We start from the raw sequence: 72089 nt of genomic DNA on the forward strand, positions 1-72089 counted from the left end.
CAGGGCTCGAAACCAAGATGTATCTGAAAAATAACTCAGAGTCGCCATCCATGGACACGCCATGGAACCAAAACAAATGCTCTGTTTGCAATGGATAACCAGAGATACAAAAGGTCCGTGCCTGATGACGAATGGAGAAGGTCCGAAGAGCGCCCCCAATTCGCCCGAGTGCGAACACTTGGTCTCTTATGCCATTTATTATTAACCTTGAAGAGTTTTAGGCGAAAATCATGTGAAATGAGAACAATCCTCAGGAGTCGTCTACCTAAGCATGCATTTCCTGAGGATAAAGATAATAAACACCCATAAAATAAAATAAAAGATGTGTCGCCTAATGATTGCTAGGTTATGAGTGACATACCTAACTGGTGTCTAAGTTCTGGTGGACGAACATATGCATGCTACAACTACAGGTATAAGGTCTGCACAAGAAAGTAAGAAAACACAACAAAATATACAATATAACAACACAAAAAATCCTAAGACTCTAAATGATTTAGCCCGAGTCCTCGGATGGTCTGATGTTCATCCAAAGAAGCCTACGTATCCCCGCCTCCACGAGAATCAAGGCAACGTAGTTCTTCGCGCCTATTCTAAGCTAGGATGCCTAAGACACCTAGACCTCTATATTAGACTCCATCTAAGACTCGGTCTAAAAGACCGGACTAGTTATTAAAGCTTCTTGAACGATTATTTAAATTCCAGTGAATTGTAGATTTTAGGACACCCTATATGCCCTAACTAAATGCAAGTTAGCCCTAAGCTAATGCAGGTGGTTCCTACAACCTATGTGTAACTAGGCTGTGCGTCCTAAGGAAAACAATGGGTTCGCTAACGTATCCAAGACCTAATCATCAGTCGGCGATGTGAATCGCCAACTGACCGGACGGAGGCGCTCCTAGCTAGGACAAACTCCTAACTCTAACACAAACACACAACAAGCACACAACAAAGACAAACTCCTAACTCTAAAACTCTCTATCTAGGACAAAGTCCTAACTCTAGATGAAGATCTTTTCGAAAAATAATATTTTGGAAGATTTTTATATTTTTTAAAAGGGTTAAAAGATTTATTTACAAAGTTTGGCTGGACCTGGGATAAGAATCCCAAGCTGCACTACGTACCTCGTGGAAGAGGATCAAGCCAACGTAGTTCGAAAGCGGACTCTCAAACTACGCTTCGAAAAGAAACACTCAACACTTTAGATTTCTTTTAAGGTTTTTTATGTTTTTCAAATATTTTTGATATTTTTAAAGTTTTTAAATGTTTTTGAGTTTTAAATTTCTAATGTTTTTGGATTTTAAAGCTTTTCCAATGCTCTAAACCTTTAAATGTTTTCAATCTTAAAGGGGACACACAAGTAATACCATAAACTAAGGCAAAGCCTTAAAGCAAAAAGGGGAAACCCCAAACAAGCAACAAAGGTCTCAAAGAGACGATCCACAACAAGAAACTGGCGTCTCAAAGAGACAAACCACAACAAGAAAGATAGTGCCCCAAGAACAGAGAAAACAATCTAAGATCCTAAGCAGGGAAGGCTCTATATGACTGAGTTAGTCTCTAATGGAAAAACTCATAACTAATAACACTAGGGAGGAAGTACAAATGAGTCAGAGACTCTAATAACACTACAAAGGATGAATGAGTCAAAGACTCTCTAATCAGGGCTGACTCCTATGCGAATGGACTATCGAATAAGGAGAAGCTCACAAGTAAAAAGGAATAAAAGACCCTGTGCATAGTTGGCAAAGGTGAAACACCCAGCCGGGCCGGACAGCTACCTAGCCCTAGGGTGCAACAAATGTGCAACCCAATACCCGTAAGGGTAGGGGTATGCTGCCTAGCCGAGTAAGGTGTTCTCCCAAAACCAAACAACGCACAAAGAGGAGGTTTAGCAAGAGAATGAGACTGGGTAAGTCTCTTAGACACAGAGGTAGGATAGAGAAAAATGCTAGCAAGACTGGGCAAGTCTCCTATATACAAATGAGTTGTATGCTACTTGGACTGAGCAAGTCCCCTAAGGATGGGCTTGGGCTAGCGCCTTCATCGCCCTCGCAATGAGAGGGGATTCTAGTATCTAAAGAAATTTAACAAAAACCTATAAGACTGTGTTAGTCTATCAAAGAGAGAAGAAAAGGCTACCAGATAATCGCAAACCCATTCTATTCTTATAAAAAATAAAACAAGTTCTAAGCAAAGAAGAATTTTCAATAATAATAATAATAATAATAAAAATACACAATCTATAACAATCATAAAATGATAAACAATATTAATTAGTCCAGACCAGCCGCTGGATAGCCTAATGAAGTAAAAACAATATCAAACACTTCAAAGCCAACCACAAACCCCAATACGGGGACTCCAATGAAATCAGATGATGCCAAAGTAATCATCTGATTTCCTACACATATAATACTTTTACAAACCGCCTTGAAATCAGACGATATTCGTGTCAAGGACATCGAATAGTGCAAATCGTCTGATTTCCTTCTTCAATTAAACAATTTATTTAAAATAAAAATTAATTAGCCCAGACCAGCCGCTGGGTAGCCTAATGAAGTAAAAACAATATCAAACACTTCAAAACCAACCACAAACCCCAACACGGGGACTCCAATGAAATCAGATGATGCCAAAGTAATCATCTGATTTCCTACACATATAATATTTCTACAAACCGCCTTGAAATCAGACGATATCCGTGTCAAGGACATCGAATAGTGCAAATCATCTGATTTCCTTCTTCAATTAAACAATTTATTAAAAATAAAATGAATGAGTATGATAAGCTTTGAGATAATCTCACCTGAACACCATTTATTACCGTCTTCAAACCCTAACTCAAAGCTTAGTACAAGAGAAGAATATTAAAAATTTTAACAGATTATACAAATGCATCAAATGATATTTCTGATTTTTATAAATTCTGATGCATAACAGGGGGCATATCTGAAAGGTTGGGTTGGCCTACTAAACAAAAGAGGGGAGCGCTACTTAGATTGAGCGAGTCCCCTAAAGATGGGCTTGGGCTATCGCCTTCATCGCCTTATCACTGAATGGGGCTACTAATATCTAAGAGGCATCTAAAAGACTAAGCAAGTCTACTATACAAATGAGGGGAACGCTACTTGGACTGAGCAAGTCCCCTAAGGATGGGTTTGGGCTATCGCCTTCATCGCCAAACAGATACAAGTCAATCGGAGGAAATTTCCTTGGGGCAGATCGCGTTAACCTGCCCCAAAGGCTTGCATGCAACTCCTTCAGTTCACATTGCAGCACTGGACATAGTCAAAACCAAAAGGAAATGCCCACATGGGACGAGGCTTCAATGCAGACAACTAAATAGAACAGACGAAAACATTAAGTAACATAGGTAGGACAACAAATGGCGCAACTCTATCCATTCATCTGCGGGCCAAAACAGCCACAAGAAAAACCTGCCAAAGGTTCCCCCTCTCAATACTTTTCGCCAAATTTCTGGTCGAGGACCAACATAAAAGGTTATTCAGATTACGCCCAAGAAGACAACAAAGTGTCTAGATAGCTCCACATGTACACTGAAGTTGTATAGACAAACATAGCATTTTGTAAAATGAAAAGCCCATACTTCAGCAAAGAAGCTGAGTTTATGCAATTGTAAGAACATGATAGAGTGAAACGCTATTCTAAGCCAAAAGATAGCAGAAATCCAAATAACCTGTCGTAACCCAAATTCCAATAAAGCATTCGCTCCCAACCATTAAACTACAGTTACACTAGTCTCCTTTCTATATAACAAGGAGAAACAAGCCAGCCACTATAGATGATTACCCAAGCATCAGATTATTGGCCATATTAAATCCATTTTTCAAAGCTTTTGGAAACTGATTTAAGACATGAAAACAATTTTTAATCATGTATCAAATACCTTAAAGGAATTGGTTTATAGTGACATAGAAGGCGCGCAAGACATAGAGTTATCATTTACAGACCATCACCAAAATTCGAAAGGGATTCAAGGTTGAAAGGTATCCAAACAAACATGGCAAATGCTTTAATTCCCATTAATTGCCTCGTATGGACATCAATGAAATAATTTTCAACATGACGCGCAAGTTTTTCCAGCTACTGGAATTGAATTCACAAGGCTTAGAATAGATATCCAAACAGATTCCGGATTTGGGGCAATGAATGCTTGGATTCAAAAGAAAATTTCAAGGATCAAACAATGGAACTGAGAGCGACCGGACTCTTAATAATCCAAACCCAAAATTCATCAAATTCTACAAAATTTGCCGAAGAACCAACCATGAACGAGAAAACATGAATTTGAACAGCCATGTTGGCCTTAACCATAACTGACTTAGTAAAGTCTTGCTCGAACCAAACTGTAGAATTGAGAGGAAATTGCAAACCAAAATGCTATGAAAATCAAAATTAAAATATAAGAGCACGGAGGATAAAGGGGCAAGTTGTACCTTCCTGAATGCTACCCTGCGAATCTTCTCGATCTTTTGATCAAGGGCGAAAATGCCGCGGGGCAAAGATGGTTGCGGCTTGATGCGAAAGAGGCGATGACGATGGCAAATGGTGATGAAGCTCGTGAAGACAAATGCCGGACACTGGCCAAAGGCGAGGAAATTGAACCGGCCAGATTAGGGAGTTGATTGCTGGATTCCAGTAGAGCTACCCGAATCAATTGAATTGGACGGAGTCCGACAGATTCGCCGGAGATAGGAGAAATAAGTACAAATTTGGGGTTTCTATAGAAGCAGCAGAGAAGATGGAAATGGAATAAGAGGATGGATGTGATGATGATGATGATAAAAAATGGTGTAGAGGTGGTGTTCGGGTGCCGGCCGGGGATCTAGTTGTGGAGGAGGAGACGGCTTCGCCGGATTCCGGTAAAATATGACCGGAATCAATGGATGGGAGAAAAAAAAAATGATGTCTGTTGATGGGATTAATGAGATGGGTTTTGGATCCGAAGTAGAGGCAACGGTGGGGAAATTGGTAGTAGAAATGGGTTTAATTGGAGATGAGATGGGGTTTTTGGCAGTGGAGATAGTTAGATGGGGTTTGCAGAGGTAAAAATATAGAAGAAGAAGAAGAAGGTGGGATGGTAGCTGAGATGGAGGTTGTGAAGGTTGAAAATGGTGGTGGGGTTTAGGTTGGGTAGAAATGGGTTTGAGGGTGGGGATCGAGCCGGATTTGCAGAGGAGGATTTGGGGAGAAGATGGGGTTTGATGAGAAAATGAAAAATGGGTTTGAGATGGAGATGGATATGGGGTTCTGGGGTGAAACAATGGTCGGAATCGATGGAGGTTGTGGAGGTAGCCGGCCGATGGTGTGGTGGTGCAGGTGGAAAAAGTGGATCTGGCCTGTAGCGGTGCCGGAGGAGATGGAATTTGTGGCCGGCCGGAGTTAATGGAGAAGAGGGTAGGATTTCGAGAGGTGGTTTGAAAAGAGGGTGGTGGCTAGTGGTGGTAAGGGTTTAGGGAAGAAGAAGATACCTGGTAGTGGTGGTCGGAGGTGGGGAAGAAAAAGGTGGAGGCGGCCGAGCGGAGCTCCGGCTGAAGATGGTGGTGAGAACCAATCGGATTTCCGGTGAGAATGATGCCAGATTCCGTGGAGCTTGTGGCTGGAATGGGGTGGAGATGGGTTTAAGAGATAAAAATGGGTTTCTACGGAGGTGGAAGGATGGAGGTTGTCGGATTTGGGTCGGAGAGGGCCGGATTCCGGTGGTAATGGTCGGGGGGATGCCGGAGAAGGTGGTTGGCCGGCCGGAGGAGGTGGGTCTCTCTCTCTGCAATTTTCTACGAAAATGAGCTTTTTTTTTTTGCTTCGATGGCTTTTTTTTTTATACAAAAGAAAAGATGTAATTAAACACGCCCCTTTTCTACTTGGACAACCACCTCTAGTGTAATTTTTAGCAACTTTTTAACTGGCAGGGGGTGCCCAAGAAGAAAACGAGAAATGATATATTCGATACCCCCAAACCTTCCAGGACACCCCCCTTGGCAAATTTAGGACAACTATTATTCCGCAAGAGGCGGCCCAAGCAGAAAACAAGGGGGAAAAAGTTGCAAAAAAATATCTTCTTTAAAAAATGATCTCAACCGTTAAAATCACCTTTTCACTCAATGGCTGAGATCAAAAGAAACATAACCAACTAAGATTCCCTCTAACTAATCCTAGTCCTAATCACTCACTAACCTAGCTTAGGACTTAATGGTGACTTGGAGAAGAAGAAAAGCATCTTCGCAAATTACGAAATTACCCTGGTTCAGGATAATACACCCCTCAATTAAGTTGTACACTAATCTGCATACCCCTACATCTCCCCGGACAGCCCGCCATGGCTAATTTGAACTGGTTTTTGAGATTCCAGCACAACCCCTTTTCTGGCTAAATCGCCACTCTTCTGAACTCGCCCCACGACACTGTCTTAGCTTGTTTGCTAGGCAAACGGGCTCGGATCGCGATGAAATTTTACAGGGACCCTGGTGGGACTCTAAGCTAACCTAGGGCACAATTTGGGACCTTAGAACACTAATTTATTAGGACAATTATTTAAAACAAGACATGAAAGGGTTCGGTCAAAATGGGGTGTCTACAGACCTTAAATGAGCAGCTAGAGTAGGGTCTATTGAGTCCTAGCTTGAATTCAAATTTTGAACTCACCTTCGGTTACTAAATCACCCTTTTAAATACTCAAAGTTACCTCAATAGAATAAATACTCCAGAATTTGGAGATCCATGAGAGCATTGTTGAAATTGGGGTAGATCAAGGAGCTAAGTAAATCGGTCAGAAATTCAATCTTCATCTTTCGAACCAGATTTCCGTTTTAAGGAAGCGGTTAGTTCCTTCTAGTAAACCCAGTTCTATCTTTGAATTCATGACTCAGAAATGCTCATCAAACCAAATCATACAAAACCTAGACACCACTTATGTTAATAGAAATAGAAAATGGCTAAATACAATTATTACTAACAGAAATCAAATCATATTTGACAAATTCTAATTGCCCTGTTAATTTAAGATCTGCATAATAAATCACATCCGTAGGGAAATAAATCCCTAAATATCACATACCAAAAAAAATAGAACAGTGTGAAGCCAAACAATGTGAATGAAATTTTCACCAAATATCATCACAGAGAAAAGACTAGACACAATGTCAAAACCCTAGCTATGAATCAGGATATAACGGAACCGAAGATATCAGCCTTTTCACTGTGTAATCAAGATTTTACACCAAGATATCAGCCTTTTCACTTTCTTGTGAAAGGCTGATTTCTGGCCCACACACGGTGAACAACCTTTAAATTACGAGTCTCATTTATTTGACGTGGAGGCCCATGTTCTATATTTTTGCACTTGTTCAAATGGAAAATTGCTCATCTCAAGAAATAGGCCTCATCTTCTTTCATTACACAGATTTTAATGCGGCTCCATTACCAAAATTTCAATATTTATCATTTAGGTGATTGCATGCACTAGAAAATTAATCCTGTCACCAGTGGCGGAGACGGGATTTATACACAAGGGGGGCAAGCTTATACAGGCTTATACATGAGGAGGGCAGGCCTTCAAATTTTAAAGGAGGATGGACCCAATTGAATTGGGCTTATTAAGGATTTGCCCCAACTCAACAGGGGCAACTGCCCCCCTTTATGCTACATGTAGCTTCGCCCCTGGTTGTCACCACCCATTTGAACTCAACACTGCGATTGGTTTTGGTATTTACAGCGTCAAGTAGTAGTGTAAGTAGTCAACAAGAAGGAGACAAGCATTTGGATTTACCTGGAACTTACATCATAGAATAAGTGATATTGTCAACCTCGTAGAGTAGTGGTATGGAGTGTCATTACCAATATAATGAGAAGAGAGAGAATGAGACAAAAAGCATCATTTCTAAGCAATACAAGAAAAATTCCACCTTTTTATGTTTTTTGGCTTGAATTTTACAGGGAGGAGACAAGGGTGACACATCAGCATACATATACAATTATTATCCACTAGACATCCCTAATAGTCTCAAGGGATTTCAAGCATATTGGCAACTAAAAAATGGGTTTTGCTGATGTGGCACCCAAATGCCACCCTTGATATTTGATCCAACAACAACCTCTAAAAAAGTTTGCATCCCACACACTCAACACATCTGATCAATTTTCAAGTCCCACACGTGGACATGTCTCAACGGGCTTGGTCCCATGCCCAACGAACATTTCATGCACAAGATAAATTACAAAAAAAAAAGGCTAGCGATATTGGCACTACTATGCTTTACACAAACTCATCTTGTCTTTTCTTTTTTAATTGGCTTTTAAGAGCTTTTAGGGAACTGTAATAACATTTGACTACTGTTTAAAACTTTAAATGGTAAAAGACAAGATGACTTAGCAATTATCAAAACATGGTAGTGACAAATATCAGCAGCAAAAAAAAATCAGTAGTTTACTTTATTTGCCGGAACTCTAAACAAGGCTTGATAGATCTCAATTCTCAAGGGCATATGATCATCCAATCAAGGCGGGATTGACGACAAAGGATGGGATTAATAAATCCCGAGAGGCCCATTTCTGTAAAGAGTGAAATAGTCTATTACCAATTTTGTAAGGGAAATGGTAAATGCGCCCCTTTTCATCATGTGGGACACTCAGCATGTGGCAATCATGTCACTTCATAAGAGGCTCAAAGCTTTTCCAAGAAACCTCTCCTTTCCCATGCATGCGTGCGAGCGTGTGAGAGTAGTGCAGTGAGGTCCCCGATCGAGGGACCGAACGACTCACGGGGAGCGGCCGGAGTAGCAACACTTCCCTGAAAATCGTTGCGTTGAGGTTTTGATTAACATTGATTTTTCTTCTCACTTTCACATGTTGTCTTAAACATCATTTTGACTAGGTACATGCCTAAAGAGGGTAACCATATCTTGGAATCCCACACATTGATCATTACTAATATCTAATCCCCATAATTCATTTGTGAGAGTCCTAGAAGTTTGTTCTCTCTTTCTCTGTACAGTCTGAGAGCAAGATGACTCCTAAGTTCTTATAGACGCGAGCCTCATTCAAATTTTGTGAGAATACAAACATTTTGACTACCCCATTAAAATGGATGTTCTAGCTAAGAAAAGCCTACTTTATGTCTTACATTGATATCAATAGCTTATACACTGGCTGATTATTATGACCAACAGATTCAAAACCCTCTGGCTGGACCATAATCCAATAGAGGCCGTTTCACATGCGTTGCGACGAAGCTTAAAATGCTTCGTCGCCCAGCTCTAACCGTCCGATACTTTCTGTGGTCATGATTAAACCAAGATGCAACTTGGTAATGTCGGTAACCAGTAACCCCAAAAAAGGTAAACAATCCCCTTTAGCGTTTTCAATCCTAAATTTTCAAAGTCTATCTTCGTGCTTCCTTTTAGGCCGAAAATCACAACCATATTTCTGGATTTGGAGCTTCTGACCATGGAGAAATTTTCTTTTGGCGGCAACCGGTTTTGTTCCCTTCCAGCAAAGCCATTGACAATGGAGGAATTCAAGCTTGCTGCAAATATGTCAGGTCGATGAGCAACGCCAGTTAAAAATCCACGCCCATCTGATCTCCCTTGTCTTAGAAGCAAGGGTGATGTTTGATGAAATATTAGAGCTTACAGCTTGTACAGGTGTTATTCGTCTTGAAATGGTGCTGTTTGATGTCTTCTTTATGAGAAAAATTGTCAAAGAGATGTCAGAGTGGCTTGTAGCTACAACGTCATTTTTTATTGTCCTTGATTTTAGTCATTATCTGTAGTTGATGTAAGGAATCACTAGCATCCTCTGTAAGGCAACGAAGAAGACTTCCCATGAAAACAGCGTATTGAGATCATTTTAATGGGCTAGAAGATTGAAAATCCCATTGAGATTTGGAACTATTTTCTGCTAAATCTTATAATCTGTGCTTATTAGAACACTGAAAGTGTCCCTAAAGCAAGATAGGACAATTCCAAAACACTAATAAAGTATCAAGGACTAGTGAAACTATTTAGCAATTAAGCTTCTATACAGCACACATATATAGAAACATCAACTCCAATGAATCATACTGTGGACATTGGTGTCTAGCAAACTGAAATTTAATTAAATTTGTTTAACCGTCAATCTGAAGGCCACAGGTCCATAGTTGGGATCATCCAATCATAACGAGCAACCCAAGGTGAGGCCTGTGGATGGGTTGCCCAGATCAAGGGCCTGAAATTTTTGAAGAGAGTTGGATTTGAGCTTTTGGCAGAGGCTACAAAGACCTTTTCTTTTGTGGAGAAAGCTAGTAAATCAAGGAGTTAAGATTTTGTATGGGGTTAGAATTTGAGTTGGAAACAAGAGATGAAGAGGAAGATGAGTTAGAATGAGAGAGGGGAGCTGAAGGAAGAGAAAAGGCATCCTCGGTAGCTTCATTTCTTACCTGGTTGCAGTGATTTGCCATTGATATTGTCGTGATTTTCCGCCCTAAAAAAGCGGGGGGGGGGGGGGGGGGGGGATGGGCTGTGATTTTACCTTTTTTACGTTCCTGGTTACCGACATTTCCAAGTTTCATCTTGGTTTAATCTTGACTGCAAAAAGTATTGAACGGCTAGAGCCGGGCGACCAAGCGTTTTAGGCTACGTCGCGACGCATGTGAAACGACCTGAATCCAATATCTTGATTTCGACCAGCAATGCATCAATCTACCAAATCCCATAATTATAGTGTTGCTATTGTTGATAAAACTCTTGTGGACATTAACATGGCTATTACTCTATTAGTGAGAAAGTTTCCTACTAATCAATATCAACCTTTCAATTATAGCCCTTCACTACTATGCTAACCTTGCAGGTCTATCTACCTTTGTTTTCTATCTCCAAAAGAACAGAGAACTACTTCATAGTTTCACTTTTTAAACTTCAAACAAAAAAAAAATTAGAGTGGTGTCTCATCAGGTATATGTAAATATATAGATTTATAAGGTGAATGCGCGTGAAGTCCAGTATTTTTCAGTTAATCTATGAGGTACGGGCGTATTTTCGTTGTGGCTCAACAAATGAACGGTTTACATCATCCTGAGAAGTAGGCCCCACTGTACTTTCTGAAAATGCTGGACTTCACGCTCGTAAACCGTAAATGTATATGTGGAATAGTCATCCGTTAATGTAATGAAGTCGAAGAAACTTCCTTTCATGTTATTATAGAAAGAGAGGCTTGTTGTTGGTATTTGTCACCTAAAAGGTCATTCATCCTTGAATAGTTTTGAATGGGCTTTCGCCTTAGGTCTCTTACAAAGAAGAGACCTAAGGCGAAAGCCCATTCAAAACTATTCAATAAGAGAAAGAAGTAACACTAACATTACATTCTTTTACTTTGCCTATGAAAATTAAAATCTTCATTACTCTCATTGCAGGTCTGAAGCACATATGATCTGATCTCCCTTCTACATGAGAGCAATCAATGGTCTGGATCACCAAATGCTTTGAATTGTTGTAACCCTTTAAACTAAAACGCACATAGAGCATGGCATGGGCCACAACACACGCATAGAGGCATGTGTTATGGGCCAAGATGATCGCCTAAACCTCCAAAATTGGTCCTTAGGTTACAAAAATGAAAAGCCAACGAGTGCTTATACGAAATTGTCTAGCCAACAAGTCAACTGGAGAAGGGGCTTCTTTTTAAATTTCTTTGGTTTACAACTGAAGGAAGGACTCATTAAATATAGAGGAAGAGCATATAAAAACACAGAAATTGTAATCACTGAATTTTCTGACCCTCAAACCAAATGACCCATTAAAAAACTCAAATTCACCTTTGGTTTTGTTTGTTTTTAGGGAAATGCTATCAGCAATCCCTTGTTTTGACAATGACATTCCAAAAATTTATCAAGCACTTTCCCTCGATCGGCGGTTAAAAGCCCTATTGTGAATTGTCAAGTCATAACAAGCTAATTAAGAAAAGTGTAAAACAAAGCAAAGAGCAACAGTATCTAGACACAGTAGTCAACACTTTTCGAAAATAAAAATGAAAGTAAATATGACAAAAACCCCTATTTTAAGGATTAATTTTTTTTTAAAAATGTCATCACCACTTAAGCCATCACCCGTGACTGGATGCGGCAAATGCCGATCAGGTCTCTCCGCCCAGCCAACACGGCATTGGATGAAAGTAACCCTTCAAAAGTATTGAATAAATAATATTTTCAATGAGGTGATCGGGGCAATTTCCCTATTAACTAAACAAAACAAAAAAAAAACTTTCTCTGTCATTTGTCTAATCTAATATATAATCACTCCAATAATTTTTTCTTATTGGATGTCAAATCTCCAAAATAATGAAAGATCCTTACTTGGATTCAGAAGTAAACTTTGTTCAGTTGAATTCTTCAAAGCAAAAGACCCTTAGATTGATTAAGATGTTAACTTTGTTCAGTTGAATTCTTCAAAGCACCCCATATAACCTACTCAGCAAGAAACCACCAAGTATGATAATATTATAGGCAGAGAGCAATTAGGCCCTTTCACTATAAATTGTGTAGTCAACAAACTAAAAATATTGACACTTCAATCACTACGTAAAGCAGCTTCCATTTCCTTCCCTTAACAATAAATACATAACATGAGGAAAGGTTTCTATAGTCCAATGGAGCTCCCACACATAAGGGTCTTTTGCTTGTCTATCATCCATGTCTCCCTTCTCCTAAGCATGAACATCCTATGCTCAGAATCTACCAGCTTGGGAAACCAAACTGATCAACTAGCTTTGCTTGCCTTCAAGGATCAAATAACCGACGATCCTCTCCGCATCCTGAGTTCATGGAACACTACTCTCCATTTCTGCGAGTGGCAAGGAATCACATGCAGTCGCCTGCATCAAAGGGTTACCGTCTTAAACCTAACTTCCAAGAGCCTTGTAGGTCTGATTTCTCCCTATATAGCAAACCTCACCTTCCTTAAGAAAATCAACCTCGTAAACAACAGCTTCCATGGAGAAATCCCCAGAGAAATTGGTCGTTTGTTCCGGCTACAGTATCTTAATCTGGCCAAAAATTCATTGGGAGGGGAAATTCCATCTAATATTACCTACTGCCCGGACCTCGGCGTCATCAGTTTAACATACAACAATCTTGTAGGAGACATTCCTGTCGAGCTAGGTGCTTTGTCAAAGCTCACTTTTTTCGCTGTTGGGGTTAATAATCTTACCGGAAGCATCCCACCTTCATTCGGCAATCTTTCGTCTCTCACAGTTTTTTCTATAACAAGAAATAATCTGGAGGGAAGGATTCCAGATGAGCTAGGCAAACTCACGAGCTTGCAAGTTTTTCAAGTCTCTGAAAATAAACTGTCTGGTATGGTCCCTCACCAGATTTACAATTTCTCGTCTATCTATCTATTTGATGTGGCAGATAATCAACTGTATGGAAGCCTTCCATCTGATATTGGCCTCACTCTTCCCAATCTCCAATCACTTACTGTGGGAATGAACCAGTTTACAGGATCCATTCCAGCTTCATTATCCAATGCTACGAGGCTTACAATACTTGATGTATCCCGTAATGATCTTAGTGGAACAGTCCCCATGAATCTCGGAAACCTGCAGGGTCTCATTAAATTAAACATTGAAATTAATAGGCTCGGAACAAGGCAAAATGATGATTTGAAATTTCTCACTTCTTTATCCAACTGTAGCAGCCTAGAAGTATTGACCATAGATGGAAACAAGCTAAGAGGTCAGTTGCCAAACTCCTGTGTTAACCTGTCGACTCAGCTTAGAAAACTAGCAATAGGACGGAACCAAATATATGGAAGCATCCCTTCATGGATTGAGAATCTCGTTGGCTTAACCAGCCTCGCTATGGAGTGGAATTTTTTTACTGGAAGTATTCCCATTGCCATTGCGAATCTTCAGAGGTTGGAGGGATTGTCCTTGGCTCGAAACAGACTATCAGGGCAGATTCCATCCTCCCTTGGCAACCTCACTTTATTGAATGAACTATACTTACTAGAAAACAGCCTACAAGGAAGCATACCATTGACTCTCGCTAATTGTCAGCATCTACAAGTGTTAGACCTCTCTCGAAATAACCTTAGTGGTATTATACCAAAATCAATTCTTAGCCTCTCCCAGTTAACTTCCCTCAATATAGCTCAGAACTCTTTTACTGGTTCCCTACCAATGGAAGTGGGTAATTTTGAAAACCTAATGGGATTGGATGTTTCTGAAAACAAGCTGTCAAGTGAAATTCCTAACACGCTTGGCAATTTCATAACCTTGGAATACCTCTACATGGACAGAAACCTTTTTGAAGGAACAATTCCATCATCGTTGAGTACTTTAAAAGCTATTCAAGAAATCAATCTTGCATACAATAATTTCTCTGGGGAGATTCCAAATTACTTGGGGGGGTTTCCTTTTCTGCAATATCTAAATTTGTCTTTTAATGATTTTGAGGGTGAAGTGCCAAAAGAAGGGGTGTTTACAAATGCAAGCGCAATTTCAATCCTTGGAAATACTAAGCTCTGTGGGGGTGTCTCAGAACTGCAATTGCCCGCATGCTCCATCCATGCTTCACAGAAAAATAGAAGTTCTCCTCCTCTCAAAATAATAATTCCTGTTACTAGTACAGTTTTATGTTTGATTCTACTATCATGTTTCTTTACTATACGGTATTGGAGGAGAAAGCCAAGGCTGCCTGGAAGGGAACACAACAAGAAGGATCAATACTTAAGGGTCTCTTATGCGGAGCTCTTTAAAGCAACTGATGGTTTCTCTTCAACCAATTTGATTGGTACTGGAAGTTTTGGGTCTGTATATAAAGGAATTCTGGATGACAAAGAAACAACTATTGCGGTGAAGGTACTTAACCTTCAACAACAAGGAGCTTTGAAGAGTTTCATGGCCGAATGTAAAGCCTTGAGAAATATCTGACATAGAAATCTCATAAAGATCTTAAGTTCCTGCTCAAGCATGGATTTTAAAGGTAATGATTTCAAAGCTCTAGTTTTCGAATTCATGCCAAATGGGAGCATAGAGGAGTGGTTGCATCCAAAACCAGATGGACAGGATTCACTCAGATACTTGAACTTCATTGAGAGACTGAATGCAGCCATTGATGTAGCTTCTGCACTGGATTATCTTCACCACCAATGCCAAATACCACTCATCCATTGTGATATAAAGCCGAGCAACATCCTTCTTGATAATGACATGAGTGCTCATGTTGCTGATTTTGGGTTAGCAAGGTTCTTTTCTAAGACTATCAATAGTTCTTCCCTAAATCAGACCAGCTCAATTGGAGTAAAGGGATCGGTTGGGTATGTTGCTCCAGGTAAGTATTTCATTTATTTTTTAGTTTTAAGATTTGTTTAATAAAATTGTTAATAATCAAATAGCTGCTCAATGAAAATCAGACGAATCAGCAAAATAGATACTTCTACACCCATCAACACACTCACAATAATTTAGACCATCAACTGCAATCACGACAGAAGTTTTATATTGAAAGGTCAAATGATGATGGATATATGCTAGGCTAACTAATACGGCTAAATGTATTTCAATTGAAATGATTAATCCATCTTGTCAGTAGATTAATTTTTACTTCCAGAAGCACAAAATCTCACTCATTCATTTATTTTCTAGTGGGCAACATAGATTATTATTTTTTTTACTGGGATATGTTATTCCTATTAGCTATATCTTGTGCACCCTTTCGCCTCTGGTTCGTCTCCTATCCACATCTTGTCTAACATGGAACTAGTGAGAGGAACTTCCTTCATGCTCCTATGCTTTCTATGTTCAGAAAAATGATAAAAATAGCGCTGACCTTTCTAATTAAGTGATTTTAATCCCAGCTTCTCCAAGCATCTTGGTTGTTCCTTACTCATTACCATTGTAACAAGACAAGAGACATGTGAATTGCAGAGTATGGTATGGGTGGCCAAGTATCTACACACAGGGATGTGTACAGTTACGGGATACTGTTATTGGAGATGTTCACAGGAAAGAGTCCCACTGCTGAAATTTTTAAGGACGGTCTAAGCCTTCATAAATTCGCTAAGATGGCCTTACCCACGAGAGTTATGGAGATCGTTGATCCTCTATTGTTCAAAGATGAGGAAGAAGAAGAAGCATCTATCAACAGCGACAATAATTGCATTGAACTGAGAAATAGAATACAGGAGTGCTTGGTTTTGATAATTGGCATTGGTGTCTCGTGTTCTCTGGAATTACCAACAGCACGGATGGAGATGAGAGATGTTACCAAGGAAATGAATGCAATTAGAGAAATATTTCTTGGGGTTGGAATCCATGCAAAGAAACCAAAAGTTTCCTCATTATTAGGTAATGGTGCATCTAACCTTGTCTAGATATTTTTAGCCACACACACACACACGCACATATATGGGCATCTGCTCATGGGGGACTGAACTGCCAAGAAAAAATTCCATCATGCTTCCAAGATCATTTCTGTATTAAAAAAGGGCAAATATTTCTGTATCGTTTTAATCTATAAGAAGGCCTCTACCTTTTTCTCTTCACACTCATTTCTGTTCCCTATATTTTGAGTACGTTAATAATTTTGTGACCAACTGTGGAGAATGAGATATATTGTATTCCGAAAACCATGAATATTATATATTACCAATTCGGCCAATTTATTCAATGTTCTAATCTGGTTTCTCTCTGTTTTTGCATGCATCCTCATCATGCTCAAAAGGAAAAGAAAGTGTTGAATACGCAGAACATGCTGAAGGTGGCAAATAGGATCGTTTTGATGGAGATGGTAGGTATGGGGTGTTAGTCCTTCAAAACTTTGGTAAAATGATATTTCTAGACTTTCTTAGGAACAAGTTTCCATTTTTCAGGCATCTCTTAATAATTAATGTCTCTTAAAATGTGTTGTATGTCAAGTTGTAATAATGCGTTTGCTAGAGCCTACCCTTTAAGTTATCTATTTCTCATATGTTCAGTGTTGACTTAGGCACACAACTTTCCTATTTTATAATGTGTTTCATGTATTTTTGGGCCCAGCATAAGCCATACTTAGGTATAGTTGTTTACAAATAGGTAACTGTGTAGAGAAATGTAAATGATTTGTAGAGGCTGGTGTATCACAAAGAATAGTTCTGGTGTATCACAAAGAATTGTTCAGGGGCAGTTTGGATCAAAGGAACAAGAGTTGTGGAAAAATATTCCATAGAAAAAAAAATGAAAAAAAAATATTTTGGAATTTTTTTTTCCAAGGAAAATGACTTGACCAAATGCTGGAAAATTCATTTTCCAATAAAAAATTTCCCTACATCCAAACAGCCCCTTGGAGAATAAAGGAAAGTGCTAAGAGAGTTTGAAGACTTACGTATCTAGAAGACCTTCGAAGCTGAATGAGGATCAAATAGTTTTCACTTAGAAAAGTGATCATTTATCTATGCAAGAACTTTTCTTTTTCCTCCCTGGGATTATTTCTACCATTTTGATTTTGTTATTTTGCATCTATCAAAATCCATCCTTCAACACTTGCTAGAGCACAAAGTGGTAAAGAATGTCGAAAACTGACATATTCAAGGTTGGATAACTCGGGATTCTACTCAATGTGCAATGTAAAGAAGATGGGCAGAAATTAAATTTACCTTAAGATAGTGATATATTTAATTTTCCACGAGGATTAGTATGAATGTGCTGAATGATGCTAATTAATTTCAAATTTCACAACTACAATGAATATTATCCAATTCAAAATATATGCCAATTTCCATGTTAAATCTTGGAATGAAGTTTAATATTAACGGTCTGATTTCTAGCTGAAGGAAAGTCTCCAAACCCAATCAAACATCAAAACTGCGGTGACTCTCCCGAGTTATGACCACATCAACCGAGCACTCAGCCGCATCACCCAAGTACTCAACCGCATCAAGACGATTCAACTAGGATTTGCTTTGTCCGCATTTTGAGCCCATCCGTGTTTTGTGTTTTGAAACTTGGATGATCAAATCGAGGGCATTTTGAATTGAGAAAATCCAAAACAAAATGGATAGACGGAACAAAAAAAAAACACATAAAATCCCCAATTCAAAATGGTGGATGAACAAATAGGATTTGTTTGAAAGGCCATTGAAAGAGAGAAGTGCACTAAATGGTCTTGGCTATAATTACTAAAGTAAACCCGAACAGGTCAAAGATCAAAGCAGAAAACATGAACATAACTATAGGTAAAAAAATGATGCAAAAACTCGCATAAAGGTCGACAGAAAAGAGAGTTCTATATACACTGGATCTGAAATTACAAAATTCAGCCCCCTCAGTTAGTCAGTTATGAATATACACAGACAAGACAGAATAACAGAAACCACTCACAAGTAGTTCCATATAAAATGGATGAAACGAAGCGCACCTAATATACAGAGACCGATCCGATCCAAATCAGAAAAATCTGACGATTCATATCCATCCAAGTCCCTTCTTTCTGTCACTAATCGACGATGAAATATGTGGTGTCTCTGTTTCAGTCCTAGAACGGACATCCAATGCATAAAGAAATGCATAAAGATAACAAAGTAATCTTTTCTTAGTAGAATTCTCAAAAAAGAAAAAAGCTCATTTGCTTACTAATTGTCCTATTTAGGCATGGGATTTGGATCGGGCTCAACCCAAACCCGACCGGTTCAACCCGATTTCGGGTTGGGTTGGGAAAAGCTAACCTGATTTAATTTCAGATTGGGTTAGGGTTGAGGCTTTGCGAACCCGACCCGACCTGAACCTGACCTCTGTCTTCTAAATTTATCTTGATTTTCTTTGGGTTATTATATTGTTCTGTCTGTCTCTAGGTGAACGCGACTCAACCTGACCCAATTTTGAGTTAGATGGGTTGGGTTAGGGTTGAGAGTTTAAGAGGCAAGTTGGGTTAGGGTTGACCATCCTCAGCCCGAGGCTCGGTTTGGGTTAGGGTTGAGGGAATGTTATCTCTAGTTGGGCTAGGGTTGGCTTCAACCCGACCCTAATTGCATCCATATTCCCATTGTTATCGTACAATAACTTATTAGATCCCACATAGAAGTAAGTTTTAGAATGAACTTGTACTGCAACATTGCCTACTTGATATCTTCACAAGTGATTATTTATTCTAGTGAATACGCAGTGGTGTCTTGCTTATAACTCTTCTAACTTATCGTTCGATAGAGATAATATCCAATAATCTCCTTGAAATATGAAAATACCTCTCAATCCATATTTCCAACTTAACTTGAGCAATGCATCCACAAACTCTCAAGTGCTTGGGAGTTAATTTCTTATTAGTTCATCTCATATGTGGTATAAACGTCGAACTTAGTCAAAAAACCTATTGAGAATATAGATCGCATTCTGCAAAGCATAGCCTCAGAAGAAGGCGAGCACATCAGGAAAATTCATAACCATATCTAATAGAATCTGAATTCTTCTTTCTCCTACACTAGTAAGATACGACATTAGAGCATTGAGATAAAATGTAATTCATAAAATCATCTGAGAGGTATTATCCGACTATCTAAATTGAGAACCTTAGTACATTCACATGTTTGCTTTTCTATTGGACAATTGGACTCTTTAGACTTTTCAAAAAAAAAAAAAAAAATCAGATTGTCTCATTAGGTATATTAAACCATACCTAAAATGGCCATCTGTTAATAAGATGTAGACAACTTTCTTGTTGTTAGAAAGAAAGGAGAGGCTTGGGTTTGTGAAAGGATTTTCTTCTTTTTTGTGGCTGCCATATAATCACATTTCCCCTCATGTCGCTTAGGCTATCACCTCTAATTTGATAAATAAAAGAAGTAGACAATCGATGAAGTTGGTGTTAGTGATGCATTCAAAATTACCTTTCGATTGAAACCTCAGATTCATGCTAGAACCACGATGATTAAGTAAAACCCCCAAAGGTTCTCAGATTAAGAAACATTTGATTATCACTTATTCAACGAATGAACTTGCTCCGCATCCCATCCTCCTAGGGAAAGCTCCGTTGGCAGTAATCAGACCAACCAATCAGAACAATGCCAAATGCTTTGAATTCGCGCAACCCTTAACAAGGTTTAGGGTTTAGGAGATGGCAGTGATAAATTCAGCCCGTTTTCTTACCCAAGATGTCCCCTTCTAATGTATTTATGACTTAGGCTCCGTTCGTTTAAGACTGTTACTACCTATTGTGAGCCCCAAACCGATTATTGGGCTCAAAATTAAACTAATTTTGAGCCCAATAATCGGTTTGGGGAAGTTACCAGTCCAAAGCTAACCTGGGTTTAGGATTTTAGTGAAGCCAATGAAATGATCACAGTACTTGTTTACCAGATTTCCATTTGAAGGAGCCCGTTGGTTCCTTCCAGTAAACCTAGTTCTATCTTTGAATTCACGGCTCAGAAATTCTACTAAAAAATCAATATTAGAATCCCATTGTTATCGCAGAATAACTTATTAGTAGCCTCCATAGAATGTACCATACTAAGTTTAAGAACGAACTTGTACTGCAACATTGCCTTTATGATATCTTCACAACTGGTTATGCATTCTGCCGTATTAGTGAATACGTAGTGTGTCTTGCTAACTCCACTAACTTATGGCTCCCTAAGAATTTCTTTGTTCACTAAGGGTCCATTTGGATACCTCAGGTTTTGTATTTGGATTTGGAATTGAGTTTTCAGTACAAAATAAATAGATCTGCCAGCTCATGTTGAGGGAGACAGAGAGGGAAGGGGGTATAATTCCTACTGCAGGGGAGAGGTTGAGGAGCCGAGAGGGTGAAGGAAACTGCCACATTTGTGGATTTCCAATTTCTTATTTCCACAGCTTATTTGGAAATCTGATTTTCTTCACTGTCACTCGCTGAATTGGAAATTCAAGGGTTTGATCGGGATCCAAATGTCAACGCAAAAAGGGCTGCAAATGTAAGAATTCCAAATAAAAATCTTCTCGGCATCCAAACAGGCCCTAATGAGATAAAAAAAAAGGGCGATGATAAATTCGCAACCCCTGTGGGATAATTCGCACCACTTTGAATGAGGGTATGTGGCAGACTTTAATGTTTTTTAACGCCTTTTAATGTCAATTCACATTAAAGGGGTGCAAATTATCCCCCAGAGGGGGGGGGGTGGGAATTTTATCATTGCCATTAAAAAAAACGACAATTGATGTTAATGTTAGTGATGCATTGAAAATTACTTTCAATTGAAACCTCAAATTCATACTAGAACCACGCTAATTCAACAAAGCCTGGAAAGTGATATCCCGCCACCCCCCCCCCCCCCCCCCCCCCAACAACGTTATTCGTTAGGTTTTAAAGGCAAAATAAAAAACGTTAAAGGGGTGAATTTATCCTAAAGCCGTGAACTACTCTCACAGAAACCATTAAAGGGGGGATTTTATCCGTTTAGGGGGGGAATATCCCCAAGCTAGGCCCAAAGGTTCTCATAGTAATAACCATTTGATTATCACTTATTCAATGAATGAAGTTGATCGGCAGCCCCATCCCCCCTGCAGAGAGCTCAGTTGGCAATAATCAGACCAATAAACCTGACATAACATTTGAGAAAAATAGATAATTCTTGGATTCGTTAGCCACTTAGCCGAGCCCAACTAATTTGGGACGAAGGCTTAGTTGAGTTGAGTTGAGTTGTAGATAATTCTTGATGGCCAATTAGATAATATTTTTGAAATGTGAGGACTAAATAGTAACATCCTTTAATCCCTTGTCTGAATCTTTACCTTTCAAAAAAAAAAAATAGCAACATCCACATTTTTTTTTTCAAATTGTCCCCTCCTGAAATTTAAGTGGTGAACGGGACCCCGCTTCCTGGTCAGAAATTGTGAATTTCCACTGTTGGTCTGGCGAGCGACCCTACAAGGAGGATCCACGTTTTAAAGAACAAGACCCTACAAGGAGAATTCTTGTGACCCACAAGGTTTAGTTTAGGTAAGGAAGTGATATATTCGCCCCATTTTCTTGCGCAGGCCAACAAACCCTTCTACTATATTTACGACCTATTCTTTTTACACTGAATGGGGTGGCCTAGGGAAGAAAATGGGGTGAATATATAAAGGAAAACACTTCCAACACGGGATTTGGTTTGGAAAATGAAAACAATGATGAAATCGGCCAACGATTTCACACTTTCCATAGTGTAATTTGCATTTCATGAGGATTTGCTAGACCAGGCAAACGCGACCCGTGCCCGCGGGTCGACCCGACCCACCCGCAAATTTGCGGGCACGGGTCTGAGTTTTAGTGACCCGTCAAAACTAACCCGCGGCTGACCCAACCCGCAAAAACACGGGTCGGGTCGGGTCAACCCGTGGGCACCCGCTTTTTTAATGGTGGTGATTTTGTTATGCTAATCTAGTTAGATGGCTTTTTTTTCTAATGCCAAGGATGGTGATTTTGTCATGCTAATCTATTTTTTAAGGGTTTGATGCCTGAATAGGTTATGGCTAGCACCATAGGTTGATCCCAACCCTCCGATTTGAATGTTAGAGGGTTGATCACTTGATCCTAACCCTCTATAGATCGGAGGGTTAGGATCAACCTATTGAAATGATTTTTGGGGCAACACCTATTTAGCCTGTGGGCCATCTAATGGACGGTTTGGATCATCCCACGGTGCCAGCCATACCGCCCTCATCAAAATCCAGTGATAACATTTCTCAAAATAAGCAACTGTTTGAATTTGCGGGTGACCCGCGGGCCGCGCGGGTCACCTAAATTCTGACCTGCAAAAATGCGGGTCATTTCCTCACCCAACCCGGTGCACCCGCGGGTTGACCCGGCCCGACCCACCCGTTTGCCAGGTCTAGGATTTGCGCTAACATCTTTGTCCTCTTGTGCATATCTCCCATCACTGTAACATCGTCTATTTTTCCCAAGACGGGATCCCGTTTGGTAGCAGCCCTTATATATAAATGCCATCAAGTCAATAAAAAATTCATGAAATTGTGTAGCCATCAATTCAACAGGAAAGGGGAGCATACAAACACAATGTTCCAACATCCAGCAAATCCAAATAGAATTAAAGATATGGAAATGATACATTATATTATTTTCCTGCATTGACTGAATTTTTTAACCCTCAAACAACATGACCCATTAACAAGTTCCTTTATGACAAGAAGAAGAGGAAGTGATGTAGTTTTGAAGTTTTCTTTTTTAGTCCAAATTAGGTTAGTGTTCCATTTTTCTTAGAAGGCTTTTCCGTTAAAGATAACTACAAGAGTCAGTTTAATAGGGCTTAAGAAAAGCAAAACGAAGGAAAATGCTTCCGAAGAGCTGGCCATGCGGGCTCATGACATGGAGCTCGGCATCACCACTTATAGAGATCTCCGTTTAATTTGCAGATCCTCATAAAGACAAGGACAAGGAGATAAAGAAAGAAGGGAAATCCACCCGGGGAATGTCATTAGCAATCCTTGTTTAGATACTGACATTCCTAAACTTTATCAAACATTTTCCCCAATTGGGGGGGGGGGGGAGGTGGGGGTGTAAAACCCCCTTTAGTGAATCGTATAGTAGTAACAAGTAAATTGAGAAAAGTGTAAATACCCAAAAATACCCCTCACTTAAATTTTTGTCCTCCTCTTTAAAAGAGGGGCGTTTTTGTCTATTCACGTTTAACTCAGATTAGGGCTTCCTAATTAAGCCTATAAATTCATCTTTTTATGGCTAAACAAACCCTAAACGTTTTGTTTAATCCCTAGAGAAAGAAATTGGAGAAAGAGAAAGAGAAGGAGAAGAGCAAGGAGATCGTGAATTCGAAGTTGAAACCGCGAATCCAGGTAAGATCTATGAACTATGAAAGATTTGAATAGTTAGAAATCCTAAAACAATGGTTTGAAAAGAGAAAAGAAACAAGAACTTTGATTAATATGGATTAGAAATAGAATCTTTGGGTTGATCTTGAGTTTTCTTGGATCCGATGTTGATTTACGGTTCCAAAGAACTCAAAATCAATATATATGAATATGAATTCAGAAACTATAACTTTGGAGATTCAACGTAGAATCTTTGGTGATTTCTTTCTTAAATTATACATGTGAATTCGGAGCGTGAAGTCGGATTTAATAGATTCCTCTCGCCGATACGAATCCATCGGATCCGACCTCGCGCGTTTTGAACCCCAAACGAAGGAGTTATGACCGTTTTAGTGACAAAACGGTAGAATATCGCGTCTTGAGGAAATATGGATCCGCGCGTGGGGCGGACGTCCGTGAATACCACGTTTGGCGACAGTTGAACCTCGGACGTCTGAGAATACGTCCGTATTCCCGGACATCCGTAATTCTCGGACGACTGGCGCGACAATGTTTTCAAAACTTCAGAAATTCATAACTTAATCGTTTCTCGTATGTTTTCGACGCTCTTGTACTCTACGGGTATGCCGAAAACGTCATCTTTCTGTTAAAAATGGTTTCAATAAGTTTTGAAAACTTTTATAGAATGATATCACCAAATTACAAGAAATAGCCATTGAATGGGTTACCTTTTTGGGCCCTTATTTGTTATTATGTTCTGTTCAAATCAAGATATTAAATCGTAGTCCGAATTAAGAAAGTAATCGAACTTCTTTAAGGTACGTAATAACATATTACTTTGGGTGTTATAAACCCTTCTCATTTGAATCGGTATTGACTTTGGAAACCTGTATTAATACCGAGTCAATCATGCTATTTTGTTTCACCTACTGTTACTCTTCTGAACCTTTGAAATAACCATTCTAAAATACTGTTATGAACACATGTTCTGAACTTTGAACCATGTGAATATGAACCTTGAATAATTTGAACTCTGAACCATGCCGATGACTCTGAAGTGTATTAGGACTCTGAAGTGTATTTGAACTCTGAACCTTCTGTATATGAACTCTGAAATCTTTGACTTTATCGGAACTCCGACTTGAATCTGCTTTAAGCACCTTTAATTCAGAACCACATTTGACATGCACTTATAATTGTTTGTGCGTAATCAGCTAAGACCTTTGAACTCAGTTTTGACTTTGACTATCTGATCCTATTGAATCCTTTCATGTTAGACTGTGCTTAGAGTAGTTCTTTATTATGTACTGAGCTTTTCAGCTGACTGTGGTTATTTATCATTTTTCAGGTCTTGACCCTCGTGAGATTAACGAGGAACAAGACGTTTAGCTGGGATTGGATTTTGGCTCAGGAGACTGATTTTAGTTTATCTGTTTTCCATTCATTAGGAAGTGAGTGCTTTGAATAAAATGTAAAGACATCATTATTATTATTACGCTTTGACTCTTTGGGGAGAGATGAGATTTGAATTGACTCTGTTGGGTCCGCATTAATCATTACTTGATATTTTAGTTATGAAATGCCAGGTTATTTTCTGTTATTGCTTTGTAGCCGTGTACATTTGTGAGATTTGTCTTGCAGGTGTAAGGCTCTGCCACGTCCTACGCCCAGGGTATGGTTTGGGGCGTGACAAATAGTGTTAAAAAAAGAAGAAGCAAAGAACGTTGTTATAAAGGGTCAAGAATTGGGAATCAAAACCTCTGGAAAAATACAAACAAAGGTAAACATGAGAAAATACCCATGTTTAAGCAATCACTCGAGGCTTCTAGAAACTGACGGCAACGACATTCTTTCTTGTCTTGTTGCACCTGTCCCCATTTTAAGAACCCTTCAAAAGCATTGAATAAATAATATTTTCAATAAGGTGGTATTATTATAGGCAGAGAGCAATTAGGTCCTTTCAATAGAAATTGTGAAGTCAACAAACTCAGAATATTGAAACTACAATCCCTAAGTAAAGCAGCTTCCATTTCCTTCACTTAACAATCAATACATAACTTGAGGGAGGATTCCTATAGTCCAATGGAGCTCCCACATATATTGTTTATCTTCCATGTCTCCCTTCTCTCAAGCATGAACATCCTATGTTCAGAATCTACCACCTTGGGGAACCAAACTGATCAACTAGCCTTGCTTTCCTTCAAGGATCAAATAACCCACGATCCTCTCGGCGCATTGAGTTCATGGAACACTACTTTCCATTTCTGCAAATGGCAAGGAGTAACGTGCAGTCGATTGCATCAAAGGGTTACCATACTAGACCTAAGTTCGAAGAGCCTGGTAGGTCTGATTTCTCCTTATATTGCAAACCTTACCTTCCTTCAGAGAATCAACCTCCAAAACAACAGCTTCTACGGAGAAATCCCCCGAGAAATTGGTCGTTTGTTCAGGCTACAGTATCTCAATCTCGGACAAAATTCATTGGGAGGGGAAATTCCAGCTAATCTTACCTACTGCTCGAAACTCAGCGTCATCCGTTTAACTTACAACAATCTTGTAGGGAACATTCCTGTCGAGCTAGGTGCTTTGTCAAAGCTCACTTTTTTCGCTGTTGGGGTTAATAATCTTACCGGAAGAATCCCACCTTCATTCGGCAATCTTTCGTCTCTCACAGTTTTTTCAATAACACGAAATAATCTGGAGGGAAGGATTCCAGATGAGCTAGGCCAACTCACGAGCTTACAAGGTTTTCAAATCTCTTCAAATAAACTATCGGGTACAATCCCTCCCCAGATTTACAATTTCTCGTCTATGTATCTAATTGATGTGGCAGATAATCAACTGTATGGAAGCCTTCCATCGGATATCGGCATCACTCTTCCCAATCTCCAATCATTTACTGTTGGAATGAACCAGTTTACAGGATCCATTCCAGCTTCGTTACCCAATGCTTCGAGGCTAACACTACTTGATGTATCCCAAAATGATCTTAGTGGAACAGTGCCTATGAATCTGGGAAGCCTGCAGGGTCTTATTAAATTAAACGTCGAAGTCAATAAGCTCGGAACTAGGCATGATGATGATTTGAAATTTCTCACTTCTTTATCCAACTGCAGCAGCCTACAAGTATTGAGTATAGACAGCAACAATCTAAGAGGAGCATTGCCAAACTCCCTTGTTAACCTGTCGAGTCAGCTTACAGCACTAAATATGGGAGATAACGAAATATATGGAAGCATCCCTTCATGGATTGAAAATCTCGTCAGCTTAGCCACCCTAGGTATGGACTGGAATTTCTTTTCTGGAAGTATTCCTGTTGTCATTACGAAACTTCAGAGTTTGCAAGTACTGTTCCTGGCACGAAACAGGCTATCAGGGCAGATTCCATCCTCCCTTGGCAACCTCACTTTATTAAGGGAACTATTCTTGCAAGAAAACAGTCTACAAGGAAGCATACCATTGACTCTTGCTAGCTGTCAGCAACTACGAGTGTTAGACCTTTCGCAAAATAACCTTAATGGTATTATACCAAAACCAGTTCTTAGCCTGTCCCAGTTAACCTCCCTCAGTATAGCTCAGAACTCTTTTATTGGCTCCCTGCCGATGGAAGTGGGTAACTTGAAAAATCTTAGGGAATTAGAAGTGTCTGAGAACAACCTGTCAAGTGAAATTCCTAACACTCTTGGTAATTGTATAACCTTGGAATACCTCTACATGGACAGAAACCATTTTGAAGGAACAATTCCATCATCATTGAGAACTTTAAAAGTTATTCAAGACATCAATCTTGCATACAATAGTTTGTCTGGGGAGATTCCAAAATACTTGGGGGGGTTTCTTTTTCTGCAATATCTAAATTTGTCTTTTAATGATTTTAAGGGTGAAACACCAACAGAAGGGGTGTTCAAAAATGCAAGTGCAATTTCAATCCTTGGAAATACTAAGCTCTGTGGGGGTGTCTCCGAACTGCAATTGCCTGCATGCTCCATCCATGCCTCGCAGAAAAAGAATTCATCTCCTGCTCTAAAAATAATAATTCCAATTACTGCTACAGTATTATGTTTGATTCTACTATCATGTTTCTTTATTATATGGTACTGGAAGAGAAAGCCAACGCTGCCTAGAAGGGAATCTGGCAAGAAGGATCAATACTTAAGGGTCTCTTATGGGGAGCTCTTTAAAGCAACTGATGGTTTCTCTTCAACAAATTTGATCGGTACTGGAAGTTTTGGGTCTGTATATAAAGGAATTCTGGATGACAAAGAAACAGTTGTTGCAGTGAAGGTACTTGACCTTCAACGACAAGGAGCATTGAAGAGTTTCGAGGCAGAATGTAATGCCTTGAGAAATATCCGACATCGAAATCTCATAAAGATATTAAGTTCCTGCTCAAGCATGGATTTTAAAGGTAATGATTTCAAAGCTCTAGTTTTTGAATTCATGTCAAATGGGAGTATAGAAAAGTGGTTGCATCGAAAAGCAGAAGGGAAGGATTCACTCAGATACTTGAACCTCGTTGAGAGACTGAATGCAGCCATTGATGTAGCTTCTGCACTGGATTATCTTCACCATCAATGCCAAATGCCACTCATCCATTGTGATATAAAGCCGAGCAACATCCTTCTTGATGACGACATGACTGCTCGTGTTGCTGATTTTGGGTTAGCGACGTTCTTTTCTAAAGCTATCAATAGTTCTTCTCTAAATCAGACCGACTCAATTGGAGTGAAGGGATCAATTGGGTATGTTGCTCCAGGTATGTCATACAATTTTTCCATTTTTCAGTTTAAGATTTGTTTAATGAAATTGTTGATAATTATGGATAGCTGCTCAAAGAAATCAGTCGAATCAGCAAAATAGATACGTCTACATCCATCAACACACTCACCATAATTTAGACAAACAACTGCAGTAACAATAAAAACTTTCTATTGTTTTTAGACTAAGGGGCCGTTTGGATACGCATATTTTAGAATCCAGATTTTTAGTTTGAAAACAGTGTAAAAGAGGGTTCATGATCAAGCTGCTGCATGCTGTCCTGGTAGTGTTTCTAGGATTTTAGTAAGAAAACCAGGTTTTAGAAATCTCATGATGGGGGGAGAGGTTTCTAAAACCTGGTTTTCTAACTTATAATCCTAGAAACGCTGCCAGGACAGCATGCAGTAGCTTGATCATGAACCATTTTTTACACTGTTTTCAAACTAAAAACCTGGATTCAAAAATCCGCGTATCCAAATGGCCCCTAAGGGCCTAAATGTATTTCAATTGAAATGAGTAGTCCATCTTTTTATTAGACTCATGTTTACTTCAAGAATCACAAAATCTCATTCATCCGTTCATTTTTTACGGGGCAACAAATATTATTATTTCTTTGACTGGGATATTTTATTCCCTTTAGCTATATCTTATCTTGGTTGTTCCTTAATCCTAACCATTGTAACATGACAAGAGACATGTCAATTGCAGAGTACGGTATGGGTGGCCAAGTTTCTTCGCATGGGGATGTGTACAGTTACGGGATACTTTTATTAGAGATGTTTACAGGAAAGAGTCCCACCAATGAAATTTTTAAGGACGGTCTAAGCCTTCATAAATTCGCTAAGATGGCCTTATCCACTAGAGTTTTGGAGATCATTGATCCTCTATTGCTCAAAGAAAAGGAAGAAAAAGACTTTACCAACAAGGAGAAATTTTGCAGTGAACTGAGAAATAGAATACAAGAGTGCTTGGTTTCGATAATTAGTGTTGGTGTCTCGTGTTCTCTGGAAACACCAACAGCACGGATGAATATGAGAGATGTTACATTGGAAATGAATGCAATTAGAGACAAATTTCTTGGGGTTGGAATCCAATCACAAAGAAACCAAAAGTTGCCTCATTATTAGGTAATGATGCATCTAACCTTGTCAATATATTGTTGGCTACGAATATTTTTGAAATCTGCTCATGTGGGATTGAACTGCCAAGAAAAATGTCCATCATGCTTCCAAAATCTTTTTAGTATAAAGAAAAATGAAAGATATTTGTGTCTTTTTTATGGAACAAGGACTACCTTTTTCTCTTCTCACTCATTTCTGTTCTCTATATTTTATGTTAATAACTTTATAACCTACTGTGAGGTTGAGAAACATTGTATTCAGAAATCCATGAATATTATAAATTGCCAAGGTTTATAATTTATACAGTAGATCCTTGTTCAATGTTCTAATCTGGTTTCTCTATTTGTTTTTGCATACACCCTTATCATGCGAAAAGGAAAAGATGCATTGGATATGCAGAGCATGCTCGAGGTGGCAAAAGTGTGTTGGACCCTTTTGATGGAGATGGTTATGGGTTTTAGGTATGGGACGTTACACCTCCAAAACTTTGGTAAAATGACCTTTCTAGAATTTTATTTTCTATAATTTCTTAGGAACAAGTTTCCATTTTTCAGGTGTCTCTTAGTAATTAATGTCTCTTAGAGTGTGTTGTATTTCAAGTTGTAATAATGAGCTTGCTAGAGCCTATCCCTGAAGTTATCTATTTCTCAAGCATTTCGTGTTTTCAAGGGAGCTTTATCTTCCTATTTTAAATTGTATTTCATGTATTTCTAGGCATTGTATGCTTAGGGAGTTTTATACAAATATGTAACTATGTAGAGAGCGGTAAATGACTTGTAGAGGTTGGTGTATGCACAAAGAATTGTTTAGGAGTCCTTTGGATCTAGGGAAAAAGAATCATGGGAAAAAATACAACTCAACTCAACTTAACAAAGCCTTTGTACCACCAAACTACTTGGGGTCGGCTAAATGAATCATTTAGAAAAAATTCACGAAGAATGTAAAATGAATCATGGGAAAAAATATTCCATGGAAAAAAGTCCAGGACTACTATGTTTGCAATTTTCCTAGAAAATATGGAAAAATATTTTGAAAATTTTTTCCATGGAAAATGACTTAACCAAGTGTTGGAAGATTCATTTTCAAATAAATAAATAAATAAAAAAACATCTTGCATCCAATGCATGGTTACCAGGTTGGGAAAAGAATTCGGGAAGCGAAACATGTCACGGAAGCGAAAAACGTGGTGTAAAAATAGAGGGGCAACAAAAAACAGAGAGGAGAAAGAAAATCATATGAGAAACGCATTGAGAAAATCGTATGAGAAACATGTTTTCTAAGATGTTTCTCATCTCAGGAAACATGTTAGAAATATTTCAGAAACGACATAGAAACGTAAAGGGAAATGCATATAAAACACAAAGGGAACAAGAAATATATTCTTGTAGATTTGGACTTTGTTAATTTCAAATTTGTACAAGCATTTACGCATGAAGATATTCATTTATAATTTTTTATAATTTTCATTTAAATTAGAGGCATACATACATGATTTATGCATTGATTTATATATTTTTAGCACAACAGTTTGCTTCGCTATTTTATATTACTATATACTATTTTTTTCCATTTTAATATGTATTCCACAATTTTTTTGGTGTGTATATACAAAAGTTTTTTCGTAAATCACACACACACGTTTCACATAGGTCTTTCAAGCGATTCCTATATGTTTTTCATGTGCTTCGCACGTCTTTCACATTAGTTTCCAATGTGTTTCCCACACATTTCCCATACGTTTCGGAAACTTTAGCCCAAATTTTTTCATGTTTCATAAGTATTTCCAAAACGTGTTTCCGGAGAAGCTAGTTTCCCATCCACCTAAGGTGTTTCCGGCGGCAACTATGACCCAAACAGCCCCTTGGAGAGAATAAAAGAAAGTGCTAAGAGAGTCATAAGACTTTCGAAGCTGAATGAGGATCAAATTGCAAAACTAACTAAGTTCTCACTTGAGAAAGTTATTTTGCATCAATTGACTAAACATCTTTCACTCATTCACAAAATGTACAAATATACACATGTGCAAAGGATTGCAGAGTAACTTATGAAACAGTGTTTTGAACAGTATAGGCATTCTAGATATGTTGAATTAAGCACATGATAATATACACCATATATTTTGTACACAATACACTTGACTAGATAATCTATCACTAGATAATCTATCATGATGAACTCTGTAAGCGACATAGAGTGCTGAATGGGACAAAGTGATGAATGCCCACATTGGGACTCAATGCAGAGTGGTAACTGGTTTTTTTTATTTTTTATTTTTGAATGGTAACTGGTAATTTAAGTAGAGGAATTAGCTACAAAATTGCTAATTACATTTATATTTAATTATATTTCATTTGATTGTGTTTAAAGCCCTCAACTAATGTGCAATAATTAAATATAATCTCTAATCATACTTAATGACTAAAAAAATTATTTATGACTAGATATTTTATTTCATCAAATAAGTATGACATAAGAATATGTGAAATAGTGAAGCCGAAGTACTAGCTATTCTTCATAGGATCAAGCTCTAGGAGCGAGATACCTTGGATAAGGTGGAATAGGGGTGGCCAGAACCGAACCAGAACCGAACTCTAAAAAAATATTTTTGGTCCGGTTCGGTTCCACTGATGAAGAACCGAACTTATTCGGTTCGGTTCCGGGTCTAATGTTCTCGGTTCGGTTTCGGAACCGAAGAACCGAACTTTGAATATATATATATATATATATATATATAATATTTTTATATTTCTATTATACATATACTTAATAATATAAATTACTTATAATATTAATAAGTAATAGTTAATACTATTATTATAATAAGAAAGTAACTTATATTATAACTTTAATTAAAAGTTTTTATAAATTATAATTAATAATTAATAATTAGCCATTAGAACCGAAGAACCGGACCGGACCGAACCGATTATGTTCGGTCCGGTTCGGTTCGGTCCTACTGTGTACTACGGTTCGGTTCGGTTCTTACGGTTCATGGAACCGAGAACCGAAAAAAAAGGGACCGAGAACCAAGAACCGAACCAGTTGGCCACCCCTAAGGTGGAAGGGGACTCTCTTAAAGTTACAATTTTGGCTTTGTGGATCGTCAGTTGTTCCTTGGAGATTTGCTCCTTCCTTTGACGAGATCCAAGACATAATTAGGGGTCCCGGGATTTCTTATCAACATGTTAGAAGATCCGCAGATAGGGAAGCTGATAAGCTTGCTATGGAAGGTGTCTCCGAATAGGTCTCTTTATTTCTCAATCATATTGAGTGGTGACAATCCAAATGGTAATTCAATTGACATGGAAAAGATAACGAAGACGTGTTTACAATTGTATCATACGAGTTTGGGGTTGAATTCTTAGCTCAATTGGACGGTGCTTTTGCAGCCTTGAGTTTATTACATGTTTGATCTAATCTTCACCTACCAAAGACAAAACCAAAAAAATGGAAAATTATTATAAGGGTTTTCCATCATCTCACGTTCTCAATGTGCATCATTCGGGTTGTCGCAGTGACAAAAGAAAAGGGGGATTTTGTAAAAGAAGTCTTCTACTTTGTCAATTTGCAAAATGAGTCATCGACATTTGACCAAATTTTGAAAATTGGGTCATTTAGCTAGTAGGGGTGTCAATGGACCCGGACTGTGGGATAGATCCAAAGGATTCAAACGTTAAAGGACAGGATTTGGGAGTAAATACCTGGATTCGAATGTGTTCATTGGAATATTGGATTCATACCCTAAGGTCCAAAATTATTATGGATGTTGAGTAAGGTGGCAAACGGCACGAGAGCGGTGCAGATAGGCTGGTGAGAGAGAGATATGAACTAGTGAGGAGAGCATAGGATGAGAGTGGAAACAAGGGAAAAAAACTATTTCCCCTGTGTTTTCCAAACCTAATGACATCCTCTCTCTCTCTCTCTCTCTCTCTCTCTCTCTCTCTCTCTCTCTCTCTGTCCAGTCGTTTCTATCCCCCTCTCAGCTTGTGTACACAAATATTCCATGATTTTTTCATGGTTGCCAAACATGCCGTAAGAATCCCTCAAGTTGGTTTAAAGAGATGAGGATTTTGTGGTTGTATGAAGAAAAAATAATAGAATGTTCTTGTCATTGTTGTCTTATTAAGCCTATTAGTCTCCATCGCGGCTCTGTTTTTCTTGTTAGGGAATGGCTTATATCACTGTCATTGTATCTCTATTTTTCTTCTTCTGTACTTATACAGACCATCTCGGTCTTTCTCATCAATGAATTGCTTTACCATTCAAAAAAAAAAAAAAAAAAGAATATGTGAAATATCAATTACATTATTTTGGCATGATCAAATCACGGGCATTTCGAATTGAGAAAATCCAAAAAAAAAAGGATAAATTTAACTAAAACACACATAAAATCCACAATTCAAAATGGTGGATGAGAAAATATGATTTATTTGAAAGGCCATTGAAGGAAAAATGTTCGAATCAGAAATAGAAAAAGGACTAAATACAATTGTTAATGAGAAAAATTAAAGCATATTTGAAAATTTCTAAATGCCCGATTATTTTAAGACCTGTGTAATATATGATATATCACATGCATAGACGGAAGTTATCCCTAAATACCCACATCATAAAACCAAAGAAGAACGTGAACCCAAACAATGTGAATGAAATTTCCTCCAAATATCATCACATGGAAAAGATTAGACATAGGGTCAAAACCCTAGCAATGAACGATTAAACCCAAACAGCTCCATAGGATGACCCTAACCCTCCGATCTGTAGAAAATTCGATAAATGATTTTTGGAAATCTCCATATTCAGATCAGTTCAAATCGGAGGGTTAGGATCATCCTATGGAAATGATTTTTGAGGCACACCCTATTTTTCACGGCCACCCATCATATAATTTCTCTATTTAACGATACCTACAATGGCTATCTATTAATAAGATGTAGACAACTTCGTTGTTGTTAGAAAGAAAAAGAGGCTTGTTGTTTTTTCACAAAAATGGGTTTGGGAAAGGATTTTCTTCTTTTTGTGGCTGCCACATAATGACCTTTTCCCTTCATGTCGCTTATTAGGTCTAGCATCTCTAATTTGATAAACAAAAGAAAACAACAAAAGATGAAGTTGGTGTTAGTGATGAAACCTCATATTCATGCTAGAACCACAATGATTCAGAAACTAGGTCCAAAGGTTCTCATTAAGAACCATTTGATTATCACTTGTTCAACTAATGAACTTGCTCTGTAGCCCCATCCTTCGCCCAAGGCGAAGAGGTCAGTTGGTAGTAATCAGACCAACCAACCCAACATAACGTTTGAGCAAATAGATAATTCTTGACGGCCAATTAGACAATGTTTTTGCAAAGTGGGGACTGTTAGCAACATTCTTTGTTTACTACACTTTTTTTCCAAATCGTCTCCTCTTAAAATCTTAGCAGGGAATCGGACCTCTTCCTGGTGCATGACCTTGACAATGTACCCAAAATCTAGAGACCATTACTATGCTTCCTTTTATTTCTCTTATACTTGGGAAAATTATCATTATTTTGACAAATGCACTCAATTTCATTTCAGAGGATATCATAGTGCATGAGGTTCTTGTAAATCCCATTTTAGTGAACTAGCTCTCACCATAGGGTAACATAAATGTGCTAGGTGTATTGGATTAGAGTTTTGATACTAAAAAAAAAAACAGAAAAGGAAGCAGCACTGAATTCTATCTCAAGAATAACATAAACATTTCTTTTCTTTGCCAAACAAAATTAAAATCTTCATTAGTCTTGTTGCAGCTGGTTCCCAATTCCTTAACAAAATAATAAGGGAAGAGTTAGACGTCTGATCAAAGATTTTATATGGTGTAAGCCTGTATAATCAATTATTTTCCAAAAAAATTCATTTCTTTGGGATCATCCTATGGAAATGATTTTTGGGGCACTGCATATTTATGTGGCCAATCAAATGGACGATTTGGATCATCCTATACTTTAAATGAACTAGCCATCAGGAATCCCTTGTTTAGATGATAACATTCCTGTACTTTATCAAACACTTTTCTCGATTTCCAGGTAAAACCCCTTTTGTGAATCTTAAAGAGTAGTAACAAGCTAATTAAGAAAAGTGTATCGAGTCAAAACCTTTGGAAAATATAAAAACCAAGGTAAAACATGAGAAAATACCTCTATTTTAGGGAGTAAATATTCCAACAAATGTCATCATCACTTAAGCCATCACCAGCCAAAGTATTTGGAATAAAATACCTCTATATGGGCGGAGATCGCTAGCTATTACTTTGAAAATTTACTCCTGGAATAAAAGTATTTGGGTTTGGCCCCTACGGTAATGACACTCTCTTTTGTGTCTCCCCTCAAAAGCATTGGATAAATAATATTTTCAATGAGGTGATTGGGGCAATTTCTCCATTAACAAAAAATAAAAAACAATAATCAAAGATCCCAGCTGAGAGAACTTTGTTCAGCTGAATTCTCCAATGCAGAAACCATAGTAATTAGGCCCTTTCACTACAAATTGTATACTGAACAAACTCAAACGATTGAAACTTCAATCCCTACATACACCAGCTTCCATTTCCTTTCCTTAACAACAAATACATAACATGAAGATGGGTTTCTACAGTCCAATGGAGCTCCTACATATGAGGGGCCTGTGCTTGTTTATCATCAATGTCTCCCTTCTCTCAAGCATGAACATCCTATGTTCAGAATCTGCCACCTTGGGAAACCAAACTGATCAACTAGCTTTGCTTGCCTTCAAGGATCAAATAACCGACGATCCTCTCGGAACCTTAAGTTCATGGAACACTACTCTCCATTACTGCGAGTGGCAAGGAGTCACATGCAGTGGTCTGCAGCAGAGGGTCACAATCTTAGACCTAAGTTCGAAGAGCCTCGTTGGTCAGATTTCTCCTTATATAGCAAACCTCACCTTCCTTGAGAAAATCAGCCTCCTAAACAACAGTTTCCATGGAGAAATCCCCAGAGAAATTGGTCGTTTGTTCCGGCTACAGTATCTTAATCTGGCCAAAAATTCATTGGGAGGGGAAATTCCAGCTAATCTTACCTACTGCTCGGACCTCAGCGTCATCAGTTTAACATACAACAATCTTGAAGGAAACATTCCTGTCGAGCTTGGTGCTTTGTCAAAGCTCACTTTTTTCGCTGTTGGGGTTAATTATCTCACGGGAAGCATCCCACCTTCATTCGGCAATCTTTCGTCTCTCACAGTTTTTTCAATAACACGAAATAATCTGGAGGGAAGGATTCCAGATGAGCTAGGCCAACTCACGAGCTTACAAGGTTTTCAAATCTCTTCAAATAAACTATCCGGTACAATCCCTCCCCAGATTTACAATTTCTCGTCTATGTATCTAATTGATGTGGCAGATAATCAACTGTATGGAAGCCTTCCATCGGATATCGGCATCACTCTTCCCAATCTCCAATCATTTACTGTTGGAATGAACCAGTTTACAGGATCCATTCCAGCTTCGTTATCCAATGCTTCGAGGCTTACACTACTTGATGTATCTGTTAATGATCTTAGTGGAACAGTGCCTATAAATCTGGGAAGCTTGCAGGGTCTTATAAAATTAAACGTCGAATTCAATAGGCTAGGAAGTATGCAAGATGATGATTTGAAATTTCTCACTTCTTTATCCAACTGCAGCAGCCTACAAGTATTGAGTATAGACAGCAACAATCTAAGAGGAGCATTGCCAAACTCCTTTGTTAACCTCTCAACTCAGCTTAGCCTGTTAGCATTGGGACGAAACGAAATATATGGAAACATTCCTTCATGGATTGAGAATCTCGTCGGGTTAACTAGACTGGCTATGAACGGGAATTTTCTTAGTGGAAGTATTCCAATTGTCATTGCGAAGCTTCAGAGGCTGCAGGCATTGTCCTTGAATGGAAATAGACTATCAGGGCAGATCCCATCCTCCCTTGGCAACCTCACTTTATTGAATGGACTCTTCTTGCAAGAAAACAGTCTACAAGGAAGCATACCATTGACACTCGCTAACTGTAAGAATCTACAAGTGTTAGACCTTTCTAAAAATAACCTTAATGGTATTATACCAAAACCAGTTATTAGCCTCTCCCAGTTAACATCCCTCAATATGGCTCAGAACTCTTTTTTTGGCTCCCTACCAATGGAAGTGGGTAGCTTGGAAAATCTTAGCGAATTAGATGTTTCTGAGAACAAGCTGTCAAGTGAAATCCCTAACACTCTTGGTAATTGTATAGCCTTGGAATACCTCCACATGGACAGAAACCTTTTTGAAGGAACAATTCCATCATCGATGAGTGCTTTAAAAGCTATTCAAGAAATCAATCTTGCATACAATAATTTGTCTGGGGAGATTCCAAAATACTTGGCGAGCTTTCCTTTTCTGCATTATCTAAATTTGTCTTATAATGATTTTGAGGGTGAAGTACCAAAAGAAGGGGTGTTCACAAATTCGAGTGCAATTTCAATCCTTGGAAATACTAAGCTCTGTGGAGGTGTCTCAGAACTGCATTTGCCTGCATGCTCCATCCATGCTTTGCAGAAAAATAGAAGTTCCCTCAAAATAATAATTCCAGTTGCTACTGCAGTTTTCTGTTTGATTCTACTATCATGTTTCTTAACTATAAGGTATTGGAGGAGAAAGCCAAGGCTGCCTGGAAGGGAACCCAGCAAGAAGGATCAATACTTAAGGGTCGCGTATGCTGAGCTCTTTAAAGCAACTGATGGTTTCTCTTCAACCAATTTGATTGGTACGGGAAGTTTTGGGTCAGTATATAAAGGAATTCTGGATGACAAAGAAACAGCTATTGCAGTGAAGGTACTTAACCTTCAACAACGAGGAGCTTTGAAGAGTTTCATGGCTGAATGTAAAGCCTTGAGAAATATCCGACATCGAAATCTAATAAAGATCTTAAGTTCTTGCTCGAGCATGGATTTTAAAGGTAATGATTTCAAAGCTCTAGTTTTCAAATTCATGCCAAATGGGAGTATGGAGAAGTGGTTGCATCCAAAATCAGATGGACAGGATTCACTCAGATACTTGAACTTCATTGAGAGACTGAATGCAGCCATTGATGTAGCTTCTGCACTGGATTATCTTCACCACCAATGCCAAATGACACTCATCCATTGTGATATAAAGCCGAGCAACATCCTTCTTGATGATGACATGAGTGCTCATGTTGCTGATTTTGGGTTAGCAAGGTTCTTTTCTAAAACTATCAATAGCTCTTCACTAAATTCGACCAGCTCAATTGGAGTAAAGGGAACAGTTGGGTATGTTGCTCCAGGTAAGTATTTCATTCATTTTTTTTAGTTTTAAGATTTGTTTAATGAATTTGTTTCATAGTTGGTCACTGAACATCGGACAAATCAGGAAAATAGATACTTCTACATTCATCAACACACTCACTATAATTTAGACCAACAACTGCAGTAACAATAGAAGCATTCTGTTGAAAGGTCAAATGGTGATGGATATATGCTAGGCTAACTGTATTTCAATTGAAATGATCAATCCATCTTGTTATTAGAGTAATTTTTACTTCAAAAATCACAAAATCTCACTCATCCGTTTATTTTCTATTGGGCAACAAACATTAATTTTTTCTTTGATTAAGATATTTTATTATTTTGTGCTCTTTATAGCCTTTGGCTCTGGTTCATCTCAGATCCACATCTTGTCCACCTCATACCACAGGATCTGGAACTAGTGAAAGGAACTTCTTTGATGCTCATTTTATATTCAGAAAATGATGAAAAATAGCCCTACCTTTCTAAATAAGGCATTTAAATCCCAACTTCTCTAACTATCTTGGTTGTTCCTTACTCATTACCATTGTAACAAGAAGAGACATGTGAATTGCAGAGTATGGTATTGGTGGCCAAGTGTCTACACACGGGGATGTGTACAGCTATGGGATACTTCTATTAGAGATGTTCACAGGAAAGAGTCCCACCGATGAAAATTTCAAGGACGGTCTAAACCTTCATAAATTTGCTAAGATGGCCTTAACTGCGAGGGTTATGGAGATCGTTGATCCTCTATTGCTCAAAGGCAAGGAAGAAGATTATACATCTATCAACAACAAGGATAATTGCATTCAACTGAGAGATAAAATACAGGAGTGCTTGGTTTTGATAATTGGTGTTGGTGTCTCATGTTCTGTGGAATCACCAACTGCACGGATGGAGATGAGAGATGTTACCGTGGAAATGAATGCAATTAGAGACAGATTTCTTGGGGTTGGAATCCATGCAGAGAAACCAAAAGCTGCCTCATTATTAGGTAATGGTGCATCTAACCTACCTTGTCTAGATATTGTTAGCTATATACATTTTTTGGACATCTGCTCATGGAGGATTGAACTGCCAAGAAAAACTTCCATCATGCTTCCAAGATCTCTTTAGTCTAAGGAAAAATGGAAAATATTTCTGTGTCATTTTTAATCTATAAGAAGGCCTCCACCTTTTTCTCTTCCCACTCATTTTTGTTCTCTATATTTTGGGTACGTTAATAATTTTGTGACCAACTGTGGAGATTGAGATATATAGTATTCCAAAAACCATGAATATTATAAATTACCAAGGTCAATTTATTCCGCACATCCTTAATCAATGTTCTAATCTGGTATCTCTCTTTGTTTTTGCATGCATCCTTATCATGCTGAAAAGGAAAAGAAAGAGTTGGATATGCAGAGCATGCTCAAGGTGGCAAATCGGATCCTTTTGATGGAGACAGTTCTGGGTTTTAAGTATGGGGTCTTAGGCCTTCAAAAGTTTGGTAAAATGACCATTCTAGAATTTCTTAGGAATAAGTTTCCATTTTTCAAGCGTCTCTTAGTAATTAATGTCTCTTAAAATGTGTTGTATCATGCCAAGTTGTAATAATGAGTTTGTTAGAGGCCAGCACTCAAGTTGTTTATTTCTGATGTGTTTCATGTTTTCTTAGGCACTATATCTTCCTATTTTCTAGACCCTGCAGATGTCATGCTTAGGTATAGTAGAGGCTGGTGTATCTTAGGAGTCATTTCGATGTAACGAAAAAGAGTTGAGAAAAAATTATTCCATGAAAAAAAATCCAGGTCTAGTAGGTTTGCAATTTCCTAGAAAACATGGAAAAAATATTTTGGAAATTTTTTTCAATTGAAAATGACTTAACCAAATGCTGGAAAATTCATTTTCCAATAAAAAATTTCCCTGCATCCAAACAGCCCCTTAGAGGATAAAGGAAAGTGCTAAGAGAGTTTGAAGAATTATGTATCTAGAGGACCTTATGATGACGGTGGCTGCTGAAGCTTGTTCGAATTCTTCGGACATTTGATTGATCTTCGAAGGATGTGTTCGATTCTTGATTTTTCACCACGAACGAGGGGACGCAAGGGGTCAAACCAAGTGTAGAATCGTCGGGATAGGGGGTCATGGTGTAAGTTACTTTCTTAAAAAAATGACTCAAAAAGTGCATTACAAAAAAATGGCATCCGGTTGTAGACGTAAATCTAAGACGACGTGACAAAGGTGGTAACTTATTCTATGTGACAAAGGTGGTAACTCATTCCCTCTTCAAAGCTAAGATCCTATCTTGTAACAGCAATGGGAAGAGATGGGATCCCTTTTTTTATCTGTGCTTGTGGAACTTGAAGCTATTACAACTTTCCTACAATTGAACAGTTGCCATGATGTAGAACATGCTATGGGAAGAGTAATAAAACACAATCTTATACAAATAAACTAAGTTAGACTGAGGATATATTGTACCAAAGAATCCCTTAGGAATCAAGCTAAGAAACACACCAAATAAATGGAATCCACCATTGAACCCTAGGAATCCACTATTGACTGATGCTGAGTCCACAAGACACCAAGGAAGAGAGCATCAAGGCTTAAAAAATCCATATTATTATTCCAAAAGACGGCAGAAACCTATAACTTATAAACTCTCAAAAGACGACTCCACTAAATCTCGAACTCCAATTCCTAACATATTAAACTTTGGACTCTAATAAACACTTAAAATAAACTATCCTAATCCCACTAGGAAGCTACTTTAACCTTCTTAAAACTCTAAAAGCATAAGAAAATAAAGAAACTCATCTTGCAATGAACTCAGGTGGGCCTCATGGAATGCGAGAACTTTTGGCTTCATCGATTGTTCCATCATTCTACCCTGCTTGAAATCATTCAACCCCATAGACTACATAGATGGATCTTTGAAACTTCAGGTAGACTTCCAAGCATAGTTTTTTAAATTTTGGCCGAAATATTTCGGTTTTGGCAAGGCCGAAACGAAATTCACAAAGATTTCAACCGAAATTACCAAAATTTTAAAAATTTCGGTGGAAAACCAAAATATTATCTTTTCTTTTTACATAATTTCGGCAGAAACCAGAAAATTTTGGTTTCGATGGTGGTTGAAACCGAGACATTTAAATCCTTGCTTCCAAGTGCTTTGTCAATGCAACCATCATCAATAAGATGGCACTTATTTGAACATGTGTCACTTCTTCCATAGATATCCTATAACATCTTGACAAAATGTCGAACCGAGACCTCCGAGAACACTCCGTAGCACCGTCTGTGGGAGTAGCAAAGCTCAAAAATGCAATCCTAATTAAATAAACTAAGATTGAAGATTGATTATACCAAAGCTCCACTTTGGTCCCTTAAAGAATCCACCTAAGGAAGAAACACACCAAATTAATAGAATACACCGTCGAACCCTAGGAATCCACCTAGAGATATTGTTTCTTGATCAATGGAATCCACCATTGACTAACACCATTATTCCATGCGGCACTAAGGGAGAGAGCATCAAAGATTTCAAAAGTTTATATCCATTCATTATTCCAATACGGTCGAAACCTACAACTTATAAACTCTCAAAAAAGGTGTGGGAGGGTTCTTTCCTAATAGGAAACAACTACACGAAATGTTGGAATCCTATTCCTAAAATTCTAAAAGTAGGACTCTAGTAAACAATTGAAAGAAACTATCAGAATCCCACTGGGAACATACTTTTACCAATTTAGAAACAAATCTCCAGCATTGACTCTCCCTAAAACTCTAAATACATAAGAAAATAAAGCAATGTATCTTGCGATGAACTCAAGAGGGCCCTATGGAGTGCAGCAACTTTTGGCTTGGCTAATGGTCCCTGACATCCCATACCTATATTACACACTCTTTTTATTTGAATTAATTCCTTTCTACAGTTGAGAATGACACAATCAAACCCAGTATGGTTGACCTTTCAAAAAAAAAATATGGGTGGATATCATTTAGGGGTGAGAGTCATGGAAGGAAAATATGGAAGCTCGTCAGGTCAGTTGAAATCTGATGACAGAATTAGGCATGGGGTTACTATATGAAGAAACATATTGAGCCAAAAGCAGAAATTCAATGAAGGGATAAGATAATGAGGGCATTTCGAATATAGAAAATCCAAAAATAAAATGGATACATGAAAAAAAAACACATAAATCCACAATTCAAAATGGTGGATGAACAAAGATTATTTATGTGTAGACCATTAAAAGAGAAGTGCAAAAAATGTCTCAGTTGTAATTACTGAAGTCATGATGGTTATTTTGGCAATTTCAAAGACTGTCAAGAAAGGAATGCTCGAGTGTCAGTTAACCGCATGTTCATTCACTGCAAAATGGCAAGGGAGGTGTGGAGCAAGCTGTTAGGGAGGTTTGGTACAGCAGGGTATTCCTAGAAAAGCTTGTTGATCTCTTAGTAGAGAGAATCAATGTCCAGTAGTATGCCGGGTTCACAAGGTTATACCACTGCAGGGCCCAATCATACTCAAAAGAAGAGTTTGATAGAGGGATGGTCATTGGTTCCCTAGAGAAAAAGAAGAAGGAAAGATCCTCTGGAATGTATCTTTGCTAGCAATGTTATGAGTGCTTTAGAAAGAAAGGAATCCTCGAGTGTTCAAAGGCTATGTCAAGACCTCCTCATTTATTTTCTTGAAACCGATCACCTTAACCATATCTTGGGTGAAAATTATCCCATGTTTCAGGTCCGTGTCCGCTTTGGAGCTTTGGAACGGTTGGGGGGAGATCTGCTTCAGTTCAAAGCATGGGATTCTAAGCTCCCAAGCACTGAAGCCTCCTGCGAATAATAAAACTCAACTTCGATGAGTCTAGCATGGGAAACCTAGGTCCAACTGGGATAGGAGGTGTGCTCAGGGATGAGGCGAGTTTGGTAAGGTGGGCTTCTCGGGTCCCATAAGGGTAATAGTTTCCAGCGAGGCGGAGATGCGAGCAGTTCATCAGGGTATCAAACTTCTGGATAGAGAGGCCTTGGATCAAGTTATGGTTTAAGGGGACTCAATGAATGCTATTCGTTAGGTTCGGGGATCTTCCTCATATCCATGGAGGTTTGCCCCGTTCTTTGATGAGATTCAAGATCGAGTGGGGGACACAATAGAAAGAACCCACTATAAAATGCATGAGGAACCCACTATTTGTTAGCCTCAATAGAAAGAAAACTCCAGAATTTGGAGAATCACAAAAGCACCATTGAAATTGAGGTAGATCAAGCTGCGAAATCAAGTGGTCGGCATTTCAATCTTCATCTTTCGAACCAGATTTCCGTTTAAAGGAGCACGTTTGTTCCTTCTAGTAAACCTAGTTCTATGTTTGAATTCAAGACTCAAAATGCTCCTCAAACAAAACCTAGACACCACTTATGTTCACAGTAATAGAAAGGGACTAAATACAATTGTTACTAACAAAAAATAAAGCACATTTGGCAAACCCTAAATGCCCCATTAATTTAAGATCAGCATGATAAATCACATGCATAGACGGAATTAATCCATAAATGTCCACATCTGAAATCCAAAGAACAACGTGAATCGCAACAATGTGATTGAAATTTTCACCAAATATCATCACAGAGAAAAGATTAGACATAGGGTTAAAACCCTAGCTATGAATCAGGATACAAAGGAACCACGATTAAACCCAAACAGCTCAAATATCAAAGCAGAACACATGTACATAATTACGGAAAAGAAGAAGAAGAAGAACAAACTCATATAAAGATCCACAGAAAACAGAGTTCTATAAAGATTGGATCTGGAATTACTAAATTCAGCCCCCCAGAGCTTGCCTTGCTTGAGAAAGAACCAACGGCGTGTAAGCTTCGGTTGAACACAATCACCTTCCAATTTAATTAAGGCCATGATAAATTCGCACCCCCTGTAGGATAATCCGCACCCATTTATCTCGAATTGAAGTGGCAGACTTTAACGCTTTTTACGTTCAGGGTGCGAATTATCCCACAGGAGGTGCGAATTTACCCTGTCACTTTATTTAATGTACACCACGAAAGAGCAAGCTCTCTCTCTCTCTCGCACCTAACATGGATAGCGTCCCTTGCAGAAGGCATTTTGCGGATGGCATGTTGTATGAGCAGATTTTGTCTTCATTCATTATGTGGCTGCTCTCAAATGCAACATGCCATCCTCAAAATGACTTCTGCGATGGACGCTAGCAAATCCCTTATAATACATATTCTATTGAAAAATCATTGGGGGGTTTGAAGAGAATATCTAAACTGTTCATTTGTTGAACCTCAGCCTTTATAGACTGTGCCCCAAAAATCATCTCCATTGGAAGATCCTAACCCTCCAATTTAATACGCCGACCCCTCGTAAAACTCTCTACGGTTCGAAGAGTTAGGATCATCTTAGGGAGATGATTTTTGGAGCAAGGCCTATGTACATTGGGCCGTAGCAAATGAATGGTTTGGATCTTCGAATAAAGTGAGCTACAAGTGATTTTTTTAAATAATATACTTTCTACAGTGTTCACCTTCTTCAAAGATCTAAACCATTCATTGTTGGGCTCCATTAAGGATTAAGGATTCAATGTTAGAGAGAGAGAGAGAGAGAGAGAGAGAGAGAGCACTGGTTGTGAGAACTAGTATGGATGGGGCTGACCTTGTTCGAAGATCCAAATCATTTAGTTGTTGGGCCCCAAAGATTTTAGACCATGCCCCAAAAGCATCTCCATAGAATGATCCTAACCCTCTAATCTGTAGATAAATTATACCATATGGAATTATACATAGACGGAAGAGTTAGGATCATCCAATGGAGATGATTTTCGTCGGATGATGTATTTATGTCGGGCCTAACAACTGAACGGTTTAGATCTTTAAACAAGGTGCGCCCCACTTTATTTTTTTGTTAAAAAAATACATAGATAAACTATACCATATAGAATTCTCTATGAACGGAAGAGTTATGATCATCCAATGGAGATGATTTTCATGGGACGATGTATTTATGTTGGGCCTAACAACTGAATGGTTTAGATCGTTGAACAAGGTGGGCCCCATTTTATTTTAAAAAAAAATACATGCAAACACTATATAACACATACTTATTATAAAACTCATTGCACCCCCACGTTATTCCAATCCGAATAGTTCATATGATGGGATCAAATGTAAATGAGCCTCTCCCAAAAAATATCTCCATATGATGATAATAACTCTCCGATTTGTAGAGACTAATCAGAGGGTTTAGATCATCCTACAAATATGATTCTATGGGTAAGGCCTCTTTACGTTGGAGCCCAACAAATGAACGATTTGGATATTCGAAGCATGTTGGCTCAATTGATTTTTAAAATAAAATACACTTTTTATAGTGCCCTCCTTTAAAGATCTAAACCATTCATTGTTGGGCTCCTTTAAGAATCCGAGTTCGGGGAGAGAGAGAGAGAGAGAGTATTGGTTGTGAGAATAAGTATGGGCGGGCTTCGCTTATTCAAAGATCTAAACAATTCAATTGTTAGGCCCCACCAAGAGTTCATGGAGAGAGAGAGAGAGAGAGAGAGAGAGAGAGAGAGAGAGAGAGAGAGACGTCAATACAACATTGTAACGTATTGTAATCAACAATTGGTAAAGGTGGTGAATTTATCTTTCAAAGGAGTGAATTTACCACCGCCCTTATTTTATCATTACTTTCATATGTAAAACGACAAAACAGAAAGTCACATTTACAATTGTAAGCCCAATGGTTCAACCCTTGGCAATTTTCTATCGTGTTCTGATGATTCCAAATACAAGTGATTTTGTATACTAATTGTGTTAGATGTTTAAGTGGTAGATTCATCTAACGTTCAAAGTCGATAAGCTTGGATCAAGATAATGGAGCTTGATTGAAGATAAAGGAAGCCAAAGAAATAGAGATCTAAGATGAGAAGATCAACTCGAAGACTTGAAAACACAATTCAAAAATTAAAGTCTTAGTTGAATTAGATTGCAAAATCCATATCCCGCACTTAGAACTCCTTAGAGGGGCACTCAATTAAGACCAAAACAAGTTAAATGAATCATAAAAATCAAGTAGACCCAAAGCCCAAGTGCCAAAGAGAGCTTAAAAATGAAAAAGTGTCAAAATGGTACTTTCTTGGTTGACCATAGGCGTTGATCTTATGGATAATGGGTCTAGAGAATTTTCAAATAATTTTGAAATATTTTTAGCAGAAAATACTCTCTTATCTTTCCATGGAGCACAAGAACGTCGAAATCCGATAAGAAAATAGGGAGATATGAATTTGAGGAATTCCTGCGTATTTGAGGAATTTTTTTTATTTGCCTAACTACTAGCTGTTAGGGATGTCCAATCAGCTAGTTTTGGCCTTTTTGCAAGTAAAAAGGGTTCTCAAAACCCTTTGATAATTTTAACACACTTTAATACATACTTGGAAGTTGGAACATCATTTGAGTGAAAATCATTAACTCACCTTGTGCCTCTCTTTGCTAATTTTGTGAGAGATTGGACTTACCCTTTAAATACTACACGACAAACAAGTGGAGAGCATGTTTATCGAAACACTTGGAGCAGATATCATTTCCCTTATTTGAATATCATTTCGTGACATTATTGTGAGTACTTGCCGTTGTATCGAGACCATTACTATGCTTGCTTCTATTTCTCTTATACTTCTGAAAAGAGTGCTGCTATGTATAGAGAGTGGGGCGGAGTGTAACCTATCAAATCCCCACATGACACATGGCATGGGAGGGTACTTTTGCCATTTTCATGGAGAAAAAAGCCAAAAATAAAGGAAAAGATTCTAATGTGTTAAGAAGCTATTTGTTCGGTTCCACTCAAGGTCCCCAACTAGGTTACGGTATAGTTATTCTTCTGAAAATTATCATTATTTTGACAAATTCATCCTACTTTGATCAATTTCATTTAAAAGGATATCATAGTGCATTCGGCTTGTGTTCTCCTGCATAAGGTTCCTGTAAATTCCATTTCAGTGAAAAACTAGTTGGGGACTGAACCAGTCGGATATTGGCCTTCCATCGGATATTGGCCTCACTCTTCCCAATCTCAAATTATTTACTGTGGGACTGAACCAGTTTACAGGACCCATTCCAGCTTCATTATCCAATGCTTCGAGGCTTACACTGCTTGATGTATCCGATAATTATCTTAGTGGATCAGTGCCTATGAATCTGGGAAACCTGCAGGGTCTTATTAAATTTAACGTCGAAGTCAATAAGCTCGGAACTGGACATGATGATGATTTGAAATTTCTCACTTCTTTATCCAACTGTACCAGCCTAGAAGCATTGAGCATAGACACAAACAATTTAAGAGGTGCATTGCCAAACTCCTTGGTTAACCTGTCAAGTCAGCTTACAGCACTAACTATAGGATATAACGAAATATATGGAAGCATCCCTTCATGGATTGAAAATCTCGTCGGCTTAGACACCCTGGGTATGGAGTGGAATTTTTTACTGGAAGTACTCCCATTGCAATTGGGAAGCTTCAGAGGTTGCAGTTATTGTCCTTTGCTCTAAACAGACTATCAGGGCAGATTCCATCGTCCCTTGGCAACCTCACTTTACTAAGTATACTTTCCTTACAAGAAAACAGTCTACAAGGAAGCATACCATTGACACTGGCTAGCTGTCATCAACTACAAGTGTTGGACCTTTCTGAAAATAACCTAAATGGTATTATACCAAAACCAGTTCTTAGTCTCTCCCGGCTAACCTCCCTCAGTATAGCTCATAACTCTTTTATTGGCTCCCTACCAATGGAAGTGGGTAACTTGAAAAATCTTAGGGGATTAGATGTGTCTAAGAACAAGCTGTCAAGTGTAATTCCTAACACTCTTGGTAATTGTATAACTTTGGAATACCTCTACATGGACAGAAACCATTTTGAAGGAACAATTCCATCATCATTGAGTAATTTAAAAGTTATTCAAGACATCAATCTTGCATACAATAATTTGTCTGGGGAGATTCCAAAATACTTAGGGGGTTTACCTTTTCTGCAATATCTAAATTTGTCTTTTAATGAGTTTGAGGGTGAAGCACCAAAAGAAGGGGTGTTCAAAAATGCAAGTGCAATTTCAATCATCGGGAATACTAAGCTCTGTGGGGGTGTCTCAGAACTGCAATTGCCTGCATGCACCATCCATGCCCCATACAAAAAGAGTTCATATCCTGCTCTAAAAATAATAGTTCTAGTTACTACTACAGTATTATGTTTGATTCTACTATCATGTTTCGTTACTATATGGTACTGGAAGGGAAAGCCAAGGCTGCCTAACAGTGAACCTGGCAAGAATGATCAATACTTAAGGGTCTCTTATGCAAAGCTCTATAAAGCAACTGATGGTTTCTCTCCAACCAATTTGATAGGTACTGGAAGTTTTGGGTCTGTATATAAAGGAATTCTCGATGGCAAAGAAACAACTGTTGCAGTGAAGGTATTTAACCTTCAACAACGAGGAGCTTTGAAGAGTTTCATGGATGAATGTAAAGCCTTGAGAAATATCAGACATCGAAATCTCATAAAGATCATAAGTTCCTGCTCAAGCATGGATTTTAAAGGAAATGATTTCAAAGCTCTAGTTTTCGAATTCATGCCAAATGGGAGTATAGAGAAGTGGTTGCATCCAAAATCAGACGGACAGGATTCACTCAGATACTTGAACTTCATTGAGAGACTGAATGCGGCCATTGATGTAGCTTCTGCACTGGATTATCTTCACCACCAATGCCAAATACCACTCATCCATTGTGATATAAAGCCAAGCAACATCCTTCTTGATGATGACATGAGTGCCCATGTTGCTGATTTTGGGTTAGCAAGCTTCTTTTCTAAGACTATTAATAGTTATTCCCTAAATCAGACCAGCTCAATTGGCATAAAGGGAACGATTGGGTATGTCGCTCCAGGTAAGAATTTCATTCAATTTTTTTAAGTTTTAAGATTTGTTTAATGAATTTGTTACATCGTTGGTCAATGAAAATCGGACAAATCAGCAAAATAGATACTTCTACATTCATCAACACACTCACCGTAATTTAGACCAACAACTGCAGTAATAATAGAAGCTTTCTATTGAAAGGTCAAATGATGATGGACATAAGCTAGGCTAACTGATACGGCTAAATATATTTCAATTGAATCAATTAATCCATCTTGTTATTAGATTAATGTTTACTTCAAGAATCACAGTCTCATTCATCCATTAATTTTCTATTTCTAGTGGGCAACAAATATTAATTTTTCTTTGACTGGGATATTTTATTCCTTTTAGCTATATCCTGTGCTCCCTTTAGCATCTGTTCATCTCCAATCCACATCTTGTCCACTTCATACCACAGGAATTGGAACTAGTGGGAGGAACTTCCTTCATGCTCATATGCTTTCTATGTTTTTAAAAAATGGTGAACATAGCCCTGACAATTCTAAATAAGACATTTAAGTCCCAAGTTCTTGAAGTATCTTGGTGGTGGTTGTTGTTGTTTTTTTTTTTTTTTTTGAATTGCCCAAGTATCTTGGTCCTCCTTTACTCATTACAATTGTAACGAGAAAAAAGATGTGAATTGCAGAGTATGGTATCGGAGGCCAAGTGTCTACGCATGGGGATGTGTACAGTTACGGGATACTTTTATTAGAGATGTTTACAGGAAAGAGTCCAACTGATGAAATTTTTAAGGACGGTCTAAGCCTTCATAAATTCGCTAAGATGGCCTTACCCACGGGAGTTACAAAGATCGTTGATCCTCTGTTGCTTAAAGACGAGAAAGAAGAAGAATCTACGGACAGTGAAAATAATTGCAGTGAACTGAGAAATAGAATACAGGAATGCTCGCTTTTTATAATTGGTATTGGCGTCTCGTGTTCTCTGGAATCACCAACAGCACGGATGAAAATGAGAGATGTTACCATTGTATTGAATGCGATTAGAGACACATTTCTTGGGGTTGGAATCCATGCAAAGAAACCAAAAGTTGCCTCATTATTAGGTAATGGTGCATCTAACCTTGTCAAGATATTGTTATCTATAGATATTTTTTGGATATATGCTCATTGGGGATTGAACCACCAAGAAAAACTTCCATAATTCTTCCAAGATCTTTTTAGTATAAAGAAAAATGGCAAATATTTCTTTGTTTTTCATATTCTGGTAAATATTTCTTTATCTTTTTCAATCTATAAAAAGGCCTCTAGCTTTTTCTCTTCCCACTCATTTCGGTTTTCTATATTTTAGGTACGTTAATAATTTTGTGACCGATTGTGGAGATTCAGATATATTGTATTCCGAAAACCATGAATAATATAAATTACCAAGGTTAATTTATTCCGTACAACCTTATTCAAAGTTCTATTCTGGTTTCTCTCTTTGTTTTTGCATGCATCCTTATCATGCTGAAAAGGAAAAGAAAACGTTGGATATCCAGTGCGTGCTCAAGGTGGCAAATTGGATGGTTTTTTATGTGATCCAGGAATTGATGTGATCCAGGGGGGATAGAAGATAGAGTCGAAAAGAAAAGAAGAAGGGGAAGAGAATAAGAGTAGAAGAAGGGAAGTGTAGAAGTAAGAACCTAGAAATAAAATAACATAAAAAATAAAATTCCTAAAAACTAAAACATGGAAAGAAAAATCCTAGAAGCTAAATGACATGGAAAATAAAATCCTAAAAGTTCTAAAGGGAAAAGATGCCACTTATTGGGCCTACAATACGCATCAGTTTTGATGGAGATGACTATGGGTTTGGCCGTGGGCAGAAATTTCTTTCTCATTGTGGTTTAGACAGTCACATTGTGGACTATTGTTGGGATCCATATGGCAGACCTTCAATGTATGCAAATTATTCTGCATCAGGGGAGGAGGCCTCAGCAACTTCAGTGTCAACGTTAACATATAGGTCCACATCTCAGGTATCTGAGATTAGACAAACCCAACCTACTTCTGATCTCACTTTATCGTATGTTTTATGTGTTCCAAAATTTCGGTCTAATTTACTTTTTGTAAGCCAATTAACCAAATCTCTTGACCGCACTGTGTCTTTTTTCCCTTCTTATTGTGTTATACAGGATCTCAAGACAGAGGAAGATTGGTGGAAGGCATGAATCTGGGGTCTCTACTGCCTAAGTGTGGATAGTACAACTCTTCAGATTACTTCTTCATCCTATTTGTGGCACTGTCGGCTTGGTCATCCCTCAGCAGAGAAGTTGAAGCTCTCCATTACTGGTTTTGTTCCTCCTACAGTATCAATCATGTTGGCTTGGGAAACACCATAGGGTGTCCATCCCCGTCTAGGTTTATGAGTTGAAAGTCCTTTTCATCTAGTTCATTCAGATATTTGGGGTCCTTGTAGAACTACATCTTTGTTTGGTTTTCAGTATTTTGTGACTTTTGTGGATGATTATTCTCGTATGACTTGGTTAATTATGATGAAAGATAAAACTGAATTATTTTCTATTTTAAGTCTTTTTAAAATGAGATCTTAACTCAACTTGATACTCGTATTAGTGTGTTGAGTACAAATAATGCCAAAAAATATCTTTCTGTTAGTTCTGGCTTGGCACCTTTTCTGGACCAACATGGCATCTTACATGAACCCTCTTGTACGTCTATCCCACAACAAAACGAGGTTGCAGAACGTAAAAATCGACATCTCCTTGAAATGGCTAGGGGCCTAATATTTCATATGAAGGCTCGTAAGCATTTCTAGGCTGATGCGGCTCTTATGTCTGATTCTTATGTTAGCTACCTCATTAACATATTGTCTTCCTCGGTTCTAAACAACAAGACACCTTTTTCAGTGTTTTTCCGAATATTGATGTTTTTTCACTTTTCGTATCTTTGGCTGTGTCCGTTTTATTCACCAACTTTCTCTAGGTCGAGATAAGCTTGATCCTCGGGCTATAAAATGTGTGTTCTTGGGGTATTCTCGTACTCAGAAAGGGTACAAGTGTTATAACCCTGATCTTAAAAGAGTTTTTGTTTCTGCTGATGTCACCTTTTTTTAGTCAACTTCTTATTTCTCACATAGTAATTTTCCTAGCATCCCTACTCATTTGGATTATCCTATTCTTGTTGTTCCTTATTTTAGTCATCTCAGTTGGCTTTTAGTTACTCTTGCGCCCTAGATTATACTTTGATGGTGTATGTACATGGATGCAAGGTGGTACTTAAACCTCAGGCAGTACCTTCCCCATCTCCTATAGTATCTCATGTTCCTGTGCCAGTCGAATCGCTTGAAAACTCTGCCGATTTACCGATTGCCATTCACAAAGGGAAATGTAGTTGCACCACTTGTGTTACCAAACACCCCATTCCCTATGCAGCTTTCTACGCTAATCTCTATAAGTCTCCCCGCACTTTTGTCGCTTCTAGTTCTTCTGTTGATAAGATGGCACTTTCTCGAGCATGTGTCACTTCTTCCATAGACATCTTATAACATCTTTATTTCAAAAGTTTATATTCATTCATTATTCCAATATGGCCAACTTTATATCCATTCCTTATTCCAAGTTGGCGGAAGCATACACCTTATAAACTCTGAAAAAAAAAGGTGTGGGAGAGTCCCCTTTCCTAATTGAAAACAACAACCACATGAAATCTTGGAATCCTATTCCTTGCATTCTAAACATAGAATTCTAATAAACAATTAAAAGAAACTATCAGAATCCCACTACAAAGATTGTTGAGGGGTTCCACACAATAGCAAGATCCCACATTAGAAACGTAAGTGGATGTGGATGGGCTTATAAGGGAATGGGCACCCTCCCCTTAACGGCTAGCTTTTTAGGGTGAGTTCTACTCTGGTCCCAACAAATGGTATCAGAGCTGGGGAGTGGCAACCACAGTGTGCCTCCTCGCCCCACCTTGTGCAAAACCTGGATGCTCTGATACCAATTGTTGCAGCCAAAACCCACCGCCAATAACACCGGTTAACCCTCCACCAGAAAATACATGGAAAAATACATAAGTTGTCACATGCGTTTAACACCGGTTAACCTTCCACCGGAAAATACATATTGAAAATGTCACATGCATTTAACATGAGTAATAAATTTAGAGTTTATTTGGGGGATCGGATTAATTTTGGAGTGATGTGTGGTGTGCGGATGCCTCTTATGTATTTATTTCCGGATGTACATAATGTAGCTGTTGAGAAAGAGGGTTTCGTTTGTGATTGTTTTGACCGAAATGGGGGTAGTTTAGTTTGGTCCCCTAAGTTTAGAATGAATTTCTTTGATCGGGAATTGGAGTCAGTTTTTCAATTTCTTAAGCTTTTAGACAGATGCTATATTAAGAGAAGCGGTTTGGATAAAAGAGTATGGACTGCGGAATCTTCTGGTATTTTCTCTGTCAAATCTTTCTATTTCAGCTTGTTGCCTTGCGATGTATCCTCTATCTCAACCAAGGTATGAAAATTTCATTGCCCGCCTAGAGTTGGTATCTTCGGGTGGGCGGTTTGTCGCGATCAAATTTAAACGATTAACTTCCTTCGGAAGCGTGATATGATGCTTATTGACCATTCCCCCCTTTGCTTGGATCATGGTGAATCTGTGGGTCATCTTTTCATGCATTGCTCCTTCTCGTGTTGGATATGGAGTTTTATATTTCTGAGATTTGGCATTAGTTGGATTTCTCCATGTTCTATTCCGGAGTTGATGCATCATTGAGACTTTGTGCCGTGGAAGAAGATAGGCAAAGTCTTATGAAATATTTGTCTACTTGCAACATGGTGGGTGATTTGGAAAGAGAGAAACTCTCGAGTCTTTGAGGGGATTGGAAAATCTTCGTATTGGCTATTGTAGACACCCCATTTTGCTCCGCCTTAATCAACAAAGAAGTTAGTTTGTCGTTGTCGGGTTTCAGTGTTTTCCATTCCCGTGTCTGTCCCTTATGCTTTCTCAATCTTTCCGATCATTTCTGCTGTGTTTTGCATTTTTCGGTTATTCATGAGAATCCGAGCAAGAGAGAATTTGGATCCGTTTGGTGGGCCCACCTTGGGCATTTGTTTAGATTTGGATCAAACAGGGAGGTCCACATATTGTTTTGATGAAAGGCATAAACGAAACCAATATCCATGGAGGGCATGGCGTATTTCGTCTGGCATGGGCCCATTATTATGAAAAATAAAATGGATGCCCATCAATTGAACAAGATGGATCATTCTACGGAGATAATTTCAAGGGTACAACTAATTTACATTGCGGCCCACCAATTGGATGGTTTGGATCATCTAATGAAGAAGATCTATAGGGCGTGGTTAATCCATTGGATGGTGTGGATCAGCCCATAGGATTGATTAGCGGAGCATAAATTAAATCACATCGCAACCCACTATTTGAACGGTCAAGATCATCAATTGTGGCCCATCATTCGGACGGTTTGGATTGTCCTAAGGGGCTGATTTCTAGAGCTGCAGCATATTTACATTAAGGGTTGTCACTTGTACGGTTATGATCATCCTACGAAAGGATTTGAGAATTGTTCTGAATTGAGTTGGGCCCACCATGCATTCGGTCATTAGGATGGCACTCAATTTGGTGGGGTCTAATTCCTATTCTCTGTATGATGATAGTCAAGGGCAATGATGCCGGTTAGTGGATTATTTAAGAGAGTGAAGAGTGCCATCATTATGGGAAGTGAGTGGAATTTTGGGGTGGCCCACTTTCTCATACTCGTCATGAGAAGAGAATTCTTAATTCGTTTTTTTTTAATTCAAGGCAATGATGATATGATAAATTTTGGGGGGACAAGGGGGGGACAGCAGCTCAAGTGATTTCTTCTCCTCATGATGAGCCTCTTCACTCAAGAGGAGAGCTCTGATCTTTCGCAGAAGGGGAACGAGTGGAAAAAAAAAACAGCAGAGGGAGGAGAGAGGAGAACCACAGGAGAACCAGTGGGAGAAAAACAGCAGAGGAACCGGGGAGGAAAAAAGAAAGAAAAAAATAGAAAAAAAATAGAAAAAGAAAAAAAAATCAGGGAGAGGGAGGAGATTCCATCTCCGGCCACCACCACCATCAACCTTCCACATATCCACCTCCACCTCCACCTTCGGCCTTGCCTCCACCAGCCGCCACTCCCTCTGCATCTCCGTCAACCCAACAACCCAAAACCCATCTCAACAGACCCTTCTCCATCCATCATTCGCCCAACCACCATCACCACTACCATCTCAGCCAGCCATAACCCACCATCAAACCTTGTTTTTGCAGACCCCATTAAACCCACATCTGTGGAACCCTCTTTTCTGCAACCTCCACCGGCACCACCACTACCACCAGCACACCATAAAAACCAGCAAATCAACCATCATCTCCGGCCACCACCGTACCTCCACCATCTCCCCAAACCCAAAACCCACAACTGCCACCTCCCCCTCCATCTTTCCTTTTTCTGCAACCTCCACCGCCAGCCACCGTCTCCACCCCAAACCCAAAATCGAAACCCATTTTTACATTTCGAAAATCCGGCGCCACCACCACCGTCCTCTACCTTCATCTCCACCATCATCAGCCACCCTCTGCCATCCCTCCAAACTCGTTTTCAATCTCCACCACCATCTTCCCCTTTTATCCACAATCCCCACCTCCATTTCCCTTCCAACAAAACCCTCTGCCAAAACCCATTTCATTCCACCATTACCGACCACCTCCTTCATTTGTGTTTTTATTTTTCTCCACCGGCCACCACCACCTCCTTCACAGCCGCCCACCTCCAAGCCGCGACCGCACCCAAACCACCTCCACAACCTCTCTCAGCCACCCTCAAACCCACATCATTTCCTAAACTCACCTCCGTCGGCTGCAACCGTACCCCATCCAAACCATTTCCACCATCACAGCCGCCGTACCTCCATTAAACCCCATTTCTTCCGTCCCCACCACCTCTGCAACTACACCTCCGATCTTCACCCACACCTCTTCATCTTCTTCAAACCTACCTCGTTTTCCCTCTCCCACGGCCACCTCTTCACCATCACCACTGCCATCCCAGGCGCCCACCGGAATCCGACCCACGACTGTCCTCTCCACCCTCATCTCCATCGGCCATCGTCACCACCGGCCACCCTCTGCCATTTTTCCCCAAACTCATTTCAAAACCCACCACCATCTTCTACAGATTCTGCCCAACCTAATCAAACCCAACCCGACTTGTATCTCTGGTTCGGACCCTGGTTGCGCCCAGGTTCGCTAATGGTTGCACCCTGTCCGCACCCTGGTTCGCACCCTGGTGCACCCTGGTCCGCACCCTAGTTCGTACCCTGCTTCCCCCTGGTGAGACCATGGTTAGTCTCTGGTTTGCTCCTAACTTAGACCCAACTCACTTGACCCTAACCACTAATCCAATCTAACCTAACCATTAACCATACCTAAAACCTTACCCTAGCACAACTCAACCAAGCCACATCAACCCAAGCCACATCAACCCAAGCCATATCTTTGTCCGCTCACTGAGGCACATCATTTATCCATAAACCTGGTTACATTAAATCTAACCCAACCAAGCCACTTGCAGCTGAAGTCAAACCACTCCAATACAATCCAACCAAGTGGGATCCCAACCCAGCTCAACTGAGCCAACCCTAGCCAACCTCCCTAGTCGGGTTGACCTAACTCTCTAGTCGAGTATGCTCAACCTCTTTAACCGATTGGACTCTCCCCTTAGTTGACTCAACCCAATTCCTTAATCAACCCATCCCAATGCAACCGAGTCGCATTCGACCAAGTTGCGGCCTTCCATGTCACAACCGAGTCATTCCCCTATTCTATTAATGCCCTTTTACACCTAACAGAACTTCCTCTCTTTTGCCCAACCAAGTCATACCCCAACACAATCTGAGCCCCATGTCTGAATCCATTTGGCCGAATCTCATAAGCCCGCCCATTTTGAATTCCCAAAATTCAAACCCTTGATGATTCCTATGTACTCAATTCTTTGATGCAAATTCCCAATTCCAAAATCCCATTGCTAAATCAATGTTTCTGAATCTCAAGTCCAATGCTCAAATACAAACCCGATTCCTGATCCAAATACCAATTCCGTCTTCCAAAATCCAAGCAACCTCGCCAGCGGAACTACGTGTGGCTTGATCCCCATCACGGGGTACGTAGGCAATTTGGCACTCCCAAGTTCAGTCGCACCTTTCTCAATCTTTCTCATTCCCTCACATCATTTCATCATCTCTTCCATCCTTTTTTTCATTAACTTCAAGAGCTTAAATCGATTTGTCTTGTGTCTTTCCAAACCGTTGGATCGCGGTTTCCATCGTAAGAACCATTAGAGCCCAATTTAGGAACACTTACGTCATGTCGTGTCCTAGGTTTTAGGGAGTCTTAGGTTTTAAGGAGTCCTAGAGTTAGGAGTCCAGCCTCATCACAGACGCTTGCTATGGATAGCAACCGTACCATAGGTCTAGTTGCACTAGTCACCCGATCTTTTCCTAAGACAAGCCTAGTAAACTAAGATGTAGGCAAACCTGCATTAGTCTAAGGGACAACTTGCATTTAGATAAGAATCATATAGCATCTTAGATGAAATCCTAAGATAATAAAATCCTCAACTTGAATTAAATAATTCCCCTTAAAACTGTTGAAACAGTCAATCCAGTCTAGATCGGTGTCTTAGTTGAGTTAGGCATAAGTAGCTTAGCTTAGGTGCACCGAACTACGTCGACTCTGATCCCAGTGAGGCTTGGGTACGTAGGCAGCTTGGATGTCTGATGGCATACCAACCGCGAGTCGGCACCACAACAAATTGTGGTGTTTTGTATATTAATTTTCTTGTAAATGCTTAATCAAATCACTTAGGACTTTCCATGAAATTAGAATTTTAGGAGAACTTTCACTTAGATTGAATCCAGACAAATTAATAAATCAAGATACACATTTAGGATTCACATTGAAATTAGATTTTAGGATGCATGTCACTTAGTTCGCACTTTAACATAGAGTTGAATGAGCCATTTAAAATAAATTTAAAAGAGTTAGCTTTTGGAATCGAAGACCGATTATCAGGCAGGAATGGTGCATGTGGCGGATAACTCCCCATACCTTCCATTCTCGTAACCAGGTAGCGAGTCTAGATTTCTGGTTAATTTCGGGTCCTAGATCCCACATCTAGGTGGCGACTCTGTCAGTCTCTTTCGTGTGGAATTCGGATTGCGTTAGTGATCCCAAGTCCACAGGAAAGATGAATTCAAATCAATATTAAAATGCACACGCCAATCGCGTGGGTACGAGAGACCAAGAGAGAGCGCGTGGCGGCTCGCGCCCCACCCCCTCTCGCGGGATCTGGTCCCACAGCTATATATGAAAATTATTGCTCTATCTATTTCATGGGCGAGAAGTCTTCCGGCTTTCCGCTTCGTCTCGGCCTTTGACTTATGGGAGGGTTGGAAGGAAATTTGCTTTAGTAGGGAGGTTCGGCCGCGGATCGTTTAGAGATGGGAGGCCCCGCCTAATGGGAAGTTTAAAATTAACTTTGATGGGTCAAGTTTTGGAAATCCGGGCCCGGCCGGGTTTGGTGGATTGTGTCGGGACGCTTGTAGCGATGTTGTATGGGCTTATTCCGACCCTCTTGGAGCATGTGTTGCCTCAGAGGCCGAGGTGAAGGCGGTATATCACGGCATTAAAAGGCTTGACAGAGATAGCATGGATAGCACTATTGTGGAGGGTGATTCGATGAATGCGGGGGTTGGTGTTGCCTCCTTGGAGATTTTCCTCTATTTTTGATGAAATAGATCATTTAATCACAGGCTCTTCTACAGTTTTCAACCATGTGAGGAGATCTGCAAAATGGGGAGGCGGACTCTTTGGCTAGGGGTGGGGTTAGTCGCTTGGAGTTGGAGGTTCGAGTTTCTTCCTCCTTGAGAGTCGTCTTCTATATGTAATTGTTGTAATTGGTTGTTTTGTTTCTTGTAATTTTGGTAGGGGTCCATCTCTGCCCGCTCCTTTCTTAATGAAATTATCCTGTCATTTCAAAAAAAAAATCGAAGATCTTGCACAAACAAGATGGAGGAAATATATGCCAACAAAACACAACCACAAAGGAAAGCAAAACAAGCAACCATAAGAAGACAAGAGTATACGTGGTTCGCCACAATGGGCTACTCCACGGACAAGGCGTCCACTATTTAGAACCAAAATAGTATAATGTTACCTCACAGAGGGAAAAGCCACCAATAAAACTCTTCTTTCCAACCTTCTATGCAACCCCAAAGCAGCCCTCTCTTATCTTTACCGAGTATGAGGAAAAACTCCTTTGGAAAACCCTCTAATACAATATTTGACTTGCAAAGAAAAACTAAAGGAGAAGAACTATGGAAGAAGAAGATCACAACTTGATTAGCCAAGAAGAAGAAGAAAAATACTTGTTTTTGCTACACCACAAAAGCCCTCCAAGAGCATCAAGAGAAACCCCATTTTCTTGCCATAATCTTTCTTCGCACTCTTGAGTAGAAGAACCTTGCTTTTGCTTCACCATAAAAGCCCTCCCAGAGCCCCAAGAGAAAACCCCTCTTCTTGTCCTAGCTTTTCTCTCCTCTCAAAGCCTCAACCATGTTTCCTTTCTTTTTAAACCCTATCATTCTCACCTTCACCAAGAAAGAAAACAGCCCACTTAAATTTTCAAGTGGGAGCCCCTTTTCTTCCTATAATCTTTCTTCCTTGAGTAGAAGAAACTTGCTTTTGCTTCACCACAAAAGCTCTCCTAGAGCCCAAAGAGAAAAACCCCACTTAAATTTTTAAGTATGGCCCCCTTTTTTTGCCATAATCTTTCTTTGCACCCTTGAGTAGAAGAACTTTGCTTTTGCTTCATCACAAAAGCCCTCCTAGGGTCCCAAGAGAAAAAACCCTCTTCTTACCCTAGCTTTTTCTCTCCTCTCAAAGCCTCAAACCTTTTTCCTTTCTTTTTAAACCTTGTCATTCTCAAATTCACCAAGAAAGAAAACATCCCGCTAAAATTTTCAAGTGGGACCCACTCCAAAAAGAACCAAAAATTAAAAAACAAAAGGGTATAAGAACCATGATAAAGCACCACCAGTTCAACAAAGATACTTTATTAATTTAGAAACAAATCTCTAACATGGTCTCTCCCTAAAACTCAAAATCCATAACCAAATAAAGAAATCCATCTTGCGATGAACTCAAGTAGGCCCCATGGAGTGTAGCAACTTTTGGCTTGGCTAATAGTCCCCATCATCCCTTCTCTATATTCCACACTCTTTTTTATTTGAATTAATTCCTTTCTACAGCTGAGCACAACACAATCAAACACAATATGGGTGGATATCATTTATGGGTGAGAGTCATGGAAGGAAAATATGGAAGCTAGCAGGGTCAGTGGATATTTGATTACGGATTTAGGCATGGGGGGTCACTATATGGAAGACATCTTGAGCCAGACGCATGAATTCGATGAAGGGATAAGATACCGCGGACATTTCAAATTGAGAAAATCCAAAAAAATAAATTGGATACAAGGAAAAAAAAACACATATTAAATCCATGATTCAAAATGTTGGAAGAACAAAGATGATTTATGAGAAAGACCATTGAAAGAGAACTAGATAAGTGCAAAAAATGGTCTCAGCTGTAATTACTGAAGTCCTAATGGTAATTTTGGTAATTTCAATATCGGTTACCATTTAGCCCCTCAATAGAATGAAAACTCCAGAATTTGGAGATTCATGAGAGCGTAATTGAGATTGAGGTAGATCAAGCTGCAAGTCAGTGGTCGGCATTACGATCTCTATCTATTGAAATAGATTTCTGTTTGAAGGAGCCCGTCGATTCCTTCCTTCCAGTAAACCCAGTTTTATCTTTGAATTCATGACTCAGAAATTCTACTTAAACCCAATGAACATCATAAATCGCCTAGAGAAAATCCAAAGGAGGTTCCTTTTTTCTTTTTCTTTTTCTTTTTTCTTTTTTTTGGTGGGGGAGGGGGGGCAAAGGAAAGCGTTGGATTGCTTTGGTGGCTTGGAAGAAAGTCTGCAAGCCTCTGAAGACCGGGGGGCCTTGGAATTAGGAGAATTAAAGAGTCTAATCAAGCTCTTCTCGCAAATGGCTCTGAAGATATGGGGAGGAGGGCTCGCAGTTGTGGGCAAAGGTGATTGATAGAAAATATGGCTCTTCTCCTGGTCACTGGGACCCATGTGATAGTTTCAGCAGGCAAGGGGGGATAGTGTGGCTCAATGTACTGGAATTCAAGATCAAGTTTCCAGAAGGAATAAGATTCAGGGTCTATGTGGGAGATCATATCAGATTTTGGTATGACAAATGGTGTTCCTCCCTTCCTCTCTCGGAGATGTTCCCAAGGCTATCCGCCATGGCAGTAATGAAGGAGGCATTGGTAAAGGAATACATTGAAAGAAGATTAAATGGGGTGCTTGGTAGAAGAAACTTCAATGGCTCGGAGCTTGAGGGAGGTGGGTAGACTATTGGATACTTTAGAAAGATGTTACATCAAATCGCCGGGTTCGGATAAAATAATTTAGATCTGGAACTCAGATGGGGAACACTCTCTCAAATCCTTCTACAGCCAGCTAGTATCTTATCCTGTGTCTTCCAAAGTAGCCAAGAGGTGGGGGAATCAGTGAATCATATTCTCATGCATTGTAGAGTGGCCATAGAAGTATGGAATAGAATTCTATCTAAGTTCAGAATAGCATGGTCACCTCCTCAAGGGTTCTTAAAATTGAATTTTGATGGCTCAAGTATAGGGAATCCAAGGCCCTAGGGAATCCAGGGCTCAAGTATTGAGGGTCATTAGGACGTTTAGTGGACCCATTGGAGACGCAGGCGCAAATGTGGTAGAAGTGAAAGCTGTGTACCATGGAATTAAGCTTCTTCAGAACGTGGACCTAAATAAGGTGGTAGTGGAAGGGGATTCTCTTAACGTCATTAGATGGCTAAGAGATTTAAAAGCGGTGCCTTGAAGGTTTGCCTCACTATTTGATGAAATTCAAGATATAGGTGGGGCATCCATATCTTTCTGCCATGTCAAGCGATCTGCAAATGGTGAGGCGGATAGGTTAGCTAGAGATGGAGTGTCGAAAGAAAGCGTAGAGCTCTCCGATCCCATCCCACCCCACCCCCCCTCCCCACCCCCCACCCCCCAGCTAGTTGACTGATGTATTCTTGTTGTTATCTTCTTTTTCTTCGAGCTGCAATGCCAAGGACCCTCTCGGTCTCTGTTTTCATTTAATAAAATATGTTTGCCATTCAAAAAAAAAGTTCGGAATAGTATGGGTTTTCCCAGAGAATCTGCTAGAACTATTGGAGGACCCATGGAAGAAAAAAGGTAAGATTTTATGGAATGTCTCCCTTCTTGCAACTATATGGGTGTTGTGGAAGGAGATAAATGCTCGGGTATTTAAAGGATACTCAAAAGGGGCACATTATCTTTTCAATAAGGTGATTGCCACTACTATTTCATGGGTGAGAATAATTCCATGTTTTAGATATGTCTCTGCCTATGACTTATGGTATGCGTGGAAGGAGATAGTTTGTGCCTCGGAATATCGGTCCTAAGACTATCCAAGCGTGGGAACCTCCTGGTCAGGGTCTACTAAAGCTGAACTTTGATGGCTTTAGTATGGGTAATCCAGGATTGGATGAATCCTAAAAGGACGAGTTTGGCCATGTTATATGGGCATTTGGAGGCCCGATCAGGGAGGGGGATGCTAATGAAGCGGAAGTGTGTGCTATACACCAAGGAATTAAATTCTTAGCGCATGAAGACTTGAACAGAGTGGTGGTAGACGGCGACTCACCAAATGTGATCAGGTGGCTCAGGGGTTCCCACCCTCATCCTTGGAGGTTTGCACTGTGTTTTGATGAAATCTAAGACCTAATTGGGGATTCTCCAACCTTCTTCCAGCATGTGAGACAGCCAGCCAATGAAGCGGCTGATAGACTAGCAAGAGATGGGGTAGCCCAAGCAACCATGGATTTATTCAACTTTCTTCCTCCATAATTCTTTTCTCTTCTTTCTTAGTTTGGATCTTTTCATTGCCGTCTCTCGAGGTGCTTCTTTTCTGTTCACTTGTAACTTGAGAACTCATTCAGGAAAAAAAAACCTAGACACCACTTATGTTCATAGAAATAGAAAGGGACTAAATTCAATTGTTATAGCAAAAATTAAAGCATATTTGACAAACTCTAAATGCCCCATTAATTTAAGATCTGCGTGATAAATCACATACATAAATGGAACTAATGTCTAAATATCCACATCTGAAATCCCAAGAACAGTGTGAACCCAAACAATGTGATTGAAATTTTCACCCAAATATCACCATAGCGAAAAGATTAGACATGCGGTCAAAACCCTAGCTATGAATCAGCATATAACAAAACCCAAACAGCTCAAAGATCAAGGCAGAACACATGAACCTAATTACAGAAAAAAGGAGGATAAGAAGCACAAACTCGTATAATAGTCCACAAGAAAAAGAGCTCTACAAACATTGGATCTGAAATTACTAAATTCAGCCCCTCAGATCTGAATATACACAGACAAGACAGAGCAACAGAAACCACTCAAAACGTTCAAGAAAACCAAATCACAAGTAGTTCGATATAAGCGCACCTAATATACAAACGGATCCGATCAGATCCGAAACAGAACAAAATCCGAAGATTCAATAATCAACGACTTCGGAGTCTGTAACGGGTTGGGTTGGGAAAAGCTAACCTGATTTAATTTCAGATTGGGTTAGGGTTGAGGCCTTGGCAACCCGACCCGACCTGAACCTCACCTCTGTCTTCTAATTTTATCTTGATTTTCTTTGGGTTATTATATTGTTCTGTCTGTTTCTAGGTTTCTAGGTGAACGCGACTCAACCTTACCCAATTTTGGGTTAGATGAGTTGGGTTAGGGTTGAGAGTTTTAGAGGCAAGTTGGGTTAGGGTTGACCATCCTCAACCTGAGGCTCGGTTTGGGTTGGGTTGGGTTAGGGTTGATGGAATGTTATCTCTAGTTGGGTTAGGGTTGGCTTCAACCCGACCCTAATTGCATCCCTATTCCCATTGTTATCGTACAATAACTTATTAGATCCCACATAGAAGTAAGTTTTAGAATGAACTTGTACTGCAACATTGCCTTCTTGATATCTTCACAAGTGATTATTTATTCTAGTGAATACGTAATGGTGTCTTGCTTATAACTCCTCTAACTTATCGTTCTATAGAGATAATATCCAATAATCTCTTTGAAATATGAAAATACCTCTCAATCCATATTTCCAACTTAACTTGAGCAAGGCATCCACAAACTCTCAAGTGCTTGGGAGTTAATTTCTTATTAGTTCATCTCATATGTGGTATAAAGGTCAAACTTAGTAAAAAAACCTATTGAGAATATAGATCGCATTCTGCAAAGCATAGCCTCAGAAGAAGGCGAGTACATCAGGAAAATTCATAACCATATCTAATAGAATCTGAATTCTTCTTTCTCCTACACTAGTAAGATACGACGTTAGAGCAATGAGATAAAATGCTATTCATAAAATCATCTGAGAGGTATTATCCGACTATCTAAATTGAGAACCTTAATACATTCACATGTTTGCTTTTCTATTGGACAATTGGACTCTTTAGACTTTTCAAAAAAAAAAAATCAGATTGTCTCATTAGGTATATTAAACCATACCTAAAATGGCCATCTGTTAATAAGATGTAGACAACTTTCTTGTTGTTAGAAAGAAAGGAGAGGCTTGTTGTTTTTTCACAAAAAAAAGGGGTTTGTGAAAGGATTTTTTTCTTTCTTGTGGCTGCTACATAATCACATTTCCTCTCATGTCGCCTAGGCTATCACCTCTAATTTGATAAATAAAAGAAATAGACAATCGATGAAGTTGGTGTTAGTGATGCATTCAAAATTACTTTTCGATTGAAACCTCATATTCATGCTAGAACCACGATGATTCAGTAAAGCCCCCAAAGGTTCTCAGATTAAGAAACATTTGATTATCACTTATTCAACGAATGAACTTGCTCCGCATCCCATCCTCCTAGGGAAACCTCCGTTGGCAGTAATCAGACCAACCAATCAGAACAATGCCAAATGCTTTGAATTCGCGCAACCCTTAACAAGGTCTGCCAGTTCATGTTGAGGGAGACAGAGAGGGAAGGGGTATAATTCCTACTGCAGGGGAGAGGTTGAGGAGCCAAGAGGGTGAAGGAAACTGCCACATCTGTGGATTTCCAATTTCTTATTTCCACAGCTTATTTGGAAATCTGATTTTTCTTCACTGTCACTCGCTGAATTGGAAATTCAAGGATTTGATCGGAATCCAAATGTCAACGCAAAAAGGGCTGCAAATGTAAGAATTCCAAATAAAAATCTTCTCGGCATCCAAACAGGCCCTAATGAGATAAAAAAAAGGGGGCGATGATAAATTCGCAACCCCCGTGGGATAATTCGCACCACTTTGAATGAGGGTATGCAGCAGACTTTAATGTTTTTTAACACTTTTTAATGTCAATTCACATTAATGGGGTGCAAATGATCCCACGGTGTTATCATTGCCATAAAAGAAAACGACAATTGATGTTGGTCTTAGTGATGCATTGAAAATTACTTTTCAATTGAAACCTCCAATTCAAACTAGAACCACGCTAATTCAACAAAGCCCGGGAAGTGATATTCCCTCCCCCCCCCCCCCCATAACGTTATTCGTTAGGTTTTAAAGGCAAAATAAAAAACGTTAAAGGGGGAATTTACCCTAAAGCTGTGAACTACTCTCACAGAAACCGTTAAAGGGGGGATTTTATCCGTTTAGGGGGGGAATATCCCCAAACTAGGCCCAAAGGTTCTCATAGTAATAACCATTTGATTATCACTTATTCAATGAATGAAGTTGATCGGCAGCCCCATCCCCCCTGCAGAGAGCTCAGTTGGCAATAATCAGACCAATAAACCTGACATAACATTTGAGAAAAATAGATAAATCTTGGATTCTCGAGCCACTTAGCCGAGCCCAACTAATTTGGGACGAAGAAGAGGAAGTGATGTATTTTTGAAGTTTTCTTTTTTAGTCCAAATTAGGTTAGTGTTCCATTTTTCTTAGAAGGCTTTTCCGTTAAAGATAACTACAAGAGTCAGTTTAATAGGGCTTAAGAAAAGCAAAACGAAGGACAAATGCTTCCGAAGAGCTGGCCATGCGGGCTCATGACATGGAGCTCGGCATCACCACTTATAGAGATCTCCGTTTAATTTGCAGATCCTCATAAAGACAAGGACAAGGAGACAAAGAAAGAAGGGAAATCGACCCGGGGAATGCCATTAGCAATCCTTGTTTAGATAATGACCTTCCTAAACTTTATCAAACATTTTCCCCAATTGGGGGGGGGGGGGGGGTAAATCATGCTATTTTGTTTCACCTACTGTTACTCTTCTGAACCTTTGAAATAACTATTCTGAAATACTGTTATGAACACCTGTTCTGAACTTTGAACCATGTGAATATGAACCTTGAATAATTTGAACTCTGAACCATGCCGATGACTCTGAAGTGTATTTGAATTCTGAACCTTCTGTATATGAACTCTGAAATCTTTGACTTTATCGGAACTCCGACTTGAATCTGCTTTAAGCACCTTTAATTCAGAACCATATTTGACATGCACTTATAATTGTTTGTGCGTAATCAGCTAAGACCTTTGAACTCAGTTTTGACTTTGACTATCTGATCCTATTGAATCCTTTCATGTTAGAGTGTGCTTAGAGTAGTGCTTTATTATGTACTGAGTTTTTCAGCTGACTGTGGTTATTTATCATTTTTCAGGTCTTGGCCCTCGTGAGATTAACGAGGAACAAGACGTTTAGCTGGGATTGGATTTTGGCTCAGGAGACTGATTTTAGTTTATCTGTTTTCTATTCATTAGGAAGTGAGTGCTTTGAATAAAATGTAAAGACATCATTATTATTATTCCGCTTTGACTCTTTGGGGAGAGATGAGATTTGAATTGACTCTGTTGGGTCCGCATTAATCATTACTTGATATTTTAGTTATGAAATGCCAGGTTATTTTCTGTTATTGCTTTGTAGCCTTGTACATTTGTGAGATTCGTCTTGCAGATGTATGGCGCTGCCACGTCCTACGCCCAGGGTGGGGTTTGGGGCGTGACAAAAAGTGTTAAAAAAAGAAGAAGCAAAGAACACCGTTATCAAGGGTCAAGAATTGGGAATCAAAACCTCTCGAAAAATACAAACAAAGGTAAACATGAGAAAATACCCATGTTTAAGCAATCACTCGAGGCTTCTAGAAACTGACGGCAACGACATTCTTTCTTGTCTTGTTGCACGTGTCCCCATTTTAAGAACCCTTCAAAAGCATTGAATAAATATTATTTTCAATAAGGTGATTCAGAAAATTTCCCTATTAACAGAAAAAAAAAAAAAAAACATTAATCAAGGATCCCAACTTATTTAAAAGAATTTCACCTGTGAACTTTGGTCAATTGAATTCTCCAAAGCAGAAGAATCCAGCAAGACACCTCCAACTATGATATTATTATAGGCAGAGAGCAATTAGGTCCTTTCAATAGAAATTGTGAAGTCAACAAACTCAGAATATTGAAACTACAATCCCTAAGTAAAGCAGCTTCCATTTCCTTCACTTAACAATCAATACATAACTTGAGGGAGGATTCCTATAATCCAATGGAGCTCCCACATATATTGTTTATCTTCCATGTCTCCCTTCTCTCAAGCATGAACATCCTATGTTCAGAATCTACCACCTTGGGGAACCAAACTGATCAACTAGCCTTGCTTTCCTTCAAGGATCAAATAACCCACGATCCTCTCGGCGCATTGAGTTCATGGAACACTACTTTCCATTTCTGCGAATGGCAAGGAGTAACGTGCAGTCGATTGCATCAAAGGGTTACCATACTAGACCTAAGTTCGAAGAGCCTGGTAGGTCTGATTTCTCCTTATATTGCAAACCTTACCTTCCTTCAGAGAATCAACCTCCAAAACAACAGCTTCTACGGAGAAATCCCCCCAGATATTGGTCGTTTGTTCAGGCTACAGTATCTCAATCTGGGACAAAATTCATTGGGAGGGGAAATTCCAGCTAATCTTACCTACTGCTCGAACCTCAGCGTCATCCGTTTAACTTACAACAATCTTGTAGGGAACATTCCTGTCGAGCTAGGTGCTTTGTCAAAGCTCACTTTTTTCGCTGTTGGGGTTAATAATCTTACCGGAAGAATCCCACCTTCATTCGGCAATCTTTCGTCTCTCACAGTTTTTTCAATAACACGAAATAATCTGGAGGGAAGGATTCCAGATGAGCTAGGCCAACTCACGAGCTTACAAGGTTTTCAAATCTCTTCAAATAAACTATCGGGTACAATCCCTCCCCAGATTTACAATTTCTCGTCTATGTATCTAATTGATGTGGTAGATAATCAACTGTATGGAAGCCTTCCATCGGATATCGGCATCACTCTTCCCAATCTCCAATCATTTACTGTTGGAATGAACCAGTTTACAGGATCCATTCCAGCTTCGTTACCCAATGCTTCGAGGCTAACACTACTTGATGTATCCCAAAATGATCTTAGTGGAACAGTGCCTATGAATCTGGGAAGCCTGCAGGGTCTTATTAAATTAAACGTCGAAGTCAATATGCTCGGAACTACGCATGATGATGATTTGAAATTTCTCACTTCTTTATCCAACTGTACCAGCCTAGAAGTATTGAGCATAAGCAGAAACAATCTGAGAGGCGCATTGCCAAACTCGTTGGTTAACCTGTCAAGTCAGCTTACAGCACTAAATATGGGAGAAAACGAAATATATGGAAGCATCCCTTCATGGATTGAAAATCTCGTCAGCTTAGCCACCCTAGGTATGGACTGGAATTTCTTTTCTGGAAGTATTCCTGTTGTCATTACGAAACTTCAGAGTTTGCAAGTATTGTTCCTGGCACGAAACAGGCTATCAGGGCAGATTCCATCCTCCCTCGGCAACCTCACTTTATTAAGTGAACTATTCTTGCAAGAAAACAGTCTACAAGGAAGCATACCATTGACTCTTGCTAGCTGTCAGCAACTACGAGTGTTAGACCTTTCGCAAAATAACCTTAATGGTATTATACCAAAACCAGTTCTTAGCCTGTCCCAGTTAACCTCCCTCAGTATAGCTCAGAACTCTTTTATTGGCTCCCTGCCGATGGAAGTGGGTAACTTGAAAAATCTTAGGGAATTAGAAGTGTCTGAGAACAACCTGTCAAGTGAAATTCCTAGCACTCTTGGTAATTGTATAACCTTGGAATACCTCTACATGGACAGAAACCATTTTGAAGGAACAATTCCATCATCATTGAGAACTTTAAAAGTTATTCAAGACATCAATCTTGCATACAATAGTTTGTCTGGGGAGATTCCAAAATTCTTGGCGGGGTTTCTTTTTCTGCAATATCTAAATTTGTCTTTTAATGATTTTAAGGGTGAAACACCAGCAGAAGGGGTGTTCAAAAATGCAAGTGCAATTTCAATCCTTGGAAATACTAAGCTCTGTGGGGGTGTCTCCGAACTGCAATTGCCTGCATGCCCCATCCATGCCTCGCAGAAAAAGAGTTCATCTCCTGCTCTAAAAATAATTATTCCAATTACTGCTACAGTATTATGTTTGATTCTACTATCATGTTTCTTTATTATATGGTACTGGAAGAGAAAGCCAACGCTGCCTAGAAGGGAATCTGGCAAGAAAGATCAATACTTAAGGGTCTCTTATGGGGAGCTCTATAAAGCAACTGATGGTTTCTCTTCAACAAATTTGATCGGTACTGGAAGTTTTGGGTCTGTATATAAAGGAACTCTGGATGACAAAGAAACAGTTGCTGCAGTGAAGGTACTTGACCTTCAACGACAAGGAGCATTGAAGAGTTTCGAGGCAGAATGTAATGCCTTGAGAAATATCCGACATCGAAATCTCATAAAGATCTTAAGTTCCTGCTCAAGCATGGATTTTAAAGGTAATGATTTCAAAGCTCTAGTTTTTGAATTCATGTCAAATGGGAGTATAGAAAAGTGGTTGCATCGAAAAGCAGAAGGGAAGGATTCACTCAGATACTTGAACCTCGTTGAGAGACTGAATGCAGCCATTGATGTAGCTTCTGCACTGGATTATCTTCACCATCAATGCCAAATGCCACTCATCCATTGTGATATAAAGCCGAGCAACATCCTTCTTGATGACGACATGAGTGCTCGTGTTGCTGATTTTGGGTTAGCGACGTTCTTTTCTAAAGCTATCAATAGTTCTTCTCTAAATCAGACCGACTCAATTGGAGTGAAGGGATCAATTGGGTATGTTGCTCCAGGTATGTCATACAATTTTTCCATTTTCAGTTTAAGATTTGTTTAATGAAATTGTTGATAATTATGGATAGCTGCTCCAAGAAATCAGTCGAATCAGCAAAATAGATACGTCTACATCCATCAACACACTCACCATAATTTAGACAAACAACTGCAGTAACAATAAAAACTTTCTATTGTTATTAGACTAAGGGGCCGTTTGGATACGCATATTTTAGAATCCAGATTTTTAGTTTGAAAACAGTGTAAAAGAGGGTTCATAATCAAGCTGCTGCATGCTGTCCTGGCAGTGTTTCTAGGATTTTTGTAAGAAAACCAGGTTTTAGAAATCTCATGATGGGGGGAGAGGTTTCTAAAACCTGGTTTTCTAACTTATAATCCTAGAAACGCTGCCAGGACAGCTTGCAGCAGCTTGATCATGAACCATTTTTTACACTGTTTTCAAACTAAAAACCTGGATTCAAAAATCCGCATATGCAAATGGCCCCTAAGGGCCTAAATGTATTTCAATTGAAATGAGTAGTCCATCTTGTTATTAGATTCATGTTTACTTCAAGAATCCCAAAATCTCATTCATCCGTTCATTTTTTACAGGGCAACAAATATTATTATTTCTTTGACTGGGATATTTTATTCCCTTTAGCTATATCTTATCTTGGTTGTTCCTTAATCCTAACCATTGTAACATGACAAGAGACATGCCAATTGCAGAGTACGGTATCGGTGGCCAAGTTTCTTCGCATGGGGATGTGTACAGTTACGGGATACTTTTAT

At 39.1% G+C, this 72089-nt stretch overlaps 4 protein-coding genes and 1 pseudogene across 5 annotated transcripts in view; all 5 read left to right on the forward strand.

Moving 5' to 3' along the window:
• Positions 1–12624: 12624 nt before the first annotated feature.
• Positions 12625–16969, forward strand: LOC143879918 (uncharacterized; annotated as a pseudogene). The gene is made up of 3 exons (XR_013251437.1): positions 12625–15329; positions 15926–16345; positions 16722–16969. The product of XR_013251437.1 is annotated as an uncharacterized LOC143879918 (transcript).
• Positions 16970–25852: 8883 nt separating this feature from the next.
• On the forward strand, positions 25853–30294 carry LOC143878761 (uncharacterized). Its single transcript, XM_077381001.1, has 3 exons — positions 25853–28526; positions 29237–29655; positions 30026–30294. The coding sequence occupies exons 1-2, from the start codon at positions 25853–25855 to the stop codon at positions 29653–29655; spliced, it is 3093 nt and encodes a 1030-aa protein (XP_077237116.1). The 3' UTR covers positions 30026–30294.
• A 5955-nt stretch (positions 30295–36249) lies between these two features.
• On the forward strand, positions 36250–40162 carry LOC143878762 (uncharacterized). The gene is made up of 2 exons (XM_077381002.1): positions 36250–38953; positions 39532–40162. The coding sequence occupies exons 1-2, from the start codon at positions 36250–36252 to the stop codon at positions 40071–40073; spliced, it is 3246 nt and encodes a 1081-aa protein (XP_077237117.1). The 3' UTR covers positions 40074–40162.
• A 151-nt stretch (positions 40163–40313) lies between these two features.
• On the forward strand, positions 40314–51070 carry LOC143878763 (uncharacterized). The gene is made up of 5 exons (XM_077381003.1): positions 40314–40446; positions 40615–40675; positions 47966–48420; positions 48516–49895; positions 50556–51070. Exons 1-5 carry the CDS (start codon positions 40314–40316, stop codon positions 51068–51070), a joined length of 2544 nt encoding a protein of 847 aa, XP_077237118.1.
• Positions 51071–68657: 17587 nt separating this feature from the next.
• The window catches only part of LOC143878764 (uncharacterized), a 3788-nt gene continuing 356 nt past the window's right edge, over positions 68658–72089 (forward strand). The window contains exons 1-2 of the mRNA XM_077381004.1: positions 68658–71317; positions 72027–72089. The exon at positions 72027–72089 is cut by the window's right edge and continues 356 nt beyond it. Coding sequence (XP_077237119.1) covers positions 68695–71317; positions 72027–72089 — 2686 coding nt within the window. The 5' untranslated portion in view covers positions 68658–68694. The remainder of the gene's footprint in view (positions 71318–72026) is intronic.

This window comes from Tasmannia lanceolata, unplaced genomic scaffold, assembly GCF_043159265.1.
Source record: "Tasmannia lanceolata isolate RefF3 unplaced genomic scaffold, GAP_Taslan_0.1 ptg000006l, whole genome shotgun sequence".
Taxonomy (NCBI): Eukaryota; Viridiplantae; Streptophyta; class Magnoliopsida; order Canellales; family Winteraceae; genus Tasmannia; species Tasmannia lanceolata.

What these genes read in the sequence shown, in the direction of transcription:
- LOC143878761 (XM_077381001.1), top strand. Translation starts at nt 25,853, where the DNA reads ATGGAGCTCCCACATATATTGTTTATCTTCCATGTCTCCCTTCTCTCA. An exon ending in AATTGGGTATGTTGCTCCAG is followed by an intron (nt 28,527 to 29,236) that starts GTATGTCATACA and finishes TGTCAATTGCAG; the next exon opens with AGTACGGTATGGGTGGCCAA.
- LOC143878762 (XM_077381002.1), top strand. Translation starts at nt 36,250, where the DNA reads ATGAAGATGGGTTTCTACAGTCCAATGGAGCTCCTACATATGAGGGGC. An exon ending in AGTTGGGTATGTTGCTCCAG is followed by an intron (nt 38,954 to 39,531) that starts GTAAGTATTTCA and finishes TGTGAATTGCAG; the next exon opens with AGTATGGTATTGGTGGCCAA.
- LOC143878763 (XM_077381003.1), top strand. Translation starts at nt 40,314, where the DNA reads ATGCATCCTTATCATGCTGAAAAGGAAAAGAAAGAGTTGGATATGCAG. An exon ending in CTTAGGCCTTCAAAAGTTTG is followed by an intron (nt 40,447 to 40,614) that starts GTAAAATGACCA and finishes ATGTTTTCTTAG; the next exon opens with GCACTATATCTTCCTATTTT. An exon ending in CTTAGGTATAGTAGAGGCTG is followed by an intron (nt 40,676 to 47,965) that starts GTGTATCTTAGG and finishes GTGAAAAACTAG; the next exon opens with TTGGGGACTGAACCAGTCGG.